The sequence below is a fragment of the Pteropus medius genome, unplaced genomic scaffold (assembly GCF_902729225.1).
Source record: "Pteropus medius unplaced genomic scaffold, Ma_sr-lr_union100, whole genome shotgun sequence".
Taxonomy (NCBI): Eukaryota; Metazoa; Chordata; class Mammalia; order Chiroptera; family Pteropodidae; genus Pteropus; species Pteropus medius.
This window is the reverse complement of record NW_024349564.1, coordinates 377,410-449,498: the sequence shown is the minus strand read 5'-3', so window position 1 is coordinate 449,498 and position 72,089 is coordinate 377,410. Positions and strand designations below refer to the sequence as shown.

At 37.1% G+C, this 72,089-nt stretch overlaps 2 protein-coding genes across 4 annotated transcripts in view; one reads left to right on the top strand and one right to left on the bottom strand.

Moving 5' to 3' along the window:
* Nucleotides 1-38,859: 38,859 nt before the first annotated feature.
* Nucleotides 38,860-51,295, bottom strand: LOC120618852 (zinc finger protein 616-like). Of its 3 annotated transcripts, XM_039882897.1 has the most exons (4): nt 50,916-51,295; nt 50,631-50,715; nt 46,061-46,186; nt 44,522-44,568 (listed from the first exon to the last, which is right to left on the bottom strand). In XM_039882897.1, exons 1-4 carry the CDS (start codon nt 51,000-51,002, stop codon nt 44,543-44,545), a joined length of 324 nt encoding a protein of 107 aa, XP_039738831.1. In that variant the 5' UTR covers nt 51,003-51,295; the 3' UTR covers nt 44,522-44,542. The 3 variants fall into 3 exon arrangements, 2 of the variants coding, with proteins under 2 accessions (XP_039738832.1, XP_039738831.1); XM_039882898.1 differs by lacking the exons at nt 44,522-44,568; nt 46,061-46,186 and adding an exon at nt 38,860-40,469; XR_005657316.1 differs by lacking the exons at nt 44,522-44,568; nt 46,061-46,186; nt 50,631-50,715; nt 50,916-51,295 and adding exons at nt 38,860-40,469; nt 42,800-43,026.
* An 18,814-nt stretch (nt 51,296-70,109) lies between these two features.
* The window catches only part of ZNF677 (zinc finger protein 677), a 15,109-nt gene continuing 13,129 nt past the window's right edge, over nt 70,110-72,089 (top strand). The window contains exon 1 of the mRNA XM_039882894.1: nt 70,110-70,235. The gene's annotated coding sequence lies outside the window, so the exon portion shown is untranslated. The remainder of the gene's footprint in view (nt 70,236-72,089) is intronic.

The following is a 72,089-nucleotide window of genomic DNA, read 5'->3' as shown; positions in this document are numbered from 1 at the left end:
TGTCTTTATTGCATAAATGTCTATTCAAGTCCTCCACCCATTTTATTTAAATTGGACTAATTTTTGGTGTTAAGTTGTATGCATTCTTTATATATTTTGGATATTAACCTCTTATCAGATGTATCATTTATAAATATTTTCTCTCATTCAGCAGGTTGTCTTTCTGTTTGGTAGATAGTTTCTTTCACTGTGCAAAACCTTTTTAGTTTCATGTAATCTTATTTGTTTATTTTTGCTTTTGTTTCCTGTGCTTGAGGAGCTATAACCAAAAAGATATTGTTAAGAGTGATGTCACAGTATACTGCCTATGTTTTCTTATAAGGATTTTATGGTTTCAGATCTAATATTTAAGTCTTTAATCCATCCATTTTGAGTTTATTTTCATATATGGTTTTTAAAAATGGTCCAGTTTTATTTTATTTTAGTTTTTGTATGTATTAGTCCAGTTTTGCCAACACCACTTATTGAAGAGACTGTCTTTACCCCATTGTATATTCTTTCCTCCTTTGTCATAAGTTAATTCACCATAAAGCAAGGATTTATTTGGGGGCTCTTTATTCCATTGATTTATCTATCTGTTTTTATGCCAGTTGTAGTATAGTTTGATATCAGGGAGCATGATACTGCTCATGTTGTTCTTTCTCAAGATTTCATTGAGTATTCAGGATCTTTTTGGGTTCCATATACATTTTAGGATTAGTTTTTTAATTTTAAGAATCCCATTGATATTTTAATAGGGATTACATTGAATCTGTGTATTACTTTAGGTAGTAAGGGCATTTTAACAGTACAGATCCTTCCAATTATTGAGCAAGGTATATCCTTCCATTTATTTGTATCTTGTTCAGTTTTTTTTCTTTTTTTTTTTTTTAACTCCAATGTCTTATAGTTTTTATAGTACAGATCTTTCACCTCAGGTTAAATTTATTTCTAGGTATTTTATACTTTTTGATGCAGTTGTAAATGGGATTGTTTTTAAAAACTTTTTCTTATTGTTTTTGGTGCATAGGAATGTTTGAGATTTCTGTTTGTTGATTCTGTATCCTGCAACTTTACTGAAGTCATTTATTCATTCTAATAGTGTTTCAGTGGAGTCTTTAGGGTCCTCTATACATATAGTATCATATCATCGCAAATAATAAGTTTTACTTCTCCCTTTCCAATTTAAATGCCTTTTATTTTTTTTCTTGTCTGATTGGACTAGGACTGCCAATACTGTATTAAATGGAAGTAGTGAAAATGGGCATCCTTGTCTTGTTCTTGATCTTAGAGGAAAAGCTTTCAGCTTTTCACCATTGAGTATGATATTAGCTGTGGGCTTGTCATATATCACTTTTATTATGTCTTCTATACTCACTTTATTGAGAGTTTTTATCATAAAAGGATGTTCAATTTTGTCAAATGCTTTTTTTCTGCATTTATTGAGATGACCATATGGTTTTTATCCTTTATTTTGGTAATGTAATGTATTGCATTGATTGATTCATGGATGTTGAACCATCTTTGCATCCCTAGAATGAATCCCACTTGGATCATGGTGTATAATCCTTTTAATGTATTGTTGAATTCAGTTTACTAATGTATTGTTGAGAATTATTTTTTATCTGTGTTTATCAAGGATATTGGACTTTTCCATGAAGACCTTAGGATTCTTAATCCAGCCCAAGCAGAGCCTGGCTGCACTGGAGTCCCTGGTTACCTCATAGAAAGTGTTTTGATAATTTCTTTACTCCTTAATATTTGGAAATGTTAATTGAGAATTAATGTTAATTTTCTTTAAGTGTTGCTAGAGTTATCCAGTGAATTCATCTGGTCTAGGGCTTTACTTCGTTGGAGTGTTTTTTAATTATTACAGTTTTAATCTACTTACTTGTTAATGCCCTATGTGTTTTTTATTTCTTTTAATTGATATTTTCCTCTTTTTGCCATACTCTAATCTCTCTCCTCTTGCTAATTTTGGGTTTAGATCCTTCTTCTTTTGTAAGGTATGCTGATCATTTGAAATCACTCCTATTTTTGATGTAAGTGCTTATCTTTATAAATTTCTCTCTCAGTACTGCTGATCCCCATTAAGTTTTGGTATATTGTGTTTCATTTAATTTGTCTCAAGATATTTTCTGATTTCCTTTTGATTTTTTGTTTTTGAACCAGTGGTTGTTCTATTGAGTGTGTTGTTCAATATCCAAATATTTGTGGAATTTCCAGGTTTTCATCTGCTATTGATTCTTAGTTTTATTTCATTGTTATCCGAAAAGATACCTGTATGATTTCAATCTTATTAAATTTGTTAAGACTTGTTTTGTGGACTAACAGGTTGTCTGTACTGGAGAATGTTCCATGCATTGAGAAGACTGTATATTCTGGTTTGGTTGGGTGTAGTGTTCCGTATATATCTGTCATATCTAATTAGTTCAAGTTCTCTCCTTATTTGAGCCTCTGTTTTTGTATTTGTTGTTTATCTAGATGAAATCAGGTTGTTGACCTCTCCCATTATTATATGGCTTTATAGTTCTCATTTGAATTCTGTCATGTGTGATTTATATATTTGGGAGCCCTGATGTTATGTGCATAAATATTTATAATTGTTTTAGCTTCTTGGTGGATTCACCCATTTATCATTGTGTAATGTTCATCTTTGTGTTGTGACATTTTGTCTGATAATAACATGGCCACCCATACTCTTTATTGGTTACTATTTCCACGGAACACTTGTTCCTTCTGCTTGATCAACTGTTTTTGACACTTTTGGTGTTGTTTTAAATCCAGCTATTGTCTTCTTCAGCTCCCATTTTATGTTTGTTTTTTTTATACTTTGTGACTGCACCCTCTTTGTTTGTTTGTTTGTTTGTTTGTATGCCTCATTTTCTTTTGTTGAGATGTGGGAGTTTAAAAAACAGCCTGTGGTCTCAGGCTTTATGACTCACTTTGTACAGAAGAACACAAATAATAATCAACTGGGCTAGAAATTCTGAAGCCTGTCAAATGTGTTCTGGAGTGTGTTTTCTGTTTGTGTGTGTGTGTAATTGCTCATTTTAAAATGTTTCCTGTGTCTTCTGTTGAGCCCATGACATCTTACTATCCATAATGTCTGTCTTTAGCATTGCAATCTCTGTGATGTTTGAATACTTGCACACTTTTTTCTTAGCAACCACCACAGTGCAGTCACAGTGTACTACCAATTCCCTTAGCACTCTGTGTCATGCAAAACTGAAACAATTTCCTTAGGAAGCTACACGAAATCCAAATCATTGGAGACACAGTACACTTATCTGTTTCTCTCCTTAGATGAAACTGGGAATTGAGGGTTTTCCCACAACCATTTTAGAGTGTGCCAAGGATGGTGAGCAGCTATTGTGAGAAAATATAAACAACTTTTCTTCCCTATTGATATGATTCTTCCTGATTTTGTGCATTCCTGGAGATGCTGTGTTTGTGGAGTACTGAAAAAGACCATTGAGTCGGTAATCATTGATAAGTTCACGTCTCCTTGGAGGAGTGAAACTTTGGTATTTCCTATTGTGCATTCTCGTTGAAGGTCTTGGATTTCTATTAATTTTGCTTGTCAGAATTTAAAGTATATTTTTTTACCTGAGTGTAGTAAACGTGGTAATTTACTTGTTATCTTTCAGCTATGCTTTCTCAAGACACCCAGGGCTTGTTGCCAAATCCAGGCCTAGAAGGTTCCTTCCACAGAATATTACTGGTAAGATACAAAAACTGTGTTCTTGAGAATTTACATTTAACAAAAGACAGGGGATGTGAGAGGTAGTGTGAAGGGCAGAAAAGATGTTAGAAGGATATAAACAAACTAGGAAAATTACCCATAATATAATCCTTAGTGTCAAAAAAGATCAGTGATATAAACCATTTTGGGAAAACTCACCCTTTAAGTCACTTATGTTTGCAAAACAATGTGTTTCTGAACTTAAAGATCAAAAACAATTTTTTAAAGATCTATATTGTTGGAAAGGAAATTTGGGCAATCTGGGAAGTCACCTAGTCCATTGTGTGAATAATCATTTGAATTATTTAAAATGTAGGATTGGATTAAAGATTCAGTCAAATGTTTCTAAGAATCCGAGTTTTAAAAATGAAGAAATTCTAAATATGATAAATTTTAGAAGCTCTTAACCAAGGATTCATTATTCTTCCACTGAGAAATAATCCTTCCTTTTCCAAAGTCTATAATTTTTATAAACGTGGGAGGGTCTTTATACAACTATCATAGTTCAACAGGTATCATGGAATACTTAATTGGGAACAAATTTACATCTGTAATAAAATGAAAACCCTCACTAAAGGCCTGTCTTCAATGATTACCAGCATACATATAACGGGGAGAGAAGTTGTCAGTACAACAAATCTTGGAAAAAATGTTAACCAAGGGTCAAATCCTCATAAACATCAGAGAACTCAGCTTCCACAGAACCATTATAAATGTAGGAAAGTCTTTGATCAAAATTCAAATCTTATTACCCATCCAGATATTTATATTGTAGAGAATAGTGACAAATGTAGTGAATATGACAAATTTTTAACCCAATCTTTAAATTTTACTGAACATCAGAATATTCAACCTAGGGAGGAACCTTACAAATGTAATTAGTGTGAAAGAGTCTTTAGTCAGCTATACAAACTAAATAGACATAATAAAATTCATACTGGAGGGAAACCTTACAAATGTAAAGAATGTGGTACAGCCTTTAAATGGTGTTCACGTCTTACACAACATCAAAGAATTCATACTGGAGAGAAGTCTTACAAATGTAGAGAATGTGGCAAAGCCTGTTATCATGGCTCAAAACTTTCTCTACATCAGAGAATTCATACTGAAGAGAAACCTTACAAATGTAAGGAATGTGGCAAAGCCTTTACACAATGCTCAATCCTCACTCAACATCAGAGAATTCATATTGGAGTGAAGCCTTACAAATGTAGAGAATGAGGTAAAGCCTTTAATCAGCATTCACACCTTACTGAACATCAGAGCATTCATACTGGAGAGAAGCCTTACAAAATGTAAAGAATGTGGCAAAGTCTTTATGCTGTGCTCAGTCCTTACTCAACATCAGAGAATTCATACTGGAGTGAAACCTTACAAATGCAGGAAATATGGCAAAGTCTTTACCCAGTGTTCAAACCTTACTCAACATCAGAAAATTCATGATGGAGAGAAATACAATTGCAAAGAATGTGGCAAAGCCTTTATTAAGCATTTATATCTTAATCAACATAAAGTTTCCCTCCAGTATGATAATTCATACTGGAGGGAAACTTTAAAACAGTAAGGACTGTGGCAAACCCCTTAGCTGGACCTTCAGCCTTACTCAATATCAGAGAATGCATTGTGGAGAGAAATTCTACATTTATAATAAATGATGAAAGACCTTTGTTCAAAGTATACACTTCAGAGAACCCCACAGAATTCATGCTGGAATGTGACATTAAAGTTGTAAAAAATGTGGGGAAGCATGTAATTGAAAATGAAATCTAAAAGATCATAGAATTCCCAGTAGAAAGTAGTAAGTTAATAACACTTTTCAGATATCACTCTAAACCACAATACTTATTATAGAGAATAATTCGAAGTTAAAAAACTTAGATAATTTACTTCTTAGTATGCCTTGAAGTATCAAGGGAATGGATACGTGGACAGATATAATTACTTAAATGTATCCTTTATCTTGGTAGTATTAGAACTTTTGTGAAAAAATATTAACATATTTCAAATCTCAAACCACTCATGCTGTGCCTTTATTTCTAGCTTGTATGTGAATCATGGGATTGATTGTTGCTACCTCAAAGATCTGAGAGTCCTATCTTAGGTGTGATACATTCATGTCTTCTTTTCCATTGAAGATTGAGGACAATCGAAAGTATAACATATGAAGACAATGTAAATGAAGGTGCTGTTTGTGATTGATTTAAAATATTGATGTAATTCACCATGAAATAAGTGCTCAGGGTATATCCATTGCAGTAATGTAAGAGAAAGGAACATTCTGAATTTTATCTAGTTTTACCAATTGTTCTTAAAGGTAAAAAAAAGGTGGCAGTTCATTAAAATCCTGATGTATCTTCATGGTAGGCATGGATAGAACTCATGAATATTTGATGTGGTTGAAATAAAGAAATCTTCAGAGATATCAGAAAAAAGTATAGATAACTCATTCCTAAATGCATAGAATTATATTGTACATTCATGTTTACTAAATACTTAGCCTCCTTCCAGTAAACAATAGGAAGCACGATTGTCAGATTATTATTAGAAGAATGGGAATGCTTCTTGAATGCTTGTAATGTGTATATTGACCAGTGATTTTGCAATGGGTTAGTAATATTTTATTTAGACTGTGTGTGAACTTAATATATCTCCATTAATAAAGCTGAATGAATTTGAATGTGTTAACATTGATGTGTAATGAATGAAGTATTATCCTGCCACCAGTGTTAACCTGCCCCACCTTATTCAAGGTTGTAGGTAACAATATACTTCTTGGTAATGCAGCGGAATGACATTATTATCAATCCCCTTCTCCAGTGGCCTTAAACTTCAATGTGAAAAGTTTTTCAATTTACACATTACATTTTTTTTTCTTTTTGTTGTACCTACTGGGACATTATGATACAATAAAGATAATGTAGAAATATTTTTGAAAGTTTAGCTAAACTACTTCATGATATTGTTACAGTGGCATTTTTTTGTATACCTGAGAAACTATGAACTGATACTACCTTCTCTCACTATTGTATACACTAGACTACAGTTCACAGTCACAGGTAAATTCCTGATATGACTTTCCAGCAACCCTTGTGAGCAACAGTCTCTCTTGCCTCTTAGGGCCTTTACCTTGTATGACCCTTAGATAAACAGAGCTTTACCAGAACCTTGCTGGTTTTGGTTTGAATTGAGCAATCTGGACTTAGCTCAAGAACTCCAAAGCACTTCACCCATGGACCTTAATAAAGGCATATGCCCTGGGTCCTGTCACTCTCTGCCTGATTCCTGCCTCAGCCTCCCTGTGTGGCCCCTTCTGGCATGCTGTTCACTTCCTCCAGGACTTGTGAGTTATAAATTTGTCTATTTCAGTTTCCCTTGTCTTTTGTGTAACTGCCGTTTACCATCCAGTACCAAAGGGCATTGCTTAAGAAAAGGTTATTTAACAAAGTCCAAAATTAGAAGCTATATTTTTGGAATTCTAAATTACTATTTATTACATTTTACCCTATGTATTTTTTGCACGTTCTTTTTCTGAGCCTACATAACAAAAGAATTTACCTTGTTTTGATATACACTGAATGCAATACATAAATATAGTAACCCAAGGATGTAATTTAGGAGTTAGAGGACTAACAAGGAAGAAGTGTGTGTGTGTGTGTATGTGTGTGTGTGTGTGTGTGTGTTTGTACAGTTGTCTTCAGAAGGAAAAGAAAAGAATGGATCAAAATAGGTAATTTAAAAATGTTTGCTGAGTTATTAGAAACCCAGAAACTTTACAGATTCATAATGTGAATCATTTCTGAATATTACATTGAATTTCTCCCAAATCTCATGTCCTTTGGTTTGAGAATCTCTCAGTGCAATTCTGTCTTGTTTACCTTTCTGTCTTGTGTAAAACTATATGTTTTCCTTGTTCCACAGTTCACGAAATGTTGTTTATATGACCCACTCAGAAATTTTAAGAATATTTTCCACTGAATTTAATGGTGTACAGAAATCAACTTGAAAATGGAAGTAATTCTATAATGAGCATATTAAGTTGCGGTTCATTTAATACATTTCATTTCTTCTTTCTGTTAGAGAAAAACACTAACTCAATATCTCTCTAGTTATTCTCACCTCTTATAAGTGATGTCATCAAAATTCATTCTTTGCCAATTTATTCAGGTGAAAACTTGGCAATCTTATAAGTCATAGGGTTGTTTTGACTTATGAAGTGGACAGATACACAGGACAGTGCTGTGTGTATGTCATAGATACTTGATAGTTTGGAGAAAAGTATTCCAGTAAGAATGATGATATAGCCCCAGGTAGGAAATGGAAAATATCCAGGATGATGACATGAATTCTGCATGTGGAGAGAGGTCACCTGTTTCCAGGCTGCACTACTGACCCTCTGAATTTATTAAGATAAATTCTACTTGTTTCATTTTCTCATTATCTCCAGTTCTTCTATTTTCATTCCCAGTTACATAGCCATCACAGCCATGCTCCACTGAAGTTTTATTACAACATCTTACCCCTCTCCCCATCCTACATTATTCTTGCAGGTCATTTTAAGTTCTGGTCAGTAGTTTGGAATTTTTCTAATATAGTAAGACATCAGGTTTTGGTAAAAATTTTGGAGTATATTTTTCACTAAAAAGATAGCCCACAACTCATGTTTTCATGCAGAAACCTCTGTTTTTGAATGTGAATATTGAATGCTGTAAATATCAGGATAGCATCTGCATATTTGAAAATTGGAATGACTTTTCTGGTCCTGATTTTTACTAGAACTCTGAATAATTTCTTACTGCTACATCATTATTTATTTTTTTACTGAAGTGGGACAAGGACAAATTCAACAGGTTTTATTCTAAGTCATCTGAATTTAGCCAGCTAGGGTCATTCTTTCTACAGGCACTCCAGAGACTAGAGCAGCTTTGGTTTGAAACATTTTTTCATGATTTTGGGTGGAAGTTATTGTCTATGTTCACAGTGTGGCCAGTGCCACTACTTGTCCCTTGAGTGTCTTCCAAGCCATCACCATCAGCCTAAGAATTATGGCTGGGCAGAGCTTAAGGTAAGCCCCAGTATCCATTGGCCTCTCCAGTGTCCTGTGCTGGAGCTTGTCGAAGCTGATAAATATTACGAGTTCCTATGCTGTAATGAACATATGGATGGATGCCCATGTTCTTTCGAAGTAGTATTTTGAGTTTCTTCAAATAAATACCAAGAAGTGGGATTACTGGTTCCTTCTTTGTCCATCGTTATAGCATTTGTTTTAAGGACTTTTTTTGTCTAATATAAGTATTGCTACTCCAGTTTTTTTTGTTTGTTTCTTTGTTTCCATTTACATGAACTATCTTTTTCCATCTCTACTTTCAGTATATGTGTGTCTTTTGATCTGAAGTGAGTCTCTTATCGGCAGTATATATAAGGATCTTGTTTTCTTTTCCATACTGTATATTTTGATTAGAGCATTTAATCCATTTACATCTAAAATGATTGTTGATATGTAGTTATTGCTGTTTCATTATCTATATTTTTAAATCTTTTTTTTTAATCTTCTTTTTAAAGAAGGCTCTCTAATATTTCTTGTGTAACAGTGGTTTGGTGTTGATGAATTCCTTTAGCTTTTTCTTATTTGGGAATCTCTTTATCTGTCCTTTGATTCTAAATGATAGCTTTGCTGGGTAGAGTAATCTTGGTTGTAGGTCCTTGCTTTTCATCACTTTGATTATTTTGTGCCAGTTTCTTCTGGCCTGCAATGTTGCTGTTGAGAATTGAGAAATCAGCTGACAGTCTTCTGGGAGCTTCCTTGTAGGTAACTAATTGCTTTACTCTTGCTGCTTTTAAGATGCTCTCTTTGTCTTTAACCTTCGGCATTTTAATTATGATGTGTCTGTGTGGGCCTCTTTGGTTTCATTTTGTTTGGGACTCTGCACTTCTTGGGCTTTTAAGTCTGTTTTCTTTACCAGGTAAGGGAATGGAAGTTTTCAAATAGGCTTTCAGTTTCTTGCTCTCTTTTACTCCTGGTACCCCAATGATGTAAATGTTGAAAGGGTTGATTTTTATCTCAGTATCCCCTTAAACTAGCCTCACTTTTTGGATTTTTTTTTGCTTGTTGCTGTTTTGATTGAGTGTCTTTTGCTACCTTCTAAATTGCTTATCGATCCTCTGCTTCATCTCATCTACTATTGATTTCTCTTAAGGCATTCTTATTGTATTCTTTATTTCATTTCTGACTGGTTCCTTTTTATGTTTTCTATCCCTTTATTAAAGTTCTGACTAATTTTATCTACTCTTTCTCTAAGTTCATTGAGCATTTTTATAGCCAGTGTTTTGAACTCTGTGTCTGGTAGATTGCTTGTCTCAATTTTGTTTAGTTCTTTTTCTAGAGCTTTGTTCTGTTCCTTATTTGGGACATGTTTGTTTACCAATTTTGGCTGCCTTTTTTTGTCTTTGTTTCTGTGTATTAGGTAGGTCTCCAAGTTTCCTGGTCTTAGTAGAGTGGCTTGATATAGTAAATGTTCTGTGGGGCACAGTGGAACAGTCTTTCCTGGTCACCTGAGCAAGGTGCTCAAGGTATGTCCCTTGTGTGAGTTGTGTGTGCCCTTCTGTTGGAGTCGAGTCTTGGTTGCTGTTTGCATGTCGATGGGAGGGATGAGCTGATTGGATGTGGAGATTGGCTGGTGAGGGGCTGATCCTACAGAGTAGGATTCACTATATATATATATGTATATTTTACCAAAATACAGCAGAAAAGAAAAGCTTTATTAAGAAGGAAAGTACACTTCCAGACGTGGAAGTAGGCCTGAGCAAGAGAAGCATGGCTTAAAAAGCCAAGGATTCATATTTTAGCATGGCTCTGGTGCCTGCCCAGTTTGCCCTTTGGGTGTGTCATCCTCAAGTGTGGCCCAGGATGGTGCTCTGGCTCAATCTGAAGCCATCCACTGGGCATGCTGACCCAGGGGCCTCCTGGGAGGTGGCCTGCTGCAGGCCAAATTCAGCTGCAGTCTGTGCCCTGCCTGTGGCCACATGGCATGAGCTACTATGAAATCCACAGATGACTGCCATTCATGCTGAGTTGCCCCTTCAACTTTCTCCCTGAAGCCAGACCATTCAGTTCTTCCCCATATATCCCTGGCGCCTTTTAAGCTGCTACCCTCGCTCCAGAACTCAGAGTGAATGATTCTGTCATTGGGTAAGTTGTGTTCAGGTCCTTTAAAAGGAATGTCTTCAACTTCTGTAGCCATCTGTCTCACTTAGCCACAACCTTGGCTAATTTTCACATCCAGATTGTGGGGACTTCTCTTCCTGGCACTGGAACCCTGGGCTGAGGAGCTGGGTGTGGGGACATAACCCATGTCTCCAGGGAAACATCTACAGCCAAGATATTCTTCCCGGTTTTCAACTATCACACGCAGGTTTGGGACCAGTCCATTTCACATCTCCACCTCTCCTACCAGTCTCAGGGTGACTCCTTCTGTATGTCCCCAGTAGGAGGGCTTCTGTTCAACTAGACCTCAGAAGATTTTCAATGATGGTTCTGTAGTTTAGATGTAATTTCGATGTGGTCATGAGAGGAGGCAAATGGTGTTTACCTACTCCACTATCTTGACTGGATCTTGATTCTTTATGTCTTAAAATAGGCAATTAGCTTAAGTAGAATAAAATTAAAGAAATCATAAGAGTTAAGTTTTTATGGGTGGCCTTAGGAAAGCTGGAACTAAAAATATAGAAGCAAGAAAATTAGTCTAGGGCCCACCATCTGCCCCACATGTGGCCAGAATCACCTCTTCTGGGACTGTGTCCAGATTTGGTTCCTCTCTGGGATCTCCCCAAACTGATCAGACGGGAGGAGATCAGAATTTTGGTTGGCTGCTCCTCCCACATCCCTAGGGCTCATGTTAAAAATTTGTCATTATCTAAAAGTAGATAAGTGAGGGTAAAGACTTATATGTTTTGGTGCCTTAATTTCTATCTTTCTCATTTTTCTTGTGCTTTAAGATTCATCCCATTCAGCACCCTGTTTTTCATTCCTGCATATCCAGGAATTGTTCAAGTTAAAAGCTAAATATACATTTTCATTGTGAAATGATTACTACAGTCAAGTTAATTGACAGGTTCATTACCTCACATAGTTATGATCCCCCCCCACTGGGTTTCTTTATGGTGACATATTAAGTTCTTAAAATCCAATAAGTGTCAGTTGTACACTTTAACAGTAAAGCATATATATATTTACACTGTGTGTTCACCTCCCATAGTTAGATTTCTTTCTGTCACCACATATTTGACCTCCTTTACCCCATCTACCTCTCTCCTAGTTAGGACTTTTTTATGAGAACTTTTAAGATATGCTCTCATGAGGTTTCAAGTATATCATCCAGTGTTTATGTGTATAGTCATCATGCAATACATTAGAATTTTAGAACTTATCCTTCATAACTGAAGTTTGGTACCATTTCACCCACAATTTTCCCCACCCATCCCCTAGCAACCACCACTCTACCCTTTGCTTTTATGAGTTTGACTTTTTAAAGATTTTATCATTAAGTGGGATCATGCAGTATTTGCTTTGTGTCTAATTTCACTTAGCATAATATTGTTCAGGTTCATCCAAGTTGTTGTAAAGGGAAAGATTTCCTTCTTTTTTAGACTGAAATATGCGTGTGTGTGTGTGTGTGTGTGTGTGTGTGTGTGATCACATTTTATTTCATCTTAGTCACCAGAGAAACTATACTGAGGTACCATTTCGTATTTATATTTTTAGAATGTATAAACTTCAAAAAAACTGATAACACCAAATTTCAGTGAGTTCGTGATAGAATTAGAAATGTTACATATTCCTGATGAGAGTGTAAAACTGACAGTTACTTATAAAATTAGACATTTACATACCTATTTCCAAAATAAAAGTAAACATAAACACAATGACAGACTCCTGCGAACTGCTCCTTCACCCCTTTTTTTCTGCGTTTCTCCCATCCATCTCTATCTCCAAATCTATAGAAACATTTTTGTTGTCAATCAATGATAGAAAAACAGAAAAGAGACAGAAAAACAGGGCCCAATATCTACATTGTCATGTGAGGTATTCTGTACCCAACTCTCAGAGTTTTATGAGAATTCACATAATGTACGTAAGATCCCAATATCGTGCTCTGTAACCTGCTCATGAGCTCCTCGTAGATATTTAATAAACATTGCATTGATGCATACAAATCATTTTCCAAATACAGATTTTCTCAGACACTACTTCCTTCTCTAGCCTTCCATAAACTTCAAAGTGTCAGCGAAGAATATGGTCTCTCAAGGCAATGATTGTTGGTCTTCACTGGGAACTGACATTATTTGTATTGATAAGATGATTGGTGTCAGGGCTCAGGTGTGCTGTACCTGCTTTCTCTGGTGTAGTGGTACAGATAGTGGAGTCCAGGGGAGCAATATCGGCACTTATGTGGAATTTGTTAAAGATGCCAGTTCATGGGCCCCACTGCAAATGTGCAGAATTACAATGTTTTTGGGTACAGTCTGGAACAAGTGCTTTATTTTTGCATATTAAAGCTTGAGAAGCAAGGATTAGATACATGGTTCTCAGCCCAGGTTTCCCAGTACAGTCACATTTGGGGTTTTAAGGATGATCATTACCTGTGCCCGCCCCCACAGATTTTGTTTATGAGTCTGAGTTAAAACTCAGTGTTGTGTTAATTAAGTATTCAAGGTGACTCTAAGGGAAGACCAGGGTTAAGCATGAGGGCTTTCTGGTAATTTTCCTCCTCTTTGTTCCAAGAGGAGGAAAGAGGGTTTGGAAGGAGCAGGCCAATGCAACCCTCATTTTGCCTGTGAGTGTGGTGGTAGCAGGTGAAGAGGTTCTGCTGGTGCCTTTGGAAACATTCTCAAGATGCAGCCATGATTTTTCAAAATAACTAGAGGAGGAGGAGGAGGAGGAAGAAGAAAATAGCAGGTTCTCAGATGAGTGTTACATCTCAACTGAGGGGCTGTGTCCTCTTTTCGTTCTGAAATGATATGTATATACAACTTGCAAATATGTATTTCTTTATTTCTGATGTTCCTATCTAATCAATGTTTTCAACTACTTTTCCCCTGTTGTTCTTCTTATGGCAGTCAAGGTCAGCTCTCTAGAACACTTCTTTCCTGTGTCCCAAAGCTTCTGTCCACTCTGTATCCTGGCTTCCTATATGGTGTGGACAGTTCTCATTATGAATTAATGTCCTGCAATTATTGAAAATGTTCCCTTTGTGACAAATCAAGAGAAGGAGTTAATATCCAAGATTCCCATTGGGGTGGGTTCGGGTCCTGGGCTATCAGTGAAGAACATTTCATGTTTAGGTCCCGACTGGGTGCTCCATCAGCTCTGTGTAGATCAGGATTAAGAAAATGCATGAATTAAAAGGATAGAATGTGGCCCAGAATTACCCAGAAAGTTCTAATAATGAAAGAGAGTCTTGATCTCTAGAATACTAATGAAAGTCTTACCATGTAAAATACAGGACATGAGAGAGATATATGATTTGAAGTTTGCAAAAAACTGTTGTTTTCTCATGATTAGATTTCTAATTTACCCTTTTGCCAATAAAAACTCGTCGATGATAATGTCCCCTTCAGATACTGATATCGGTTTGTCTCATTACAGCTGATGTTAACTTCCTTCATTTGGTTTGGGTCCTGTCTGCCAGATTCCTTCTCTATAATGTTAATGTTTTTTTTCCCCATTATTATCAATAAGTATTTGAGGAGATTTACTGAATGTTGTGCATAATCCATGACATTTAGTCTGCAAACTTTTTTTTTTAATTGGATTTTGCTTTGGAAAAGAAAGGCTCTCACCTTTGTTTAGACATTGATTTTTGCAAGTCAGGCCTTGGTCCCATAAATTTACATTTCAGTTGAAATCATGTCAGACCACAGTCGTTTATAACTTCTTTTTATTTTCACAAAAAGAAAATAATCATATAACTAACATGTTCAAGTGACTTAAAATCTAAAATATAACAGCACAAATGACAGATAAAAATTGTCAGTGAGATGCACCTTCTGACACAGCTCTTCATTAATTTGTCATTTTGTGAGTTTGTCTTCATGTTTTGGCTTTTTTTTATTTTTTATTTTAGATTTTCTCCCCTGGCTTTATTAAAATAGACAGTTAGTTGCTCATATTTACATTGTACAATTCAACAAGTTTTTTTTTCAATTATAGTTGGCATGCAATAATATATCAGTTTCAGTTGTACAGCTTAGTAAATAGAGATCTATATAATTCACAAAGTGATCACCCCACTATATTTAATACTCTTCTTCTCCCTTACATATTACAACATTATTAACTATTTTCCTTGTTATACTTTGTATCTCCACGTCTATTTTGTAACTATCCATTTATACTTCTTAATCCCTTTGCCCCTTTTTACCATCCCCCCAAACTCCATCCCTTCTAGTAGCCCTCAAAATAGTTTCTGTATCTGAGTGTGTTTCCATTCTTGCTGTTTGTTTAGTTCTTTAGATTCCACATGTATGTGAAATCATGTGATATTTGTTTTCATCTGACTAATTTCATTCAGCGCAATATCCTCTAGGTCCATCAAGGCTATATCTTTTTCTATTCCCTTCCTTGTAGTCTGTGTGTGTCTTTTAATCTGAAGTGAGTCTCTTGTTATCCATTCAGCCACCCTATCTTTTGGTTGGAGCACTTAATTCTTTTCCATGTGAGGTACTTGTTAAGATTGTAGTTATTACCATTTATTCATGCTTTTGATACAGGATTTTTTCTTCTTAAAGGAGTTCCTCCTAAATTTCCTGTAATACTAGCTTGGTGTTGATAAATTCCTTTAGCTTATTTTTGTCTGAGAAGCTTTTTATCTGTCCTTTGACTCTAAATGATAGCATTGCTGGATAAAGCATTCTTGGTTGTAGATCCTGCATTATCATCATGTCAACTATTTTGTGCCAAGCCCTTCTGTCTTACATGGTTTCTTCTGAGAAATCAGCTGCTAGTCTTATAGATGCTCCCTTGTAGGTAACTAACTGCTTTCCTCTTGCTGCTTTTAAGATTCTCTCTTTGTATTTAAACTTTGGCATTTTAATTATAATGTGCCTTGATGCAGGCCTCTTTGGGTTCATGTTTTTGGGGACTCTCTGAGCTTCCTGGGACTATTTTCTTTACCAGTTTAGGGAAATTTTCCATCATTATTTCTTTAAATAACTCTTCAACTTCTTGTTTGTTTCCTTTCAGGTACCTCTATGATATGGATATTTTTACATTTAATGGTGTTCCATAGACTCCTTAAATTATTATTATATTCTTGGCTTCTTTTTTTCTTGCTGTTCTGATCAGGTGTCCTTGGCTTCCCATTCCTCTGTAGTGGTGGTTTGATCCTCTTCTTTACCCACTCTGCTAATTCCCTCTAATATACTCATCTCAGATAATGTGTTCTTCATCTGATTGGTTCCCTTTTATAATTTCCATTTCCATTTTTATGTTTTTTATCTCTTTGTAAAAGTTCTCATTGAGTTCAACTACACTTTCCTTATGTTCATAGAGCATCCATATAACCTGTGTTTTTAACTCCGCATCTGTTAGATTACTTGACTCTGAATCTCTGTTCTGTTCCTCATATGGTTTCTGCTTTTTTGTCTTTCCATTTTGGCTGCCTTTCTGCATCTGTTTCTATGTACTAAACAAAGCTCCTAAATCTCCCATTCTTATTAGTATGGCTTTGTGTAGTAGGTGTCCAGTGGCACAGTCCTGAGAGGGGTTTAGCTGCCAATCAAGTTTAGCCCCAGCCTGTGCCCCTCTAGGGCTACCTGTTAAGATTCAGCAAGAGGGGTGGTTTCATAGTGTAGTGGTTAGCACGTCTGCTTTACAGGCAGAAGGTTCTGAGTTCGCCCCCCAAGTGGAGCCATAGACCATACCCCAGATGTGCCAGGACCTCTGGTTGCTCCAGGACCCTTGAGTGTGCCGGGGGTGCCAGGCCCTAGGTTCACGCCACAAGCATGTGGGAGGAGACACCCCACCTTCAGATATCCAGTTCCTAAGGAGAAACAGCAACATCCATAGGTCAGGTGTGGAAGGGGTGGGGGTAGAATTAAAGAGGGAGGAAAAAAATAAATAAAATAAAAACATCAGAAAAAAAAAAAAGATTCAGCAAGCAAACTAAAGATGCCGTGCTTATAGTTGCCTCAAGAAATCATGCCAGAAACCGAGACCAACTGCCAGCAGATTGGGTCTTGGAGCTTGCTCAGCAAGTTGCATAAAACTCAGCGAGAACACAACTGGATGTGGCTTGGGTAGGGCAATGAGTTGGGGGAGATGGAGCTTCAGGGAATCCTCTGGGCAGGGTGACCTCTGTTATCCAGTTTGATGACATCTTGGCTATGGCAGCGCCTGTCTGTGTTCACCTTGGGAGGTGGTAGGGCTCAACAGAGGAACAATAGATACAGCTGGCACTTCTGCCAGAGAGAAAGCCTTGCCTCTGGCCCTCACTCCCAACAGCACAGTGATCCCTGTAAGTCCCTAGTGCCCCCTGAGCAGCTGACTGTGTGCTGGTGCTCAGAGTGAGCAAGTCCATCACCTGGAAAGTCTGCTTATGGAGACAGCTCCTTTAAGAGGGGTCTGCAGCAGTCACAGCCTCTGTCCCACTCAGCTGCTCCGGACTGGGCAGCCTTGTCCCCTCCTACCTTGTACCATTGCAGAGCGATTTCTTATTTCTCTCCCTAGTTGTAGGGCTTCTGTTTATCCAGATTCCAGGTGACTTTGCTTGCTGTTTGCTCCACGTTTCTGTCAGAACTTTGATGTGGCCGCAAGAGGGATGAACAAAGCCTCTATCACCTATGCTATTTTTAAGTGCCTCCCTTTGTTTTGATAGTGTTTTTAAGGGAGATAAACAGCTTCATCCACAAATAGGTTTATAAGTCTATGTAGTTGAATATATTTCTTAATTTCACTGACATTAAAATTTTTCTGCTGTATCACACTTAACATGTATATAGTTACTTTTTAAATATATGGACACATGTATAAAATGTAAAAATCATTAGATCAAATCTGTCTTGGTCCCTTCTTTCTTCCTTGACTCATCTCCTTTCCAAAATCTGATATGATATTCTTTTAGGATTGTCTCTGTATATTAGACTTGTATGTGCATTCCTTTTAGATAAATACTAGGCCAGATCAACTAGGTTAAATCTCAGACTCTACCATATACTAGATATTGGACAAATATTCTTATAAAATAAGAAAAATCATAGTATTGCTCACAGACATTTTTATAATTTATACATTAGTTCATAAAAAATGATATAAAAATGTCTAGTATAGTGAATATTCAAAAAGATTGTTTCACCTTTGTTGCCTTATGTAAGAACCTACAATTGCCATGAGACTCAGCTCAAAGACATCCATGAAGTCTTTCCATCAGGTTTTACTTCTTTGATATAAAAAATGTGGTCCTTGGACCTGAGGCATTAGTTTCACTGGCAAGCCTATTAGAAATGCAGAAATTCAGACCCAGCCCCAGAACTCCTGAATCAAAATCTGCATTTTTACAAGATCTCTAATTCATTTCTGTACATTTTAAATTTGAGAAATAGACTTCAAATTCACCATGAGTTTCCCATAGGGGATATATACACAACGTATGATGTCTAACACTCAGAAATATATATGCTTGTGTTGATGCCATAATTATATATTTTATCTTTCCTAAAGTGCAGTATTTATAGTGGATTTTTAAATACATATTGTTTGTTTTTTTCTGTTAGAGAAAATATTAGAGAATATTATTTAAAATGTAGTTCGAGAAGCTCTGCTTTGATGGAAATGATTTTGAAAAGCGTAGGTTTCTTTCTTTTGCTGTTGAAAATTATTCAATTGTATATTTCAGGTCACTCACATAAGCCATAATCAGTTCTCTTAACTTTTTTCATCTTTGGTCAATTATGAACTCTATTCATGGCCACTTGGTAAGTTAAATGTGTTACTTATTTTAGGACTGTTGACATTCAGGAATGTGGCCATAGAATTCTCTTAGGAGGAGTGGGAATGCCTGAGCTTCTCAGTAGGATTTGTACAGGGATGTGACATTGGAGAACTACAGGGACTTGGTCTCCCTGGGTGAAGGTAACTTCCTTCCAGAATTCCTACCCTACCAACTGGATTTAATTTCATTTGTAGAATGTCTCTTGGGAGTTTCTGCTTTTTTTTTTAGAGTTTTAATAGTTTATTTATCTATTAAAATTACAAAAGTCTAGACTAGAAAGTGTAGAAAAAGCAGAAAGACAAGCAACATCTGTGTGAGGTATATAAAAGAAAGTCCTGTCCTCCAAATACAGCAAACTATAGTGCACCATGATGTTAGCAACTGGTAAAATATTAGAAAAGGAAAGTAGTACAGGAATTAACATATTAGAACCACAGAGAAGGAAGGTTTGTGGTGATATTTTTTCAGAAGTCTTGTTTCATGAAAATAACATCATGCAAATATTTTCCATTTATATCGAAATAAATGCATTAAAATTTTTTTTTACAATATGGTAATAAGAAAAAAATAATCATCTAAAATGTCATATCTTAAGGATGATCAACATTTTCTTTATCATTTTGAATATCTCACTACATTTATATACATGCAAACATACATATGTATACTCTCTGTCTCTCATACACACAAATACAAACACAGACACTCCTTCACTCACAAACGGAGCTGACAATACATATTGCTTCTTACTGTGAGGATCTTTTATCAGTCTTTTCATATTATCTCTCCCATTCCACTCTCAGGAATTTCTGCTTTACATGACTAAATTTGTGACCCTCTTTAAAGGAAGCTGTTTGAGGTTTGTTAGTGTAAAGAGGAAAATCATGGTGTTTCATCTTGACCTTAACCATCCCCTTTAGTGAGTTGATCTTCATGCTTCACTTCAGATTAGGGATTACATTCAATGGCATAAAATATCATTGCCTACATCTTAAACCCTAATTTCTACCCTTATTTTGATTCAATCATAGTACATTGATGTAGTGCTCAGATCTGTAAATTGAAAATGCTTTCTAAGCACCAAAGGGACTGTCAGTAAACAGTGTTTAGGGAAATAATTTTAACCTTCTATAATGTCCCCTGTGTTTTACTGAACACAATACTGGATTGGAAATTGTAGAAACTCCAGCAAGATTCATGTTCCTTTTTCTAATAAACAGATCTCATTATCTTTAATCCAGACCTGGTTAATTTTTGGAGCAAAGGAAAAATGCTTGAGATGTGAAGAGGGTGAAGAGAGTAGTTATACACTCAGGTAGGTGGGAATAAATGAAGCAGATGACTCAGTTTAGAGGTCCAAAGGCCAAGGAGAAAGCCTGACCTTAAAATGTAGTTTGAGAAGCTCTGCTTCAATGGAAATGATTTTGAGAAGCCCAGGTTTCTTTCTCTTGCTGTCTCAGGGGGACATCGCCTGCTCCACTCTGATCGTGCTCCTAAGTCCTCTAAGGATTCTCCTTCTGCTCTTATGATCTTCCATAACATTTACAGTGAGATCTGAAGGCCTCCCAGTGGCCAGTGAGGGTCTACATGGTCTCACTTTACTTCCCTTGCTTTTGGAAGCCTGATGAAATATGTGTACATATGGAGTTCCTACGTGGAGGCCAAAATGGGAGTTTCTCCTCTATCTCTGTGTACCCTTGAGACACCTACATATTTTGCTACAACATTGGGAATCTGGGATAGACTGTCCCTCTCCTATCAAAACTTAGGCAGAGCAGACCTCCTCATGGAGGCTTCCTCATGGACCTGACCTTGCACTCAATCATCAGTATTCTCCCTGGATCCTCCCAGTGTTTAAGCCTAGACCTTCTTGACTCCATTATTTCCTCAACACACATTATTCCTCATATTCTCAACTTCTTGCATACTCTTCCTTCTATAACCTTAAACCCTGCAATGCAATTTAACTCTTCAATGAAATTTAAATAACTTGTGTCTTTTGTCCCTGTGTGGGTTGAATTCTGATAATCTGCACTATTATTACTAGTTAAGGAAAGGAATTTGATTGATAGTAATTCTGATATGACAATATTTGCATGGCAGAATAACCTAGGCCACTTCATTGATGCTGGGTTCTGCCTCAGGCTAATTGACAGAATCTTGGGGTGAGACACAGATGGGTAGTTCTAAAAACCACATAGGGGATCCCAACAGGAAGCCAAGGCCAAGAAAGACTTTTCTAAACATTGCTTGCCAGACTTCCATGTACTTAACTAGTCCTTTGAGAATCCCATAAAGCAGGGATCCCCAACCCCCCGGGCCACGGACTGGTACTGGTCAGTGGCCTTTTAGGTACCAGGCTGTACAGTAGAAGGTGAGCAGCAGGTGAGTGAGCAAAACTTCATCTCTATTTACAGCTAAGCATCACTGCCTTAGCTCTACCTCAGATCATCAGGCATTAGATTCTCATAGGAGCACTGGTCCCCGGTGCCGAAAAGGTTGGATACCACTGCTGTAAAGAACAGATTCTGGAGCCCTACACTCAGTCATTATGTCTCCTCAGCTCTGAGTGAGTCTGGTAAATTTGCATTTTTAATAGTCACTGAGGTTGTTGTCTGAAGACCTCATTTCCAGGAGCACTAAGCTAGAGAAAGCAAGAACCTGAGTGCCATACACCTAACTGTCCTTTCCCAACATAAATACTGCTGGTGTCTGAGTAAGGCTGTGTTTGGGAAACAACATTCATTCTTTTACAAAAACAATGTTATTTGAGCATCTGTTCCTTGCTCACAGGTGTGTGAGGATGCTCTGTGTACAGGACACTGCTGGGAACTGCCTTTGCTAGGCATCTTCTTGGTCTAAGAATTTGTTTTAGACAGATTCTGTACTGACATTTCTCAGTCCCATTTAGGCAGGACTGTATTCTGGATACCAATTTTTGGGCCATTATGCTCTGTGCCCGCCATATCAAGGCTGAAGTATAAAACCAGAATCAGGTGACATCAGAAGGGCCGCTTTAGATGTGGGACTGATGGGCATCTTCTACATTTATATTACTTACACATGGTGATTCTGAGTGGCCAGTCCCTGATCCCTAGTCTGCTTTTGGGTCATCTGCATTGTTGGAGGTGCCCGATTTAGGTCACTGAGGAGTTCTGTTGTGCTCATGCATTCAGGTTCGGGCAAAATTTAAAGGCAGAAGTGGCAGAGGACATCAAAAACCCTGGAATTGACAATGAGGGTCAGGGGGAAAACTTGCCTGTGCTACAGATCCTGGTCCCAGCTCACCTGAACTCAAGTATGTGGGCTTGGTTGAGATGGGATTCAAGGCTGGTGAAGGGAGGAGCATGTGACTGCATGTTTTGACTTTGGAGGAACATTTTGGACCTCTGTATGCATGTGCAGTATTTGGAGGGAAACAAACGTGCAGGCGCCAATGGTGACTGATTACCAAGGGTGAAGTCTGGTCAAGTGAGGGCAGTGTGTGCTGGTGTCTTCTGGGTATGCGTAAGTTGTGGGGCAGAGGATGTCTTTAGGCCACCCTGTGTTTGGGAAACATAAAGGCTCCAAATGAGAAAAGTGCTCCAGAATTAAATGTGGGGATGTGTGAGATCATTGTTGAAATTTTAGGCTTTATATCAATTTGCAAGGACCATTTTGCAATTATTCATCCATGGTGAGAATGTTCAGTCATGGTGGTGCACAATCTCATATCCCAGAAGCACCCAGATAATCTATATATGCACAAATAAACAATCCACATTCCATGATGTGTGTGATAGCGGGAGACAGATACCTTCAACTCTGTAAATGTATAAATGCACAATGTTTCCATAAGGTGTTTTATTCATAATTACCATCAATATATGTTTCAGAGACTGCAGTAGATCTATTATCACACATATGAAAACAGCACTATTGTTTATTACTGGTTAAGGAAAGCAATTTAATTGATAGTAAGTCTGATACAATGATATTTGCATGAATGTTGAACCAAGCACAGAAGATTTTAAGGTTTGTGTGGGTGATGGGGTGGGGGAGGGAGAATATATCTTCTATTCTATGTGTATTTGGATGGGCCTAATAATTAAACTGACATCAGACTGATAACAGAGAAAAATACAAATTTTATTAAATTTTTACATGTACATGGGAGTCTTGACAAGAGAATGAAGACTGGAAGAAGTGAGCTGAGCAGAAAGCTTTTCATCCTTTTAGAAAAACAATTTGTGAAGAATTGACAAGATAAGGGGCTTGGGGTACGAGTAGCTGGGTAGTCCTTAACATAAGGGTTAGTTTAACAGATTTGTTTTGCAGATTCCTCTGGTGCCATCTGCAGAAAAAGAATTTATTTTCTGCCTTTAGATAGAAAATAGGGTTTTTGTCTTTACTGTTTCTTAATTGCCTTCAGATAAAAGTAATTTTGATGCCAAGGAGGCATATTTTGAAGTAATATATTCTGGTTTCCTTCCTGTGTGTATGTATGTATATGTATATTATAAAATTTTAATTGCATTCTCAGATACACTCTGAAATTGCATGAGGAGGAAGATACACCTTAAACTGATGAAAGCTGTTACTTCTGGAGATGAAATTATGATCAACTGTGAAATAATGGGAATTTTACTTTATTTTATTGTTTAAATATTTTACACTTTCATATTTTACAACTTTTTATTTCAGATAAAGGTGTATGGTGGAAAAGTTATTGGGTTAGGGCCTGTTCTAGTCTAGTATGACTGTTTTAACTTGATTATATCTGCAAAGGCCCTGTTTCCAATAGGTTACATGAACAGGCACTGGGGGTTAGGATTTAAACATATGTATTTGAACCATAGAATTCAGCCCACAACAGGGATAAAAGACACAAATTAGTTAAATGTCATCGAGGAGTTAAATTGCACTATAGCGTTTAAGGTTATAGGGGGAAGAGTATACAAGAAGTTAAGAATATGAGGAATAATGTGTGTTGAGGGAAAAATGGAGTCAAAGAAGTCAAAGGAATTAAAAAGATAATGAAGATTGGGGGAGGTAATTGGCAAAGCAAGGCAAAAAGCAGTATTGGATAAAAGATACAATAATCTCAATACTTATGAAGGTTTAGAGAACAGAGAGGTGGAAGGGAGATATGTGGTTGCAGATGGAGTCTTGGGAATGTTTAGTGTTCCAGACAGAGATAAAGGGCAGGTCATAATGGATAGTGGGCAACAGTAGGATAACAGGCCCAGGAGAAAGGGTCAGGGATTATAGGGTTTAAGGAATGGCTGAAAGATTGTGAGGAAGCTGTGGACACCAGACATGGTGGGTGCATTTGAGGGTGGTTGCACATAGAGAACACAAGAAATGGCCTAAAGCCATGGAATGGGTTAGGGAAGGATATAAGTGAAGAGAAAAATTGATTATGGATAATGAAGAGTTTGAATGTGATGGAAGGCCAAAAGGGCTAGGCTGAGGGCTCTGAAGTCAGGAGGAATAGAGGTCACAGGGATGGAGGTCTAACGTGCACAGGATGGATGTAGGAGAGCAATACAGACATCTAGAGCAGTCATTTGGAGGGGAGTAAGGTCTGGTAGTGGCCAAAGGTCCCAGTGTACCAATTCAGTGGATAAGCTGAGGTCACAATAAAGGATAGAGACAGAGGAAAGAGAAGTGGGGAAGTAGAGATTGCAGGTGGCACTTTATAGGTCACTAATTTATCTTCCCATGATTAGTTCTGATTCACATTTGATTAATAATTTAATTGTGATAAGTTTTTTTAATTTCAGCCCATGAGGTAATAACCTCGCTGTGGAAATCTTCAAAATCCAATGGTGGGCCTTTGAGAGGTAACTAGGTCATGAGGACAGATCCCTCATGAGCAGCATGAGTGCCTTTAGAAGAGACCAGAGACTAGCTCTCCTTTTGCCATGTGAGGATACAGTGACAGGCCAGCTATCTGCCACCTGGAAGAGAGTCTCCCCCAGAACTTAACCATGCTGGCACCCTGACCTCTGACGTCCAGCTTCCAGAACTCCGAGAAACACTTTCCAAAATAGCTAGTTAATAGCTAGCCAATCTATGGTGCTTTGTTATAGGAGCGTGAGCAGAATAACACCATGATCCAGCAATTCCACTTGTGGGTGTACAAAAACTGAAAGCAGGATCTTGAAGAGATATTTGCACACCAGTGTTCACAGGAGCATTATTCACAATAACCAAGAGGTAGAAACAACCCAAATGCCCACTGAGAGATGATTGTGCAAACAAAATGTAAAAATATGCAATGGAATATTATTCAACGTTCAAAAAGAGATGCAAATCCAGTCATTTGCTACAACACGGATAACCCTTGAGGACATTATGCTAATTGAAATAAGCCAGTTACAAAAAAGACAAATACTATATGATTCTATTTATGGGAAGTACCTAAAATAGTCAAATTAATAGAAGTAAAAATAAGAATGCTATTTTCCAGAGGCTGGGAAGAGACTGAGGTAAAATGCACAATGACACACCTAGGATGAAAAATATGGCATGAACAATGGTTTAGTCAACAGCCTCAGTGATAGGAGGATGTGAACTTAGACTATATTCTTCCTAGGCGAAATTTCCATACTATTTCTTGTGACACAAAGGGGATGATCATTAGCATGTATGTATGATCAGCATTGTCACAGTGCCCTGGAGAGGTACTGTTTGACGTTCCCCAAAACAGGAAAGAAAACTGAAAACACTTATCAGCCAGGTTCTCCTGATACTTTCTATCTTGGTATCATGAGACATGCTGACTGCTGTACTGAGCAGCTTCAAGTGCTGCTTCTGTATATAGTAGGATAATATTGCAACATATTAGTTAAAATATTCTCCCTCAAGAAGATTCTGTGTCCAAGTAAACCCACTCCATAAAGGAGTCCACCAGAAGTTGTCACCTAAAGGAGGATTATCACAGCAAAAAGAAAAAAAAAGATAAAAGTTCAGGCCCTAGGGATGTATATTTCACTTGAGAGTTTCAGAGGCAAAGTCATGCAAACTTAAAAGAATATGAAATTTGGCAGAGTCTACATTCACAGACAAGGTAGAGTGGTGCAGAAAGAGAAAAATAGTAGATATGGAGTCAGATTTTGTAGGATCTTGATACAGAACTACACATTCCACCCACAGACTTCAAGTAAAGAGCCTGAAAGATTGATATATGCCCTTCATGTAGGACTGGGGATTAAAGAGGAATTCTCTGCCCACTGTCTTTACATTTTTCCTAAGTAACAGTTATGGAAGATCCAACTCACCTTCCTGTGACACATACCCCTGCAGTGTATAGCAAAATCAGGACAGAAAATGGCCAAAGGATCTGAATGGGCAGACAGGGCTGAAGACAGCTCTGTGCAGTTCTAAATGGAATGGAATAACAGCCAGTATTTTCCTGTTTCCTGGTTAGGTCTTCTAACTACAGCAAATGGGGATGGAACTGGGATAGGTCCAGGAGTCAGGAATACAAAGGCCTCAGCTCAGGTTTATATGAACTAATAAATGAGCATCCAATAAAATTAAGTCCAGAAGAAGAGACCAGGGAGGAGAGAGACAGATTTGAAACAGCCTGCCCCATGCTCCTCAAAGTCAAGGTACTGAAGAGGTCACAGGGGCCAGAAAACAGTGTTGTGATCATTACAAAGATTTTGCCTTTGTCTCTTAAAAGCTGCAGCACCAGCAGAAGGTGACAGGACAAATTTTCCATGTTGAAGGACAGACTGATAAGATGGAGAGAAAAAATATTTCTTTTAAAGTTCACAAGAAACAAACTTCTGTTTTACTTTAGAAGTCTCCCATTTTCCAAACACTATTAAAGGTGTGGCTTCCTCTCTCCCTTTCTGAGCTCTCACTTCTGTACACTCCTTGGATACATTCCAACTAATTTGTTTTTTTTGCTGTTTTTCACCTCCCTCTGCATAGTGCGGGACTCTTTGCCTTCCTTCAAAATGAAGATCATAATCAGGTTAGACAGAAATTCCCGATCATAAGAAAGGAACATCAAGTGCTGTGGCTTTTCCAGAATCCCAGCAGTTTGTTCAGCTGAGAAGGAGGACGTTACAGATGGGTCTAGAAAAATCTATCCATGGCTTGCCTCCTTTTGTGCATACAGACCAGAGTAATAGGCAGATACCTCACACTTTTCCAAGGACTACTGAATCAGAAGCACAGGGATAGAAAACATAAAATTGAATGTTTTAAATATATGGATTTATAATTTAAATATAGGGATTTATAATTACTTAAGCTCTAGAACAAACCTTGATATATCATTTGAAGAAAAAGCAAGTTTAAAGTCCTGATGTCAAATAATGAAGCTATTTATTTCTGAGTAAACAGGGCTTTGATCTCAGTCAAAGGAACTCTTGACTCAGGTCAAACCATAAAGGCTCCCAAGAGGCACACAAGAAAAAATGTAATGATATCCAGGGCAGATCCTGACTTCTGAGGAAAGTCATCTTCACCCAGGTAGAGCAGGTTCTTGTAGTTTTCCAATATCACATCACTGTACAAGGACCTATGAGCAGGGTCCAGGCATTTTCACTCCTCCTGAGAGAATTCTATGAACACATCCTTGAATGTCAACCATCCTTGAAATAAAAAAAAACACATTTCACCAAAGGAGTCATGAAAAAAGTTATCTTTACACTAAATGAGGAGAGAGGTGCAAGGATTGATTTGGTTTAAATGTGTCTTCTGATAGATCCACATAAAAAAAATTTGAGCACATTATGTGTCTCTAATTTTAATTTCTTATGTTTTTTCTTTGAGAAATTATGATATCTTCCAAATCAATGTGGATATATCACTTTTGTGGGCAATATACGAAATATACAAATAAAAATTCAACACCCAATTGTCTATTCAGAAGTGTTAGATATTATGTTCTACACATCGAGTGAAATTCAATATACAGATGAGCTACAGCATGACTGGTGTCTTTAGAAATGACAAAGTCCACATTGCCATTAAGGAAAGGTCGGACTCTTAACTTTTGGTAATGACAGCGACAGCAATAACTAAGTTTTTGAAAATGTGCTATGTGCTAAGCATTGCTGTAAATGTTTTACATGTATTAATTTCTTATCAACATGAGAGCTCATCAAGACAGGTCTGGTTCCAGTTCACAGAGAAGAAAACTATCACGGAGACTGTAACAAATTTGCCTCAGATCAGTCATCTACGAAATGACACAGCAAACATCTGAACTCAGGTTTAAAAGCTTTAGGATTGAACCTAAAGAATCACATAAGTAACAAACATTATTCAAAATATATTGACAAATATTTCTGAGAAAACCTGACTGAAGTTTAAGATTAACAACATGGAACCGCATGAAAATTCATTATATACGTGCAATTGCACATACACATACACATGATATGTTACTATTGTCACTATTAACTGATTCATGTGATAGTGTAGAAAACTTAAGACCATGGAATATATTTAAGATATCACTTCAACTGCTAAAAATAGACGACTTATTTATGAAATGATTTTTATAAAAATCATGTACTTCAACATTCATGCAAAACATTTGCAAATCATATACCTAATAAGAGTATTTTATCTAGCCTAAATAAGGAATTCTTTAAAAAATAAGCCAAAAAAAGACAAATAACCCAATTATAAAATATTCTTAGCAAATGAATAGGCATTTCTCAAAATAAAATACACCAGTGGCCAAAAAACATATGAAAAGTGGCTCAACATACTAGAGAATGCAAACGAAAACCACAATGGTATACCACTTCACACGTACCTACCATTATTCTATCAAAAACATGGGAAATAACTCGATGATGAATTGGAGAAATTAAAGCTCTTTGCATTGCTGGTGGAATATAATATAGCGCAGCTGCTTTAGAGGAGTGTGGTAGTTCCTCAAAAAAGATAAAATCGAGTTACTTTATCCTTATGTCACAATTTCACCTATATACATATACCAAAATAATTGAAAACATCTCCACCAAAGAAAGAAAAAAACAAACACTTCGCAAATGAATTTTCATGGAAGCATCTATAATAGCCAAAAGGCAGGAGTCAAGTTTTATTATCCAGACATAAAAAGGAATCAAGTAATGGTATATGTTACAACATGGATGAACCATGAAAACATTTTCATTTAAAGAAGGTAAACACAAGAGGACACATAGTCTATTATTTTATTTACATGAAATGTCCAGAATAGGAACATACATACAGAAATTACATTAGTGGTTTCCAAGGGGTAGAGGTGAGGAGTGCTAGAAGGTATGGGTTTTTCTTTTGAGGTGATGAAAATATTCTGAAGTGAGTGCTGATGGTGTTATAAAATCGTGAATTCCCCCCCCCAAAAAAACTTGTTTAATTGTACACCATTAAGGGCTCAATTTTATGGCATGTAATTATATATAAATAATAAAAACAGAAATTTAATATGTTTACATTGATTTCAGGAATACATTCTGATCTACTGACTCTGCTCTGTAAGATCATGGAGATACAGGGCCCAATATCCATGGCAACCACGGAGAAGAGAGATGATGGCAATGAGTGGTAAAAAGGGAAAGAATTTGAGATATAATTTTAAGGTAAAATGAGCATATTTTAAACCAAAATTCCAGTGTGACTTTCAGGGTAGCAATAGGACCCCTGTCTCCTTTATGAGATTTTAGTTCATCATCTTGTATCATTCTTCTTTTACTGAACTAATGACATAAAGGAATCTTTTTCTTCACATTCTTAGAGCACCAACTGTGTACCTACCATTATTCTATGAACATTTTTATGCTGTAAATTTGAAAAGAACCCCTTGATCTATGCATTCTCCAAATTTTTTACCAACTACATGGGTAGAATGTAAATTAAATATATAAATTGATTTTTAAAAACATAAGGAAAAATGGTAAGGAAAATTTTTAAAAGAAAATAAAAATGTTTTTCCTGAAAAAAAAAAAAGCCAGGGATATCACACTCCTTGACTTCAAATTATACTTCAAAGCATATAAACAAAACAAGCGGTATTGGCAGAAAAACAGACACAGACCAGGGGAACAGAACTGAGCCAAGAAATTAACCCACATGTATATGGGCAACTAATATTTGACAGAGGAGCCAAAAATATACAATGGAGAAAAGAAAACGTCTTCATTGAATGGTGCTGGGAAAATTGGAAAGCCACATGGAAAAGAATGAAATGACTATTTGACACCATACACAAAAATTAACTGAAAATGCATCAAAAACTTAAGTATAAGACCTGAAACAATAAAGTATGTAGAAGAAAACATAGGTTCTAAACTTATGGACCTTAGCCTTAAGATTTTATGAACTTGACCTCAAAGGCAAGGGACATAAAAGCAAAATATATGCAACTAAAAAGTAAAAGAAAACACCATCAAAACAAAAAAGTGCCCAACTGAATGAGAGAAGATAATTGCAAATAATAGGTCTGATAATATCCACTGTATATAAAAAACAATTCTTACAACAAAAATCCAATTAAAAATTGGGACAAGGACACGTACTTCTCTCAAGAAGACATACAAATGGTCAACAGATATATGAAATGTTCAACTTCACTAGCTATGAGGGAAATGCAAATCAAAACCACAATAACATACCACCTCATGCCTGTTAGAATGACTGTTATCAACAACAGAAGAAATAAGTGTTGAAGATGTAGAGAAAAAGAAACCCTCATATGCTGGAACAGCCACTATGGAAAACAGTATACAATTTCCTAAAAAAATTAAGAAAAGAACTACCATATGGCCCAGCAATCCCTCTTCTGGATAGCTACCTGAAAATTTTGAAAACATTTATTCATAAAGTTATATGTACCCCTAAATTCACTGTAGCATTATTCACAGTAGCCAAGACATGGAAACAATCTAAGTGTCCTTCAACGGATGATTGGATAAAAAAGAAGTGGTATGTATATACAATAGAATACTACTGAACCACAAGAAAACATGAAATACTGCCATTTGTGACAACATGGATAGATCTTGGGAGTATCATGCTAAGCAAAATAAGTCAGATGGAAAAGGATAAGAACCATATGATTTCATTCATATGTGGGATATATATATATATAAAAGCAACAAATGAAAAAACAAGCAGAAAAACTCAGACACTGATACAGTTACCAGAGAGAAAGGATGGTGGAGGGAGGATGAAGAAGTTAAAGGGAGTCAAATATATGGTGACAGAAGGAGACTTGACTTTGGGTGGAGCACACAATACAATATACAGATGACGTATTGTAGAACTGTACACTTGAAACTTATATCTTATTAACCAATGTCACCCCAACTAATTTAATAAAGAAAAATGGCTTCATGGACTACTCAATTAATTGCTGAGGAAAATGGTATAGGCAAGTCTTCTAAACATAGATACGTAGATTTGCTTTTTTCATTAATTCTCATTATTAAAAGTTTTTACGTATGCAACAAAAAATTAAAAGTTTTTACATATGCAACAAAAAATTTAATTGTTTTTTTTAAAAAAAACAGGAACCATAAAGCTTATTACCATAATACCAAATTGAGGTTTTTATAGCCTTTGCTCTTAGTAATTAAATTATATTTGTTGTAGGATAAATATTTCTACATATCAATTTTCACTCAATTAGTATAAAAAATCACAGGAGATTTAAACTATTTCACAAACTTTCAACAATTATATTGTATAAAGAGTCCTACTGACAGCAACATAAAGGACATGTACAGTAATTGGCGTGAGGAAAATTGTGTTGGTTCTGAACCAAGGAGAAACTTCCAGAGTAAACATTCAAGGTTGAATTAAAATGACTTCACTTTTTATTATTTGACTACTAGACTTCATTTTTTGACTACTTACAACTTTTAAGTCTACTGTCTCTTCCCAATCTACCCCACATCTAAGCAAGCTGATGAGAAAGTCTCTGCTCATTTGTTTGGCACTAGTGGAAAGTTTATACTACATTCTTGTACCCTCTTCTCAGCCCCACCCTCTACCACTCATACCAACAAATCTGGAGAAGAGGGCCCTTAATATATTAACCATGTATTATTTTTACATTTGTTGTATGCCACTCATCATTCAAATTTATACTGTACTGTATCATAAATTCAGTGTTCTTGCTCTTCCAGGAAATGCTGACCCTCACGTAATGAAGTATGTCCTTTCATCTTATTAAACCCTTCATGGACATATGAAATGATTGTAATAAAGGCATAACATAAACAGATTTCAAAACTCAGGTGAAAATTGATAATAGTGATGTTTCTTTTAAAGAAAAATGAAAATAAAAATTTAATAAAATGAAGGTAACAGGACCTTTCTACAGGTATCCTTGTAACATTGATAGCCATCAGTTTTGTCTAGTATGAATTATCTGAAATGTAATTACCTGTTGTGAGAAATGGTTAAACTATCACTTTGACACATTTTAAAGCTTTCTTTACAATATAAAACTTTTGATGAATCCTGAGGTCAGACCATTGTCTAAAGACCTTGCCTCAGTCACTATCTTTGTATAGTTTCTCTCCAATGTGAAATCTATTGTGACACAAAGGCATGAACATTTAAAAGCTTAACATATTCCTTACATTTATAAAGTTTCCAGTAGGAATTTTAATATTAAATAAAGCTCAATTTTTGGATAAAAGCCATGTCATACCCATTACATTTATGTGGTTTCTTTCAAAGACATATATTCTGATGTCTAGTTAAGTGTGAGCCCTAGTTAGAGGATTTGCCAAACACATGACTTTTACATGGATTCTGTTCGCTATGGATTTTTTGATGTCGAGTAAGGCTGGATCACACATTTAAGGCTTTGTCATACATTATATTTATGAGGTTTTTCTCCCTGAAGATCCATGCTGATGATCCCCAATGCTTGATCTTTGGATAAAAGCATTGCCACATATATTAGGTTTGCAATGTTTCCTTTCAGTATGCATTTTCTGATGTCTAGTAAGCTTTGCAAACTGAGTAAAGGCCTTGACTCACTCATTACATTTATAGGCTTCTCCCCAGTATGGATTCTTTCATGTCAGGTAAGGCTTGAACACACATTAAAGGCTCTGCCACACTCCTTACATGTGTAAGCCTTCTTTCCAAAATGAAATGTCTGATGTATGACAAGGTTTGAGGACTCATTACAGTCTTTGCCATATTCTATATATTTGTAAGGCCTTTCTCCACTTTGAATTATTTTATGTTGAGTAAACTTGAATATTCCATAAAGGCTCTGTCACACTCATTACATTTGTAAGGTTTCTCTCCTGTATGAATTCTCTGATGAATTATAAGATTTGAATATTAACTACAGAGCTTGCCACAAACTTTACATATATATGGTTTCTCTTCAGTATGAATTCTCTGGTGTCTAGTGAGGTGTGAAATGCGATTGAAGGATCTGTCACACTCATTACATTTGTAAAGTCTCTACCCAGAATGAATTCTGATGACTAGTGAGATTTTATTTTTAATTTTTAATTAAGTTTATTGGAATAACATTGGTTAATACAGTTATATAATTTTCAGGTGTACATTATCATTTGACATCTGTATATTCTATTGTTTACCACCCAAAGTCCACTTTCTTTGAGCTACCATGTATTTGATCCCCTTTACCCACTTCACTCTCCTCTGAAACCCTATATTTGAACCCCTTTACCCTGTCTACCTCTCCTCTAATCCCCCACCCCACTAGTAACCACTAGTCTATAGTCCTCTGGTAACCACTAGTCTATATTCCATGTTCATGAGTCTCTGTTTGTCCTGTTCCTTTGTTGCTTTTAGGTCTATATCCCACATATAAGTGATATCATGTGATTTTCAACTTTTTCTATCTTATTTTGCTTAGCATGATCATCACAAGCACCATTCATGTTGTTGCAAACGGCAGTATTTCATCTCTTCTTATGGTTGAGCAATATTCCATTGTATATATGTACCACTGCTTCTTTATCCAATCATCAATCATAGGATACTTTGTTTGCTTCCATGTCCTGGCCACCGTGAATAATGCTGCTATGAACATGGGTGTGCATTGGATATAAGTTTTCAAGTCTTTGGGGGTAAATACCCAGTAGAGGAATTGCTAGATCATATGTTAGATCAATTCTTAGTCTTTTGAGGAACCTCCATACTGTTTTCCATAGTGGCTGTACCAATTTGCAGTCCTACCAGCAGTGTATGAGGGTTCCTTTTTCTCTGCATCCTCTCCAACATTTGTTATTACTTGTCCTGTTGATTATAGCTATTCTAACAGGTGTGAGATGGTATCTCATTGTGGTTTTGATTTGCATTTCCCTAATAGCTAGCGATGTTGATTTCTTTTCATATATATGTTAGCTATTTGTATGTCCTTTACAGAGAAGTGTCCAGGTCCTTTGCCCATTTTTTTTTTATTGCGTCATTTGTTTTTTGTTGTTGTTGTTATTGAGTAATATGAGTTCTTTGTTTATTTTGGATATGAGGCCCTTACCGGAGGTGTTGCTTGCAAATATATTTTCCCATTAGGATGGTTGTCTCTTTACCTTGGTGACGATTTCTTTTGCTGAGCAGAAGCTTTTTAGTTCGATGTAGTCCCATTCATTTATTTTTGCTTTTACTTCCCTTGCCTTTGAGGTCAAATTCATAAAATCCTCTTTAAGATCAAGGTCCTTGAGTTTAGTTCCTATGTTTTCTTTTATGCATTTTATTGATTCAGGTCTTATATTTAGGTCCTTAATCCATTTTGAGTTAATTTTGGTGTGTGGTGATAGACAGCAGTCTAGTTTCATTCTTTTGCAGGTTGCTTTCCAGTTTTCCCAGTACTATTTACTGAAGAGGCTTTCCTTTCTCCACTGTTTTTGGCTTTTTTGTCAAAAATTATTTGCCCATATAAATATGGGTTTACTTCTGGACTCTCAATTCTGTTCCACTGGTGTCTGTTTTGCTGCCAATACCATGCCGTTTTAATTACTGTCGCTTCGTAGTATAATTTGAAGTCGGGCAGAGTGATGCCTCCAGCCTTGTTCTTTTCTCTCAGGATGCTTTGGCAATTTGGGGTCTTTCGTGCTTCCATAAAAATCTGACGATTTTTTGTTCTATTTCTTTAAAGAATGCCAATGAGATTTTGATGAGGATTGTATTAAATCTGTATAATGCTTTAGTTATTATGGTCATTTTAACTATGTTGATTCTTCTGATCCAAGAACTTGGAATATCTTTCCAATTCTTTGTATCTTCTATGATTTCTGTTAATAGGGTCTTATGATTTTCGTTATATAGGTCCTTCACTTGTTTCTTTAAATATATACCTAGGTATTTTATTTTTTTGTTGCAATCACAAAAGGAATTATTTTTCCCACTTCTTTTTCTGACACGTTGTTGTTAGAGTATAGGAAAGCTATGGATTTTTGAACGTTGATTTTGTATCGAGACTTTACTGTATTTGCTTATTGTTTCCAGTAGTGTTCCTGTGGAGTCTTTAGGGTTTTCTATATAGAGAATCATGTCATCCACAAATAGTGACAGTTTGACTTCTTCATTTCCTATTTGGATGCCTTTTATATCTTCCTCTTGTCTAATTGCATTCACTAGGACCTCCAATTTTATATTGAATAAAAGTGGTGAGAGTGGACAGCCTTGTCTTGTTCCTGATCTTAGATGGAAGGTTTTTAACTTTTCACCATTAAGTATAATGCTTGATGAGAGTCGGTCATAGATGGCCTTTATTATGTTAAGGTACTTTCCTTCTATACCAATTTGTTCAGTGTTTTGATCATAAATGGATGCTATATCTTGTCAAAGGCTTTTTCTGCATCATTGATATGATCATATGGTTTTTACCTTTTAATTTATGTGGTGTATCACATTAATCGATTTGCATATTTTGAACTATCCCTGTGTCTCTGGGATAAAGCCCACTTGATCGCTGTGTGTAATATTTTTAATATGTTGCTGTATTCGGTTTGCTAGTATCTTATTTAGGACTTTTTGCATCTGTGTTCATGAGATATTCGTCTGCAGCTGCCTTTTTTAGTTTTATCTTTACCAAGTTTGTGAATCAGAGTAATATTGGCCTCATAAAATGAGTTGGGAAATATTGCCTCTTCTTCAATTTTTTGGATGAGTTTGAGGAGAATAGGTATTAAATCTTCTTTGAATGTTTGGTAGAATTCACTGGTGAAGCCATCTGGTCCTGGACTTTGACTTTTTGGTAGGTTTTTGATGATTGTTTCATTTTCCATACTGCTGATCGGTCTATTTAGATTTTCCAGTTCTTCTTGATTCAGTCTAAGAAGGTTGTATTTTTCTAATTCCATTTCTTCTAGGTTATAATTTGGTGTTATACACTTTTTCATAGTATTCTTGTAAGATCCTTTGTATTTCTGCGATGTTAGTCGTAATTTCCCCTCTTTCATTTCTGATTTTGTTTATTTGTATCCTTTCTCTTTTTTTCTTTAGTGAGTCTAGCCAGGGGTTTTTCAATTTTATTAACCTTGTCAAAGAACCAGCTCTTTGTCGCATTTATTTCTTCCATTTTTTTTTGTTTTATATTTCATTTATTTCTGCTCTATTTTTAATTCTTTCCTTCTGCTGACTTTAGGCTTCATTTGTTCTTCCTTTTCTAGTTTTTTATATTGAAGGATTAGGTTGTTTATTTGGGCTCATTCTTGTTTTTGGAGATAGTCCTGTAATGATATGAACCTTCCTCTTATGGCTGTTTTTGCCATGTCCCAAAAGTTTTGATATGTCATACTATCATTATCATTTGTTTCTATGCATCTCTTGATCTCTCTTTTTATTTCTTCTCTGACCCAGTTATTCTTCAGTAGCATATTGTTTAATCTCCATGTACTTGTGATTCTTCCTGATTTCTTTTTGCAGTTTATCTCTACATTAAAAGCATTATGATCAGAGAATATGGTTGGTATGATTTCAATCCTCATATATTTGTTAGGCTATTTCTGTGTCCCAGTATGTGGTCGATTCTTGAGATGTTCCATGTGCACTAGAGAAGAAAGTATAAGCAGCTGTTTTGGGATGGAAGGCTCTGTAAATGTCAATTATGTCCAGTTAATCTAATGTGTCATTTAAGGATGTTATTTCCTTACTGATTTTGTTTGGATGATCCGTCCATATCCGACAGTGGGGTATTTAGGTCCCCTAATACAATAGTGTTTTGGTCTGTTTCTCCCTTTAGTTCTGTTAGTAATTGCTTTACATATTTCAGGGCTTCCTGATTGGGAGCATAGATATTAATAAGTGTTATGTCTTCTTGGTGCATGGTTCCCTTTATCATTATGAAGTGACTCTCAGTATCATTCTTTACCTTTTTGATTTTGAAGTCTATTTTGTCCGACATTAGTACTGCTACTCCCATTTATCTCTGAATGCCATTTGTTTGAAATATCATTTTCCACCTTTTTACTTTGAGTTTATATTTGTCTTTGGAGCTGAAATGTGTCTTCTGAAGGCAGCATATGGTTGGGTTTTGTTTTTTGATCCATTCTGCAACTCTGTGCCTTTTTATTGGTGAGTTCAATTCATTTACATTTAGGATGATTATTGAAATATGAGGCCTTCTTATAGCCATTTTATCTTTTGCTTTCTGGTAGCTTGGTATTGTCATTGCTTCCTTGTCCTTGTGCTTCTGTTTTCTTTATTTTGGTTGGCTTTTGTGGGTTTTGTCTCTGGTTCTTCTTGTTTTATGTTACATAAAACAGTTCTGAATCTTTGGCGTGTGGTTACCATTACAAATATGTAAAGGGTATTGAGATATATATATATATATATATATATATATATATATATATATATATATATATATATATATATATATATAGTCGTCCATTTTCTTCTGCGTGTGCCTTATCTCCATTCCCCTTTGCGAATTTGGATCTTTGAATTCCTCCCTTTTCAGTCATTGTTATCTCAATTTGTCCCTATGTATGCTGAACATTCATTACTATCTTACAAGAATTCTCTTCTTATTTAAGCTTTTAATGCCCTGTTGTTAGTAAGGGTTGCACTCTTCTGCTTCTATTTGCCTGATAGTCATTTTACTCCTAATTATTATTTTTTGTTGTTATTTTGTTTTAGGTGAGCTGATCCCTTTCTATATTTCCTGTAGTGCAGGCCTCATAGTGGAGTATTCCTTCAATTCTGGTATGCCTGGAAACATCTTAATTTCTCCTTCATATCTAAAGGTGAGCTTAGCTGGATACATTATCCTTGGCTGGTAGTTCCTTTCATTTAATAGTTTGAATATTTGATTCCATTCCTTTCTGGCTTGTAAGGTTTGTGCTGAGAAGTCCGAGGATAATCTAACGCGTTTTCCTTTGTAAGTTACCGTTTTTTTCTCCTTGGCTGCCTTGAGAATTCTGTCTTTGTCATTGATCTTTGATAATTTTAATAAATGTATCTTGGTGAAAGCCTTTTTGGGTTGAGATTATTGGTGTTCTGTTGACTTCTTGAATTCCAAGCTCCAGCTCATTCCTTAGATTTGGGGAATTCTCATCCCCTATTTGTCTGAAAATGCTTTCTATTCCCTTTCCTCACCTGCAATAATGCCCATTATTCTTGTTTCCTCTCCTGATGGTATCAGCTAGTTCTTGAATTTCTCTTCCATTATTTTTCATTCTTTGGTTTCTTCTTCCTTCTGATTTATTTCTAGGTTTCTGTCTTCAATATCACTGATCCTCTTTTCCATTTGGTTGACTCTATTTCCCAAGCTTGCTATTTCGTTTTTCAACTCTTGCAGTGTGTTCTTCATCTCTAGAAGTTCTATTTGGTTCTTTTTGAGGGTTTCAATCTCCTTGCTCTGCTCATCTAGTTGTTTTTTCAATTCCCGAAATTGGTGATTTGAGTTGTTTTGGATCTCATTGAGTTTTTTCAGAAGTACTATCCTGAATTCTCTGTCATTTAAGTCGCATATTTCTATGTCTGTCAGCTTACTTTCTGTAGATTTTTCTCTTTCTTTCTGCGATGCCTTGTCACCTTGGTTGTTCACGGTGTTTAATGGACTATTTCTCTGTCTGTGCATTAATGGAAGTGAATCCCTGTTTTTCCAGAAAGATTTATTATATAAAGGTCTCTCTTTAGCCTGTTGCAAAGAAGACACTTTTCTTTTAGTTTCCAGTAGGTGGCATCTAAGCCTCTTGGATCCCTGCTTTATATAAAATCTTAATAATACTTTTTAAATTTTCTTGTAGATATTTAATCACACTCACTACCCTCAATTTCAGTCCTTGTATCAGTGACAGTCTCAGCAGTGTTTGCTCAGATTCCCCTAGGGCTCTGTGGTGATAGATCTTGGAGGGTATGGGGGAAGGGACCCTCTGGGGTGGGCATTGGGGGCTGTGGCTCAGCTTTGGTTTTGCAACTTGGCTGGCAAAAATCAGCTGTTATTCCTCTGTGGTTGTGTCCCGCTTCTCTGCTTTCTGCCCCAACGACAGGGCCTTGCAGCCAGCCAGCCTTGGGAGCTCACAGTTATCCCAGGCAGGAATGTTCAGGGAACTCGCTACTCCTTCTTCCATCTCCCTCATCTTGCCAGGAGCTCTGGCGGCTGCAAAAGGCAGCTTCTTTATTACTCCCAGTCCACCACCCGACACCCAGGGTTTCTACCTGTAGTAGCTCTTATGCACAGATCCCATGCTCAGATGTGCTGGTGTGCAGTTTAGGTGTTTTTTGTTGAGTTTTAGATGATCAGCTTGTTATTTCAAGGGGAGAGATCTGAGGACGTCTCACTTCACCATGTTTCCAAAGATCCTGACTAGTGAGATTTAAGTTTCCTTTAAAAGCCTTCCCACATTCATCACATTATAAGGTTTCTCTCCAGTATGGATTCTTTTATGTTGAGTAAGACTTGAACACTCAGGAAAGACTTTGAAACACTCATTACATTTGTAATGTTTCTCTCCAGTATGAATTTTCTGATGACTTGTAAGATTTGAATTTTGACTACAGTCCTTGTCACATGTATTATATTTATATGGTTTCTCTCTGGTGTAGATTCTTTGACGTCAAGTAAGGTTTGAAAATTGGGAAAAGGATTTCTCACACTCATTATATTTGTAAGGTCTCTGCCTGGAATGAATTCTCTCATTACTAGTCAGGTTTGAGCTTTGTCCAAAAGCCTTCTTACGATTATTACACTTGTGAGGTTTTACAGTAATATCTATTTTCTGATGTTGTGTAAGTAATGAAGGATGCATGAAAACTTCCTGATTTATTACAAATGTTGACACTGACAGCAGGAGGAATTCTTTGCAGTGGTGAAGCCAAACAATTATTGTTGATAAACTTCTCAACTTGATTACTTTCATAAATTTTCTCTTCAGTCTGAAAGTTCTGAAGTTCAGCCAGATGTGACTAAACTCTTAATCCAAGCTGATCTTCAAAACATTTATATACCTGTTTCCTGCATAGGTTAATTTTTAGCTTTAATTAATCCCTTATATATGACTGATGTTTGTAATCTGACAAGTACTTTTTCTTATACAAACTCTCTGTTTTAGAGGGAAATTATTCCAGGGTTTGTTATGCTGTTGATCTCGTCTTCCAGTGAGATTTGGGTTATGGACTGAAGTCACTCCTTTGTAATTTGTTTCATCATATCCATACTCATTCTTAAACTCATGCATATTTTGCTAGTTTCCTGAAATTAAAGTCCTTGATGTCATAACTTTTGTGTTTGTCCATCATCAATGCTTGAAATAATTCTCCTTTGTTAATAGCTTCTTTAGGTGATAATTCTTTGATCATACATCTCGCAGTGATATCTGAAAGATATAAACAACCATAAGTTTCCTAATAAAGTTGCAAAATAAATATTTTATATTGAAAATATAATATTAGATAAAAGTAGTACTTATAGTTACAAATCTTCTCAACCACATTATGCAAATATTTAGAAATAAAAACGGAAAGGGGTTCCTGAATAAAAAAAAAAGGATGCTTTATGTGGATGAAATTATTATCAGGAAAGCCTAGTTCCAACATCCTACAATAAAAGCAAGCACATTATGAATATTTACAAAGACCATGAAAGACGGGTATCTTTCTGTTGCTACTCTAAAGTACACAGCAATTGGCAGTAGACATTTGGGTGGCTCATATTTGAAGAAAAGCAATATTTCATTAATGCATATTTACTGTATAATTATTACACCTAAATAAAGGCTAAAACATAGCACTAAACACTGTAATAATAAATAATCTCCAACACAAATATAAGATACGTACATGGCAATCACACTTTAGAAATAGCAAGGAGAAAATAAGGAAAAACTTGATAAAATGTCATCGTAAGAAAAACAAAATATTGTACTGAATTCCTATAATAAAACTATACTCATGTAGAATAGGCATTTTGCAACATTAACCATTGATGCATGACACTCATAATATGTAACATATTAAAAAACCATTATCTGTAAATCATAAAAATAAATAAAATATTTTAGAAACCCATAATAGATTCAGAAGGAAAATAATTAGTAAAGACAATTATAAACAATTATAACCTGTGGAATTCTGAGGACTTCTTTAAGAACAAAGGAAAAGACTTCTATTCCAAGAGTACATCATATGACAGGAAAATATGTTAAGGACCATTGAGTTTTGAAATATCTGGTTCAGGTAAGTACACAGTATTTTAAAGACTAAGAATTAAAATCAGAAATCAGAATTATGATTTCTATTAATAACCATAAATAGAGCAATTTCCTAATTATGCAGCAATCTTTAATTACACAATTCTGTAGTCACAAAGTATATTTACTAGAGTGTGTGCGTTCAACTTTTATTAACTGAGGTCAGAGACAGCATTGATTGGAACAAATTACAAAATGAACACAGACAAAATATATCACAAGCAAAGGTCAATCACATACTAAACATGAGAAAGTTAAAAATTCATAGTAAACAATAATTTTTCATTCCTTACTATATGCCACACAAGGTTCTAAGCCCTCTAACATCATGAACTTATTTAAATGTTGAGGTAAATTCTTATAATCTTTCAGATAAAAACAATGAGCCCATGGGGCTTGTGTATCCTACACTAACTCACACAGAAAGCAAATTTGAGAGCCCAAATTTGATCCTAGGCCTACAGGCTCAGACCACACGTTCTTAAGCACTAAACACCACAGCTCACTCAGGAGATGAGCACACAGGTCAGAGCGAATTCCAGCAGCACACAGAGAGATGCTTCTAGGAGATGACAGGAGCTGTGTTACCAACAGCGTTACTGAACTATTCTGCCTGGGTAATGGCATCTGAGTCAGCACTCCCTGGGTGTGCTGGTTTAGACGGTGAGTAGACCATGCTGCTGTCGTGAGCAAGCTGTACTCTGGAAGAGCAGGGATCATTATACTGTGTGAGAGAAGGGGTGAGGGTAGGGGGCGCTGAGGATACTTGACTGTCCAGGAGCTAAAAATTAACAGCATGCTCCATCCAGATCGAGGGACAATCTGAGGAAAGGCAAAAGAATAGAGCTTGTACTTACAAATTCACAGGAATACAAGTGTGCTAGGACAGTACAAATCTTTATCTTAGAAGAAAAGATGAACTGATTTAGCAAGTGGCACAATATTGACCCATTCTGTGGGAAACATACTATGGGTGCAGGGGAAAAAATACAAGAGATTAAAAAGGGAGTCAGTGTGATATGATGGGAGGAATGCAGGTTACCTCTGTTCTACCATTTCCCTGGAAAGGATCAAATTGAATGTCTCTGGATTTCTATTTGTAGGTATATACTCAAGAGGGTCGTACATACACACCCCAGGAGACATGTACAAAAATGTTAATAGGTATCAAAAGTAAAGTTCTTAAAATGACCACCAAGAGGGGAATAGATGAATTCACTGTGTCCATACACATGCAGACGCAATGCAATTCCATCAAGAACATAGAGTGCAAGATGATGGACCTTGGTGGGGAGGACAAAGAGTTTGTTGGAGAGAAAGAAAGTTAGCAGCTTCTGTCAAGGTCTTAACTTTGGGGGAGATGGATTATATTAGCTAAAAAAGAAATAATATAACAACCAAATTATCAATTACATGATAGTTTATTAACAGAAATTAACCAAATTTGGCATGTTTACCTTTTTGAGGCTAAGTGATCTTGTTTCTTATCCAAAAGTGACAGTGTTGCTTTTGTTGGACTCTGCTAATTTTCTGAGGTCATGTATTTGGGTCTCAACACAATCGCTGCCATAGAGAGACATAAGGTGAAGGATGCTCTTACTATATAAATTAGTGGCTATATAGTTGTTATCACAAATCAATGGAAATTCATGTGCACTTATACAAAATTAATAAATTCTGACTTCATAATGATCATCAAGTAATAGGCCACCTCAATGGAAAAACAACTTAATGACCAACAGTGGGGAACTGATTCTACTGAAGCGCAGCATTAGCAGGCTGTTGTAGAAACAACTTTTGGCTCTAGTCAAAAAAACTTTTGGTGCAGAGAGGTGGCCAGCAACGTCAGTAGTTGACCATAGCCAGAGAAGAGGAGAGCACTGGGATGGGATGTGGGTCAACAAGGACCATGTGAACTTTATGGAATCCAGTTTAAAAGATGAGCATCAAAACAGCCTTTAAGTATTAACTGAATAATGTCATTTCCAGAACATTAGAAATTTTGTGAAAAACACATGTGTTATATACAATTGCAGTCTGGATGTATATGGAGTAGAAGAGACTAAGTTTCCAATAAAATACAAAAAGATATTTAAATATTAGTTTAGTATATCAAGATGTACATGGTGTATCTAGATAAAGAGATTAATTATTAGAACACAGCATTTGTACTAAAATATTAAAAGTCAGTGAAATTCAAATAAAATCCAAGAACTTTTATTTAGAAAATTTAAAATATACTACAGAAAAAGGTTCTTATATAACAAATTATGGCAAACCAATTTAATCATATTTCTGGGATGAACACAGTAACTTAATAAAAAAAATACATTCTCAAGATAGCTAATAGTCCCAATTTTAAAAATCCAGACAATTTTAGAAAAAGGTACTTTAAGAGTAGGTACTGCCAACTATAGCTAAAAAATAAATTATTTTTAATTAAAAAGAGTAGGTACTAAATCAAATGCAAGAGAAATAGAGAGTAAGAATTTTTTCATAAAATTCAGGAGTTTGAATAGGTTTTGGGGGAAACTGCTGCTGAGCCATAAGCCTCCACATTCAAAAAGGAAATCTTGTAAAATATGTTAAAATATTATTACTCAATCTGACAGACCTACAAATTGCAGATATAAAACAATTCTGAGTGTCATCAAAATATGTGATTAATAATTAAAATTTTAAAACATTTATTTGTAATACATGGTAATGCACATGATGAAAACAAGAGTGGCCTACACAAAAACAGTTAAAAAAGAGTCATCACTTAATTCCTGAGTTTCTACAATGTGATGCATCACAATCATATCTGCTGCAAAGAGAATAAACACACATAGGATGAACAACTGGCATGAACTAGAGTTTGGTCACAGCCTCACAGATACACAATTTGACAATGTTCTTCCCGGGATGAATTCGTATACCTGTAATTGCCAGCTCAAAGAAAGTGATCCTTAGATATTTGGTCAACATTGCCATACTGCCCCTGAGAGACACTGTTGACATTCCACAAAGAGCAGAGAGACAACTACAACCACTCATCAGGCAGACTCTACTGATACTTCCTATCTCAGCATCCTAGGACTTGCTGACCACTCGGTGGCTCAAATGGGCACTTTTGTAAGTAGCAGGATGGTACTGTAGTATATTAACCAAAATGTTCTTCAAAAGTTTTCTGTTACCTGGTAAACACTCTCCATGGGTTAGTCCACCAGATCTTGTCCATCATCTAAAAGTGAATTATCAGAGCAGGAAAAAAGGATGAATTTTAGACCCTCAGAAAAGCAAATTTCAGAAGCAAAAGGACACAAATGTACAAGAATATAAAAGCCGGAAAAGACAATGTTTGTCTATGTTCCCAGCCTAGGTAGAGTGCTGGAAGGAGAAGCAAGCAAGATATGGAAGAAAAGCAAGGGGGTCATATTTTTCAGGGTGCCTGAGAAGCTCTGTGCTCTACCCACAAGCCTTGGGCTGAGTGTCCAAAAGGCTGAGATACACTCCCCACGTGGGCCTGGGTTTCAAAGAGACCATCTCTCTGTCTACTGTCTTTACAGTACTAATGAGTACCAAACTCAGAAGAGTCACCCACTGCTACATTATACTGTCCTGACATGTGGCACACACAGCCTGAAGAAATGGCTGTGAGGCCTGATGAGCCTGGGACAAGTGGTTGCCTGGGGCCCCTAAAGCAGTGGAAGCACAGCCAATGTTTCCCCGTCTCCTAAGAAGGTCTCCGTCACATGGGAAATAAGGATGAAACCTGGACAGGTCCTAGAGTCGGGACTGTGGAGAAACTGATGGAATCAAGTGCAGAAGGAGAGACCACAGGAGAAAAAGGCCCCTTTGAAACAGCCCTCTTAATCCCTCTCAAAGTCAGGGGATGAAAAAGGACACCAGAATCAGAAAATAGAGTATCTTAGGTCATGATAAAGACTTTGCCTTGGTCTCTGCATCAGCTGGAACCCCACTGGGTGGATATGTTTTTTTGAATCTGCAGAATAGAGGGATGGTGGGGAGGGGAAGATTTCCTTTGATTCCTCACAGTACTTCTCGCACAGACATCTCTTATTTGGGAAGTTTCTCAAATAATATTTAATGAAGTAGCTTCCTTTCTGGCCATCAGAACTCTTAACTTCTGTTCATATCTTTGATATACTCCCACTTATGATTTTTTCCCCTACTTTCAGCTCATTCTCCACAGCTCAGGGTTCTTTCTTTTCTCCAAAACAGAGATAATATTCAGGTCAGGAAGAAAGAGTCCTCCTTGTAAAAATAAAGAAATTTGAAGTGCTGTGGCTTTTCCAGAATATAATCCAGCCCTTCGATCAGCTAACACAGGACATTAGTTGGGTCTAGAAAAATATTTCACAAATTTGTCCACTGAACGCCTTCTTCTGAATGTTTAAGGAATATTTTAAATACATAGATATCTCATTGTGTTTCAAGAATTACTGAATCAAAAGCCCAGAGGTAAAACCAGGCAATCTTGTATTTTTGCCACAAGCTGTTGATTGATTACTCAGGTTGTTGAAACTTCACTAATCACTAATCTAATGAGACGTGGGCAGATCATTTGAAGAAAGGGGAAGGTTAAAGTAGGTGCCGCACAACAACCCTTCTCATTTCTGCATTTCTCTGAAAAACAAGGATCTGAAAGTCAGCAAGGTAGGGCTCCCTAGAGACGCTCAAGGGAAAACACAAACATACACAAAGATAATTACCAATTTCTGGAGGGAAGTCACTCTCACCCAGGGAGAGCAGGGTCCTGTAGTTCTCTGACATCATGTCCCTGAACAAGCCCTCTGAGTAGGGTCCAGATGTTCCCAGTCCTCTGGATGACCACAGCCCTGAAGGTCAACAACATCCATAATACAAAATACATGGGGAGAGTTATTATTGCCACACGGAGAGAAGTGTAAGGATGGATTCAGTTGTAGTGTTTTGAAAGATCAGTGTAAGATTATGTTGAGCAAGTCAGATATTCCTAATTTTGCGTTATACTTTTCATTCAGAGAACATGTGCTCAGTAACACTGTAGGATGTTGGAACTAGGCTTTCCTTTACTGTTCACAATTTTGTGGACAGTAAAAGAAATATACAAAAAAAATTCATTACAAGGTGGTTTATACAAAAATGCTAGATACTACATTATTCACACCAATGATATTTCATTTCTCTGATGAGCTAGAGCAATAGGGGAATTACAAAGTTCACAATGGCTTTAAAGAAACTTGAGAATCTAAGAGTTGTGATGATGACTATAATGGCAAAGACAAAAAGGTTTGCACATTTACCATGTGCTAAGCATTACTCTAAATGTATATTAGTTCGTGTAATAATGTTAGAGAAATATCTGTTCCCACCCTATAGAGAAGACAACTGTGTCACAGACACTCTTAAGAAACTCACCTTAGGTCAAACGGCTAAGAAATGACAGAGCCAGCATCTGAACCAGGTGGTCAGAGTTTAGAACTGAACCTAAGGAATCACACAGTTAAGTAATGGATGAAGCATTAAAAGTACATTGATAGTGGGTTTCATAAATGAGAAAACTTGAAACAAGGTCAAAGCCAACAACATGGAAGTGCATAAGAGGTCATGATAAACTCACATGCATGTATGCGCAAATATGTTACTATTCTTGCTACTATTAATTCACTAATGTGATAGTGTAAAAAAGCCCTAAGATCATGGAAAATATGTAAGAATAATTTTCAGAGGTTAAAATAAATATAAAAGTTATTTATGAAATCATGATGTGTCTTTTATATACACCTCTGGTTTCTGCTTGCAAACACACACATAAATATATACTTTCAGTAAAAGTACTTGTTTTTTGAATGATAGATTTTGGGGGGATAAATTTTTTAATCTATCATTATTTTTACTCATGTATTTCAGCATTTTTGGTAAAATGAATGTTTATAAATTGTACATTGTACAGTTTTAATTTGATTACTGTCAACATTTTCCATATGAGCCCACTTTTAAAAATATTTAAAAAAATGAAAAAAAAAAACCTTTCCCTTCAATCTCCATTAAGTACATATATATAAATATCAATAAAATGTATTCAGTTTTTATATTTAGCCATTAACAGGGCCAAATGGCATTTATACAATAATTAAAACAATGAAAATTAGAATATTCATGTTATACATTAATTTAATAGACTGAAATAGCAAAAAAAAGACACGAAAGCAGTAGATCTTTGAAGAAATTACTGGATAATTAAAAACCAGGGTGAGTAGGATATGAAAAACAGTGTTATTAAGCAAGAAAATTTCAGCAAACATCATGACTGGCAGTAAACAATGGAAGCATTTCCGTTAAAGATGAGGCTGCCATTTGCCACTGCACACAATGCCTGGGTGGGGCCCACAGAGGAGGGAAAAGGAGGAAACACAAAAATACAGTCAGAGTTGGAAATGTTATTCATGACAGCAACCTAGAAAAAGAAGTTATTTTAATTATTAGAACTAATAGTAATACACCGAAGTTTTTAATAGTAAAGAAAAAGCAACACAATGAGAAACAGTCTGCATTTCCATTAACAAATATACTATGACACCTATTTCCAACACATTTCTAGTCCTAGTTGAAAAAATTCTAAAACTTCACTGAAGGATCTCGCAAAGACATAATGTCTGAAAAACACAACTATTTGGAAGATGTGATGATATAAAGACCTCAGTGATTACAGAAATTTAGAACAATCCAAATTTGAGAGACATGGAGATTTCAAATAAGATAATTTTAAAAAGAAAAACTAAATAAATAGAGGGTCCTGCCAAATTACAAATAAAGCTATTTTGTATAGATTATCTTAAACTTTAAAATGAATGAAATAAAAGAGCTACAAGATATCCAAAGATCTCAGTTTAAGAGAGACATAAACATTATTTTGAACAATAAAAGGAACATCGTATTTTTGTAATCATGGAATAGGTGAGGTATTCCAAAGCAGGATCAAAAATCAGAGGGCCTGAAGGAAAGATTTAGGTTTCAATGCCATGTAACAAAAATAAAGAATGTGGTAGGTTTTGGTCCCCAGTTTCTGAAAGTTAACCTCTTAATTAACTCTTGGAATTTCCTTAGTGATTGGAATGTATTATTCATAGTGGGCTGTAATAATTTATGCCAAGAAGACAACTTATGGTGGGCTCCTAGTTTGTTTTTGATAATGGGATAATGGGATGACACAGGCTGGGGCCTGGCCATTTCAGAAAGACCAATCATGTGATTAGAAGTTTGGGGCTTTGAGCCCAGTAATATCACCCCACCTCTGGGGAGGGGAGAACACTGGAGACTCAGTTCAATCACATGACCAAATGCTTCATCAACCACAGCTACACAGTGAAATCCCAATACAAATGCTAGACTTCAAAGCATGAGTCAGCTTCTTTGGATGACGATACTCTGTATTGTCACACATCCTGTGATGTATCTCTTACGAAGACAGAAGCTTCCTATTTGGAACCCTCTTGGACTTTTCCCTGTGTTTCTCTGCTTTTGGCTGGTTTTGATTTGTATCTTTCTGCAATAATAAAACTGTAATCATAGTGAGTTACTGACTCTGGGAATCATGAAAATCCCTGAATTTGGAGGTAGCTGGTCACAGTGAGGGTGGCCCAGGGACCCCAGAACTGGTGGCTGGTGTGTGAAGTGGGGTGTTCTTGTGGAAGATTATGCCTTACTCTGTGAAGTTTGGCACAACTAGGGCTAACTGCAAAACATTACAAACTATAAAAGACACCAGGGCATATATAAAGAATTAAACTATAGAATATAAAAGTTCCTAGAAATATATCAAAAAATACTATCAAAATATGAAAATTCACTCTGCAGTTCTACAAAATAATATTTATTCAGACTCACAAGTAGTTGGAAAATGGAAATACGGAGTTGTCATTTTCCTCAGATTTTCAAAAGACAAAAAGTATATAGTACCAAGTTTTGCTTAAACCTTGGGAAAACTCATATGCTATTAGTTGGAAGGGTATCTTTGCAGCTTTGGGGGAGGTTATCTTGCCAGAATTTATCAAAACATAAAATGTTCCATCTTTGACCCAGGAAATCACTTGTCAGGTTGCCCAACCCAGAAAAACCCTCAGACATTTTCAGACAAGTCCACCTGCTCCGAGGAGCCATTGCAGCATTCTTTCCAAAAGCAAAAAACTGCAAAGGCCTCATGTGTCTTCATTCTGAGAATGTTCTAATGAGGATCTAAAACAACAAGCTACCTGTTTACTACCACATGAAAACAACTCCAGGATACACATACAGAATAAAATATCACAACATAACATTCGTTAAAGAATTTTAACTAAAATCAATGTCAGGAAAACGCATTTATATAAGACTTGTAATTCTGTACAGAACTGAGGACAGTGATTCAAACAAAGATGGTGAGTCACAGTAGAGATGTGACAGAGAAGATGTTTTACTTCTTGGTCCCTAACTGCATCACTGTTTGGAGTTTTATCTAAAAGCAAAGCAATAGTTCATGTGATGTTTAAAATAACAAATATAATCTTTAGCAACAACTGGTGGAACAAGAATTTGGCTCCAGCTTCTCTTCTGACAAAGATAAAGTTCTCTCCTCCAATGTCATGGGTGAATTTTAAATATTTTTACCTTAAACATTTGCTGCACAAAAATGTCTGCATGAACACCAGGGTCTTGATGGAATGGATTTGCTGTAAGTGATTTTAAAAACCCTCTTACTGTTAAATTACACAATAAACATCTTCTATCACTGATATATTTCAAAACTTTCCATTCTAGTCCAAATCGTTAGTATTTTACAGCCAGAAACACACCGATTTACTTGTTTAGCTTCAAATGCGTTGCAAAATCAACAGGTTTCCCTTTATTTTCCAGTCTTATTTTCCAGCCATTTCTGCACATTAACACAGCACATAAACGTGCAAGTCTTTTTAATGCTGGTCTACAAGGAACTGACAGTACATTCATATAGAAGACCTAGAACAATTCAACCTCAGTGACACCAGAGGGCCCACTCAGTCATGCCTGTGAGACCTCTCCGCTACCATCCGACAGAGCATCTTCACACTCTCCACGCCACTGGATGGTAGTGAGATGGACTGTGTAAGTGGAGATGGCAGTGGCTGAGGGAAGGTCCTGGGTGAGCTCTAGCAAATATTTTAGGCAGGATACTTCAGAATTTAAGATTATGAAGCCTCCCGCCCCCCCCCCAGCCACCCCACTTCCCCCAAAAAAACCATTTCAGGAAAAGACAGAACAACCAACCAAGAAGATGACTTTTACCTGTAATATAGTCATTTCTGGCTCCTTTTTCTTTCTTCTTCCTCTGGGTTTCTTTCTCAGGTATTATCAGTCTTGATAAGTCAATCTTGAGGTTATAAACAGACGGTTAATGCTTAGGATCACCCTAACCCCCTTCTTGTGCCACAACCACACACACCTCACCACGTAGAAAAGACGGTCCTCTGCTGCCCACTGCCACCGGAGGGGTTCGGGAACAGAGACAAACAAGTGAGCTTTCCCCCGCCCCCGACACACACATCTTTTCTTCAGAACACGCTGCCCTACCTGTGGAGCCGCATGCTCTGCTGCCGCAGCGGAATCGAGGCTGGACTGACCCTCCCCCTCAAGCCATAAAACCGGCCCTGATTCCATTCAGGATCAGCAGAACTGCCAGAGGAGGTTACAGACGTCAGAGCGATTCTAACCGTAAGCGCACACGGACCCCGGGGCCCAGGCAGCGGAGCTACGGGCCCTGTAACTTCTCATGGCGAGCGCCAGCTCCCACCGTGGGCGGGATGCCAGGTACAATTAGTTTTAACGTCCAGAGAAACTTCTAAACTCTGGGTGTGGAGAACAGGGGTGTGTATGACTGCAAAGCGGGATTTGAAACAGAAAACACGAAGCTCACTCAGCTCAGCGTGCCTTTCGTTGAGCTGACTCCCATCAGCATGTACAGCCCAGTGCGCACGCGCGGGCGGGAGAGGCGGCACAGGGGGCGGAGCGTGCGCGAGGGGTCGACGTGGGGCGGGGCTGGCCTCTTGTAGTTCCGTCTGTGACCGTTTCTGGCTGTGCTGGCCGTTAGGTAGCAACTGTGCCTGTTTCTGTGATCTTGGATTCTTTTAAATCTCTTTGGTATCTTGTGGAGCGGATCTGTTTCCTGGTTGTTTATCACAGTAACGGCTGCGCTGCTCACCTTCCCAAACACCCTTCACCAGGTAACTTTCTCTCTTTCCCTCACTCTCTCCTTCCCTCACCCTCCTCTTCCCCACCTCCGCCCCTTCATTTTTTCCTCCTCCGCTGGTCTCCTTCACTCCACCACCTTTGCTTTCTCTCTCCTCTTCTCTTTTCTGCTCTCCCACCATCACACATTCTGTTTTCTCTCCCTTTCCTCCTCTCCTCTTCCTATTCCTTCACTTCCAGATCTGAAGAGAAAAGATGGAAAATACATTCTTGGACTGTATGTATCCTGGTGAGAAGTTTGGCCAACAAGGTGTGGAAAGAGTCACCCTCAAGCATATTAAGCTTGTCAGGTGATGAGACAGGAAATAAAAGCCGAATATGAAAAACAAAGCCCTCAAGGGCTCTTCCACCAGAGAAAACAGACAAACCAGGTGAGAGTAGACAGGCTCTTCTCACTTCGGGCCATCCTAGTGCCCCCAGCGCCTGAGATTGGTGCATCCCTGAACTGTTCACAAACATTTAGTGCCTGTGGGTATGGATAATTGGCCAGTTCTTCCATTAAGAGGCAACTCATCAACCGATGAAATTAATGAAATAACGTAAAGCGTTTCTGTGTGGTGCCCAAACAAGTAAGGGTATTAGTTGCAGGTGATAAAGACTCTGCTTCCTACAGCAGTCTCCACTGACAAATTCATCAGTGATCACACTATGGGCTTTGAGACCAGGTTATAACACCTATTTGGCTGGGAGAATTCTCAGCCATTAGACAAGAGCCCAAACTGTGCTTGTTTAGATACTAAATTGTATCCCTATATGTGTGGGAAACCCAACCCTACAAAAACAAATATGCAGGAAGTGATGACACTGAGAGACAGCTGCAGTTACAGGTCATCTTTGGAGAAAGGAGATTAAGGTGGGAGTGGCAGGGGTGGGATTTGTTGGTGCAGAATTCATTAAAACTCAGTAGGTTACTAACTTGAACATGGTGGAGAAATGTGGAAAGGTGATGAGGCAAAATGGCGATGAGACACAATGGGGTCATTGTGGACTTCATCTTTGGAAGTCAATTTGAACTCAATCCACAAGCTGGAAAGCAAAGATGGTGAAAGGAACCAAAGTTGTCACTCTGAAGCTGCCTTTTTGTGATATTGATTTTAAGCTGCGTATTAAGAAACAAGACCCAGAAAGAAACTTTGACTCCCTTCTGCTTCCTGCCCAAGAAATACAGGTAGAAAGGCCTGCTTCAGTAAGGAAATTTTACATTCGCCTTAGTTTGAACAGCCCAATTTGAATTAAGTATGGTAAATGGGAGGGCTTTGGGCGAGGGCCTGTTGGCTAGATAACCCCTGTATCCCATTGTTTCTGGGTTGCCTAGCAAGAATTTACCTGATATGTGTGTTCCACTCTTCCTCAAATAACTGTGAATTACCCATTCTCTCTTCTGAAATCTAGGACCCCATTCCCATTCTCCCTTTCTCCTTTGTCCAGAGTGTCATATATACCAAATGTGGCCTCACTGTCTTCGGAATTTTCGTGCTTATATGAATTCCCCATGTGCATATATTAAAATTTCGATTTTCTATTACTCTGTCTCTGTTAATATATTAGCCCAGCTAGCAGAACTTAGAAAGTGGAAAGAAAGATATTAACTTTTTTTGCTCCTACAATAACAATGAGAAACCTTGAATCACTGGGGACAGTGGTCTGCTAAATTAATTAGGATGAGGATTGAAGCAATATAGGATATCCTGGTGACATATTAGAAGCTGGAGTGCTGGTACCAACAAGTTCTATGGACACTAGCTATGTATGACCCATTAAAAAGTAGATGGCTCATGGACAGTAACAGCAGACTATTGAAACTTAAATAAAGCGGTCCCTCATATGATTTCAATGATGTACCTTCCAAAGCCCGAAGAAGGTCCTGGTTTAGGGGTTTCTTTCTTCCTGGCTATTTGCAGCAACAATTGACCTCACAGTCCTTGGCACTTTCACCCGCACCTACACTTAACCTCTGCTCCTCTCAGGTGACCATGTAAGATGGTGTCATGTCACCTGTATCCAACAGAGCTATACAAGGTTGAGGGCCTCCCTCCCCCACATTCCCTAGCATGTTCAGGTTGTTGCTTTAAGCTGCTGAAGTCAGGTGGTGGACCAAGAGAGACATCAGGAGGAGCAGAAGGAGAGAGTGACAATGTTCTCATAAGAAAGGCCTACCAAGGCACATTTCCTTTTGGTTTCTAGTAGGCTACTGGCTGCCTGCAGCTAAACAATATGAACTTATAATGTTGATTCACCCAAATAAATCACTATATCAGCTTTGGGAATTCCTTCCCATCAGGAGAAGAATGAACAATACTACTTGACCTTTTCTTCTCCGCCAAGGGCAGACTGAACAAAAACCAAAGCACATTCGGATTCTTGTTTCAGTCCTGCCTCTCATGTATCAACCTTATTCACAGGTAGGACCCTTGCCCACCACTTAGGTGAGAGAATTTGTTCTTGGTCCTGGGGAGCCTTATCTTATTCCCTAATTAGGCCCATAAAGGGATCTTGTCCTTTCCCTTTCCAAAAAGTCATGTATCTCTCATCATCTCATCATCATCACCAAGACTGTCAAGAAATGTGAAGGATCTTAGATTTTATATGATTTGCAAGCCAAAAAAATTAGCTTGCCAGTTTCATGGCTGCTAGCAGAAGGCATGAGACTCCTGGATCAAACACAAAAGAACTTTTATTCATTGTAAAACTGGAAGCAAGAATTTCAAATTCACATGCTTCTCCCTGACCCCAAGTACCACAAGGGTGATGCAGCGGATACAGTGCCAACATAGCTGAGATATCATCAAACTGGATAACAGACATCACTCTGCCCAGAGAATTCTCTGAAAGTTCACCTCCCTCAACTCGCTGCTCCACCCAAGCCACATCCAGGTGTGTCTTGATGAGTCTGGTGCTCCCTGTTGAAGAGTGCTAAGGCTCACACTGGTGGCAGCTGGCCTCTGTTTCTGGTTTGGTTTCTTGAGGCAACTATAAGCACAGCATCTGTGGATTGCTCACTGAATCTTAACAAGTGACCTTGGAGGGGCACAGGCTTGGGCTAAATTTGGCCTGTAGCTAAACCCCTCTCAGGACTGTGCCACTGGACACCTACTACACAAATCCACACTAATAAGACCAGGAAACATAGGAGCTTTGCTTAGTACAAAGACACAGAAAGGCAGCCAAAATGGGAAGACAAAGAAGCAGAAACCATATGAGAGAACAGAACAGAAATCCAGGAATAATGGAGTCAAGCAATCTAACAGATGCAGAGTTCAAAACACAGTTATAAATATGCTCAGTGAACTTATGGGAAGTGTAGAAGAACTCAGAACTTTAACAAAGAGATAAACATAAAAATGGAAATTATAAAAGGGAACCAATCAGAAATAAAGAACACATTATCTGAGATGAAAAGTACATTAAATGGAATAAACAGAATGAAAAAAAAAAAAGAGGACCGAACTACCGAAATAGAGGATGGGAAAGCCGAGGACACTCGATCACATGGCAAGAAAAAAGCCAAGAATATAATAATAATTTAAGGAGCCTATGGGACACTATTAAATTTAAAAATATCCATATCCATGTTAAAACCCCAGGAAGCTCAGAGAGTCCCAAGAAAGAGGAACCCAAAGAGGCCCACATGAAGACACATCGTAATTAAAATGCCAAAGAATAAATAGAAAGAGAGAACCTTAAAAGCAGCAAGAGAAAAATAGCTAGTTAGCTACAAGGAAGCACCCCTAAGACTGATTTATAAAAAGAAACTATGCAGGACAGAAGGGCTTGGCACAAAATAGTCAGTGTTGAAAACCCAGGATCTATCACCAGAAATACTTTATCCAGCAAAGCTATCATTTAGAGTCAAAGGACAGATAAAGAGCTTCCCAGACTAAAATAAGCTAAAGGAATTCATCAACACCAAGCCAGTATTACAGGAAATGTTAGAGGAGTTTCCTTAAGAAGAAAAAACGAGTCAAAAACAGGTAGAAAGAATGGTAATAACTATGTTCCTCTCAACAAGTATCTCAAATGGAAAAGAATTAAGTGCTCCAATCAAAAGATAGGGAAGCTGAATGGATAAGGAAAAAAAAAAAAACCCCTTACATATGCTTCATACAAGACACTCACTTCAGATTAAAAGACACACATAGATGAAAAGGAAGGAGATAGAAAAAGATATTGCCAGAGTGACATCAGAAACATGACGGAGTGAAAGATTGCCAGAGTGACATCAGAAACATGATGGAGTGAAAGTCTAAAACTCAACAAAAAAAAACACCCAAACTATACACCAGCATGTTTGAGCATGGGATCTGCACATTATAGCTACCACAGCTCAGAACCCCAGGTGTCAGGGGTGGACTGGGAAAAACAAAGAAGCTGCCTCTCATAGCCAGAGCTCCCTGCAGGAGGAGGGGGAGGGGTGAAGGTGCGGCGAATTCCCTGGACAGCTATGCCTGGGAGAGCTGTGAGCTCCACATGGCCGGCAGCAGTGCTCAGTCATCAGGACAGAAAGCAGAGAAGCGGGGATGGCAGAGAAACAACAGTTGATTTTTACCAGCTGTGGTTGCAAAACCAAGGCTGAGCCACAGCCCCTATCCCCCAAACCAGAGTACCCCACCACCACCCATATCTTCCGAGACCAAACACTGCAGAGCCCCAGGGGAATCCGAAACTGTCGCTAACACTGATAAGGACTAAGACTGGGGGTAGCGAGCATGATTAAACATCTATAAGGAAAAAAAAAAGGCATAATTAAGGCTTTATAAGGATCCAAGAGACTTAGATGCCACCAACAGAAAACCAAAAGAAAGCGCCTTCTTTGCAACAAGTTAAAGAGAGACCTTTATATAATAAATCTTCTTTCCAGAAAAGAAGCAAAATACACTTCCATTAATGCACAGATGGACAAGTAGTCCATTAAACACCATGAACAACCAAGGTGACAAGGCATCTCAGAAGAAAAGAGAAAAATCTCCAGAAAATAAGCTTACAGACATAGAAATATGAGACTTAAATGACAGAATTCAGGATGATACTTCTGAAAAACTCAGTGAGATCTGAAACGAGTCATATCAACAATTTTAAGAATTGAAAAAACAACTAGATAAGCAGAATGAGTTTTTAAGCAAAGAAATTGAAACCCTCAAAAAGAACCAAATAGAACTTCTGGAGATTAAAAAAACAAAAAACAAAAAACAATGCAAGAGATGAAATATGAAATAGCAAGCTTAGGAAATAGAGTTGATCAAATGGAAGAAAGGATCAGTGATATCGAAGACAGAAATCTAGAAATAAATCAGAAGAAGAGAGAAATTGAGGAATGAAAAATATTGAAAGAGAAATACAAAAACTAGCTGATGCCATCAGGAGAAGAAACATAAGAATAATGGGGATACTTGAAGGTGAGGAAAAGGAGCAGGGACTAGAAAACATTTTCAGACAAATAGTTGATGAGAAATTCCCAAATCTAAGTAATGAGATGAAGCTTGGAATTCAAGACAGAACACCAAATTATCTCAACACAAAGAGGCCTTCACCAAGATACATTGTATTAAAATTATCAAAAATCAATGACAAAGACAGAATTCTCAGGGAAACCAGGGAATAAAGATGGTAACCTATAAAGGAAAACCCATTAGATTATCATCAGATTTCTCAGCACAAACCTTACAAGCCAGAAATAGTTTCACTTCAAACTATTAAGTGAAAGGAACTACCAGCCAAGGATAATGTATCCAGCAAAGCTTTCCTTTAGATATAATGGAGAAATAAAGACCTTTACAGACATACAAAAATAAAGGGTCTTCTCCACTAAGAGGCATGCATTACAGGAAATACTGAAAGGGGTCAGCACACCTAAAACAAAATGACAAAAAAAATACATAATTAAGAGTAAGGTGTCTAGCAGGTGGATTGAAACAGAGGAGTACAACCCTTACTAAGAACAGGGCATTATAAGCTTAATAAAAGGAGATTTGCTATAGCAAGATAGTCATGAACATTTGGCATACATAGGGACAAATTGAGATGAAAATACCTGAAAAGAGGATTCAAAGATCCAAATTCACAAAGGGGAATAAAGATAAGGCATGCACAGAAGAAAATGGACGACTGTATATAACTATTCTTTACATATCCATAATGGTAACCACATGCCAAGGATTCAGAACTGAAGTATAAAACATAAAACAAGAAGAACCAGAGGGAAAATTCACAAAAGCCAACCAAGATGAAGAAAACAGAAACACAAGGACAAGGAAGCAATGACAATACCGAGCTACCAGAAAGAAAAAGATAAAATGGCTATAGGAATACTTCATATTTCAAAAATCAACCTAAATGTAAATGGAATGAACTCAACAATACAAAGGCACAGGTTACAGAATGGATCAAAAAAAAAAAAAAAACCAAAACCCAATCATATGCTGCCTCCAGGAGACACATCTCAGTCCAAAGACAAATAGAGACTCAAAGTGAAAGGGTGGAAAACGATATTTCAAGCAAATGGCATTCAGAGAAAAGCAGGAGTCGTGGTACTAATATCAGATGAAACAGACTTCAAAATCAAAACGGTAAAGAAAGATACTGAGGGACACTTCATAATGATAAAGGGAATCATGCACCAAGAAGACATAACACTTATTAATATCTATGCTCCCAATCAGGGAGCACTGGAATATATAAAGCAATTACTAACAGAACTAAAGAGAGAAACAGACCAAAACACTATCATAGTAGGAGACCTAAATACCCCACTGTCGGAGATGGACAGATCATCCAGCAGAAAATCAATAAGGAAATAACATCCTTAAATGACACATTAGACCAACTGGACATAATTAGTATTTACAGAGCCATCCATTCCAAAACAGCTGCTTTTACTTTCTTCTCTAGTGCACATGGAACATACTCAAGGATTGACCATATACTGGGACACAGAGATGGCCTCAACAAATATAAGAAGGTTGAAATACCAACCATATTCACTAATCATAATGCTTTGAAGCTGCAGATCAACAGTAAAAAGAAAGCTGGAAAAACCACAAATATATAGAGATTAAATAACATGCTACTGAAGAATAACTGGGTCAGAGAAGAAATAAAAAGAGAAATCAAGAGATACATAAAAACGAATGATAATGATAGTACAACATATCAAAATTTGGGAGACATGGTTGATGCGGTAATAAGAGTAAAGTTCATATCATTACAGGCCTACTTCCAAAAAGAAGAACAAGCTCAAATAAACCACCTAACCCTTCATCCAAAAAAAAAAAGAAAAGGAAGAACAAATGAAGCCTAAAGTCAGCAGAAGGAAAGAAATAATCAAAATTGGAGCAGAAATAAATGAAAAAAAAAAATATATATATACCATATATAAAACTATATATATAACAATGTTATATATATATTGTTATATATATATAATGTTATATATATAGTTATATATATAACTATATATAACTATATATATATAACTATATATATAGTTATATATATATAGTTATATATATATAGTTATATATAGTTATATATATATATATATAGTTATATATATATAACAATGGAAGAAATAAATGCAACAAAGAGCTGGTTCGTTGAGAAGGTTAATAAAATTGACAAACCCCTGGCTAGACTCACTAAAGAAAAAAGAGAAAGGACACAAATAATCAAAATCAGGGATGAAAGAGGAGAAATTACCACTAACATCGCAGAAATACAAAGGATCATACAAGAATATTATGAAAAAGTATGTATCACCAAATTGAATAACCTAGAAGAAATAGACTAGTACTTAGAAAAATAAAATCTTCCTAGACTGAATCAAGAACAACTGGAAAATCTAAATAGACCGATCAGCAGTATGGAAATTGAAACAATCATCAAAAACCTACCAAAAAGTCAAAGTCCAGGACTAGATGGCTTCACCAGTGAATTCTACCTAACATTCAAAGAAGATTTAATACCTATTCTCCTCAAACTCTTCCAAAAAATCGAAGATGAGGCAATACTTCCCATCTAATTTTATGAGGCCAATATCACCCTCGTACCCAAACCTGGAAAAGATAACACAAAAAAAGACAACTACAGACCAATAATTCTCATGAACACAGATGCAAAACTCCTAAATAAGGTACTAGTGAACTGAATACAGCAACATATTAAAAGGATTATACACCATGATCAAGTGGGCTTCATCCCAGGCGCACAGGGATAGTTCAGTATATGCAAATCAATTAACGTGATACACCAAATAACAAATTAAACAGTAAGAATCATATGATCCTATCAATAAATGCAGAGAAAGCCTTCAATGAGATACAGCATCCATTTATGATCAAAACACTAAACAAAATGGATATAGAAGGAAAGTACCTTAACATAATAAAAGCCATCTATGACAAATCCTCAGCCAACATTATACCTAATGGTGAAAAACTAAAATCCTTCACTCTAAGATCAGGAACAAGGCAAGGCTGTCCACTATTGCTGCTGTTATTAAATAAAACATTGGAGGTCCTAGTGAGTGCAATCAGACAAGAGAAAGATATAAAAGGCATCTAAATAGGAAACAAAGAAGTCAAACTGTCACTATTTGTGGTTGACATTATTCTCTTTGTAGAAAACCCTAAAGAGTCCATAAGAACACTTCTAGAAACAATAAGCAAATACAGTAAATTTTCTGGATACAAAATCAATGTTCAAAAATCCAGAGTATAGCTTTCCTATACTCTAATAATGAACAGTCAGTAAAGAAGTGGAGAAAAATAATTTCTTTTGCAATTGCAAGAAAAAAAAAACTAGGAATAAATTTAACGAAACATGTGAAGGACCTATATAATGAAAACTAGAAGAGCCTATTAAAAGACATGAAGAAGATACAAAGAAATGTAAAGATATTCCATGTTATTGGATTGGAAGAATCAACATAGTTAAAATGACCATATTACCTAAAGCATTATACAGATTTAATGCAATCCCCATCAAAATCCCATCAGCATTTTTTAAAGAAATAGAACAAAAAATCGTCAGATTCGTATGGAAGCACAAAAGATCCCGAATTGCCAAAGCCATCCTGAGAAAAAAAGAACGAAGCTAGAGACATCATTCTGCCCAACTTCCAATTATACTACAAATCGACAGTAAGCAAAATGGCATGGTATTGGCAGAAAAACAGACATATGGACCAGTGGAACAGAATCGAGACTCCAGAAGTAAACCCATATTCATATGGGCAAATAATTTTTGAGAAAAAAGCCAAAAACATACAGGGGAAAAAGGAAAGCCATTTCAATAAACAGTGCTGGGAAAACTGGAAAGCCACCTGCAAAAGAATGAAACTAGACTGTTGTCTATCACCACACACCAAAACTAACTCAAAATCAATTAAGGACTTGAATATAAGACCTGAATCAATAAAATGCATAGAAGAAAACATAGGAACTAAACCCAAGGACCTTGGACTTAAAAGAGGATTTTATGAATTTGACCTCAAAGGCAAGGGAAGTAAAAGCAAAAATAAATGAGTGAGACTACATCAAACTAAAAAGCTTCTGCTCAGCAAAGGAAATCTTCAACAAGGTAAAGAGACAACCATCCTAATGGGAAAATATATTTGCAAGCAATGTCTCTGATGAGGGCCTAATATCCAAAATATACAAATAACTCATACGACTCAATAACAACAAAAAAACAAATGATCCATTCAAGAAATGGGCAGAGGACCTGAACAGACCCTTCTCCCTAGAGGACATACAATGGCCAACAAACATATGAAAGGATACTCAACATCGCCAGCTATTAGAGAAATGCAAATCAAAACCACAGTGAGGTACCATCTCATACCTGTTAGAATAGCTGTTATCAACAGGACAAGTAATAACAAATGGTAGAGAGGATGCAGAGAAAAAGGAACCCTCATACACAGCTGTTGGGACTGCTAATTGGTACAGGCACTATGAAAAACAGTATGGAGCTTCCTTAAAAAACTAAGAATTGATCTACCATATGATCCAGCAATCCCTCTACTGAGTATTTACCCCAAAGACTTGAAAACCCACATCCAAAAAGATATTTGCGCACCGATGTTCACAGCAACATTATTCGCGGTAGCCAGGACATGGAAGCAAACGAAGTATTCTATGATAGATGATTGGATAAAGAAGCAGTAGTACATATATACGATGGAATATTACTCAGCCATAAGAAGAGATGGAATACTGCCATTTGCGACAACATGCATGGACCTTGAGATAATCATGCTAAGGGAAATAAGCCAGACAGAAAAAGTTGAAAACCACATGATATCACTTATATGTGGCATATAAATCCAGAAGCAACAAATGAAAAGGACAAACAGACACATGGACATGGACAATAGACTAGAGGCTGCTAGAGAGTAGTGGGTGGGGGTACGGTGGAGGCAGACAGGGTAAAGGGAGTATATATGTGATGACAGAAATCTAACAATGAGAGGTAAACACACAGTGTAAATATATATATGTTTTATTGTTAAAATGTACGGATGAAACTTGTATTTCGTTAACCATGTCACCATAAAATTTAATTAATTTTAGAAAAAGGACATATGATGGCTAAATGGATAAGAAAAGAAGACCCTTACATATGCTGTCTACAAGAGACCCACTTCAGATTGAAAGGCTCATACAGACTGAAAGTAAGAGGATGGAAAAAGGTATTTCATGAAAATGGAAACTGAAAAAAAAAAAAAAAACTGTGGTAGCAATACTTATACCAGACAAATAAGACTTTAAACAAAGGGTATATAACAAGAGACAAAGAAGGTCCCAGTAATTCCACTTCTTGGTATTTATCTGAAGACATCTAAAACACTATTTTAAAGGGACATGTAATTCCATATTTTCTTTACAGCATTATTCACAGTAGCCAGGATATGGAGGCAACCTGGGTGTTCATCAGTGAGTGAATAGATAAAGAAGAGGTGGTACACATATGCAATGAAATATTACTCAGCCCTAGAAAGAATGAAATTTTGCCATCTGCAACAACATGGATGGTCCTAGAGGGTATTGTGCTGATTGGAGTAAGTCTGACAGAGAAATACAAATACCATATGATTTCACTTATATGTGTAATCCAAAGAACAAAACAAATGAATAAACTAAACAGAAACAAACTTATAGAGAACACTTTGCTGGTTGTCACATGGGAGGTGGTTGAGGGCACTGCTCCCCTTCAGGACCTTTAGCCATCCCCTAGAACTTCACCAGGTCCCCCATCATCTGACTCTCCCATATTTCTATCATTGTTCAATCCTGTGCACTCTTTAACCTCAGAATTTACAAAACCTCTAACCCCTTGTTTCCTGGGACCACAGACAAACACTTCTACCTTCCGTCTCCCTTAAATGCACCCACCTCCATTCTCTCTTCTATGGCCCTAAATCCACCATCTCATTCCAGTGATCTCAGCCTGTTTCCCACGTCCTGGATGCCCTTTGATCTCAAATTCCCCAGTCCTCAACTATAGAGCTTCCTTTACTACCTTATTAGTCCAATAACTATCCCAGTCCTACAATCCCTGCCCTTTCGTTGTAGGTCCTTTAGCTTATCATGCCCACCAACCTGCCCTGCTTGCTTCATCACCCTGTTCAGTTTGCTTCCCTGATCCCATTCCCTCCTACCCCCAGGACCCATCTCCCTTCTACCCTCCATCTTTGCCTTGGGCCACTATTTGTCTTGACTTATCATATTCTTTACTCTCTCACAGATAAGTCGCAGGTCCCTTTTACCCACTCTTGCTTTTTACGCATCTTACTATCCTTATTAACCCTTTTATTGCCACGATCCCTAATCATGTATCCACCCAGCACACTTTACCCCTTGTATCCTTAAATCCCATCCTTTGATCACTCGGTGACTTTAACCTTTCTGTGCCTTTCATCCTTCTTCCATCTCTTTCTCCTCTTACCTCTTCTGTCTCCCTACGTACCTATACACTCTTCATCCTATTTATGCCTCCTGTTCTGTTTTACTTCACTCTATCACGAATACACATGGTCACTCCCCAGAATTACAATTTTGCAGCTGTGTACCTTGACCTGAAGTGGCAATGCTCACAGCACTGTTTAATAAATGTTGCACATTGTAAATAACACTTTTGTGGGTTGTAGTAGGAGTGGGAAGAGTAGAAATGGAAAGGTTTTCAGTCATCGACAAAACTAGGGATACCACTATTCCATATATGAACACCTTATTGAGATACACATGCACATGCTGCTGCTGGTGTGTGACTTAATGAATGAGAGTGCAACTGTGTGAGTTTGTGTGTGCATGTCATAGAGTTTCTAAATATGTGTGTTCATTATGTACCAAGTTGTGAATAAGTGTGAGTTTGTTAGGGAAGGTACATGAGTGTATATATGTGTGAGTGCATGTGACTGTGTATTTGTGTGGGTGTGCATGCACAAGTGTGTTTGCATCTTAGTGTAAGGGTGTATAAGTGTATGTGTGTGGACTGGGGATTGTCCACCACTATAACTCTAATCCCTGACTTGAAAATTGGGGGAATTTGATAGGAGACTTGGATCAAAATGTGCATTTGTTTGTAGGAAAAAACAAAGAATAGTTTGAACTCATTTTTTACATTTCTTAGTAAATTACAAAGAGAATCAACTCTCATTACTAAAAATACTGCAAAAAATAAGGGTAGGAGACCATGGTCACCATTAAATACTGTGGAAATGAGGATGTAACATTGGCTTTTCTGGTAATTAAAGGAATTGTAAAACCTGCATGTTAAATCATCTGATCCTGCCGGTAAAACCATGCTTTCATTTGTGAGAGACTCAAACTTCTGTTTCAGTTGTTATTGTTCTGTGTAGAATTTCTATACCTATTGGAAGTGAAGGGTAAATATTTGTAAAGTCTGTTTTGCTAAAAGCTTCCATACCATTTAGACTTCCAAATCAATTGTCACTGTGTTGTGCAAATAAGGCCAGTGGTTTCTAATCAAAATAATTGTCATCGTACTCTTTCTTTTATTTATATCTCTGAAAATTATCCTCATGTAATTTGGTTCCATTTGTCTACTCATAACTTAAATGATGCCGCAGCTCAGTGGTCTGAGGAAAGAAATCACTTTAAAATAGAAAAACTTCTATGGAGAGCAGAGCATCCAGTGAGATCTGTGAGCCTTCTTGTGTTAGACCACAGTATTTCCTGCTCCCTTCATCTGAGACCCTGTCTGCCTTCAGGGATCAAGAAAAAGAGAAAGACAACTTTAAATTCATTAAATCCCATTTGCTATGGGGCAGGTACCTACAGGATTAAACTACAGCAATACATCTACATTTTATCATGACCTTTAAATTTAAATCTTTATTCACAATTGATATTGGTTTATAAAGTTTACACATAAATGGAGATATTTTACAACCAAACTTCAAAATAAAATACTGCCAGTCTAAAATAAAATGACAAGCTGTAAAAACATACACAAAATAGATTTGGATTATTTGAAGAATACAGATAACTAGCTTCCTTGGTACAGCATCGTGGTTAAATGCATGACCCTTTACTACTCCTGCCATATTCAAATCCCCACTATGCCACTAACCAAGATGTGAATTAGACAAATCACTTAACCTCTCTGCCTAAATTTTCCTCTTCTTTACAATGAAAATAATATCAATGCCTGCCTCATAGATGTGAAGAATAAAGAAGGTATTATGGATTTCATAGGACTGATTTCATCAGATACTATCTGAAAGGTCATACATTTAACTCTTGGAAGACTTTTAATGAAAACTTAAAACTGTTTTAAGTGTAAATGAAAAGTATGTAGATGGAGAGCACTGGATTTTGGTTTTGAGAAATGTAGCCCATTCCCCTTGTTTTCATGCAGGGTCCTCTGGCTCTGAATTCAAATACCAGTCCCCAGGAACTGACACAGAGGCCTTCAGAAATTTGTCCACACAAATTATCTTCTTATCACAGACTATATAGAGGGAATTCTAGGGAGGTTATATCTTTGTCATTCTCTCTTCCTTTACTTCACTAAATGCATATTAAGATCCACAGATTTGATTCAAGCACCTGACTGTAGCCAACTCCTTAATCATTCTGTTTAAAGGAGTCCTCCCAGACAATGACAGCTTTTGTGATGAAGCATTTCCTTGATGTTTTTAAAATTTACTCAAGTGTAGTTAGTATATAATTATATTGGTTATATTAGTTTCAGGTGGACAATATAGTGATTCAACATTTTTATACCTTACAGTGTGATCACCCCACTAATTCTAGTAATCATCTATCGTCATGTAAACTTATCACAGTATTATTGACAACATTCCCCTTCCCCTTTTCACCTACCCCAAATCCTGCCCTTCTGGTAATCATCCCTTTGTTCTCTATGAATCTATCTTTGTTTTGTTTCATTTGCTTTTTAGATTCCACATATAAGTGAAACCATATGGTATTTGTCTTTCTCTGCCTAATGTATTTCACTTAGCATGATACCCTCTAGAACCATCCATGTTGTCACAAATAGTAAGATTTCATTTTTTATTGTTCTGCAATATTCCATTGTGTGCATGTGTGTGCGTGTGTGTGTATATATACACACACACATATTCCATAGATGTGTATACACATCTTCTTTATTCATTCATCTAGCAGACACCTAGGTTGCTTCCATAGTTTAGCTATTATAAATAATGCTACAATGAATATAGGGGTGCATATATATTTTTGAATTAGAGTTTTGTTTTCTTTGGATAAATATCCAGAAGAGGATTGCTAGGTCATATGGTATATCTATTTGTAGTTTTTGAGGAATGTTCATACTGTCTTCCTTAGGGGCCGTGCAAGTTTGCAGTCCCACCAATAGTGCCCAAGGGCTCTCTTTTCTCCACATCCTCACCAACGTGTTATTTGTGGACATTTTGATAACAGCCATTCTGACTGGTATAAGGTGATATTGCATTGTGGTTTTGCTTTGCATTCCCTGATGATTAGTAATGTTGAGCATCTTTTTATGTTTGTCGGTCATCTCTTGGTCTTCTTTGGAGAAATGTCTTTTTGTGTCCTCTGCCTATTTTGATTAGATTATTTATTCTTTTCTTATTGAGTTATATGAGTTTCTTTTTCCTAGGCCGTGGTTATATGGATATTCACCATGTAATAAATTATTGTACTGCATATTTATGTTTTCAGTACTTTTTTTAGTGGCCCCATCCCAGCTCACTTTTTAAAAAATATATATATATTTATTTTTCAATTACAGTTGAGATACATTATATTTGTTTCAGGTATACAGCATAGTAGACATTTACATAACGTACAAAGTGATCACCCTGCATCTGACACCATACATAATTATTACAATATTATTGACTATATTCCTTATGCTACACTTTGTATCCCATGACTATTTTATAACAACCAATTTGTACTTCTTAATCTTTTCCCCTTTTTCACTCACTCCTCTCAATCCCCTTACCATCTGGAAACCATCAAAATGTTCTCTGTATCTATTAATTTGTTTCTGTTTTAGGTAGTATTTGATTTTATTTTTTCTAATATATAAGGTTTTATTTATGTTTAAAGACTTATTACATAGAGCAATAACAATCATGAATAAATAAATATCTCAGTAAAAGGCAGATGCACTGACTGAAGTATAATTCTAGGGTCTTGCTCCATGACAAATTGCGTTTAAAGAATGCACTATTAGCTTTATACTGTATTAGCAACAGAACTGTTAATTTACTTTTATGATACAAATGGAATGACTCTACCATAAAAACCAATAATACTATGTCATGCCCTAAACTGTGAAACTTGAAACACTGAAATGTGACAAGTTAGTGTAGAAACTAAATATTACTAATTTCAAATAATAAACGAATCTGTTTAATCAGATTGCTTAAGTATTAGCAAAAGGCAAGATGTGTGGAAAATTAAAATATAAGACACATAACAGAATCTCTAGATTGAAAATATGCATATTTTATAAATTGAAATTATAAGCTTGGTTAATGAGAGAATAGTTTTAAACTAGATATTTATATCTCACAAGATATTTCTTGGCTAATATCTGGTACTTGAAACTCGTTTTGTAATGTAACCATTTCCTTAATTCCTTCCTCCTTATATAAAGATGGAAAACTGTCCCACCCAAATTCATAGATAAGGATGTACTCAGTAGGAAACTGTAACTGTTTCCATTAAGACCTTCATACACCAGCATTAGAGAATCATTTTCCATTCCAGCCATTGCCATTTGGATGCACAGCCTGCCACATCATTTTCCTGCTCAAAATCCTTTATTCCCTTCCCCCTCCACACCCCAGCACCCTCCCCCCAACCAGGTTGGATAAAGTGTTCAAGCAGAAGGTGCATTCTTTTGTGCAACAACCCCATCCTCAGCTTCACTCCCTGGAGTGAAGAAATAGCCCTGGTGCTCTACTTGTGGCCCAGGAATTCTGAAGACCCTGCCCCTCTTCTAACACCCCACCCCCATCCGTGTCTTTTCAAGTCAGCTCCTCCACCTCCATAGTCCTCAACTCTGTACTCACTGCCTTGGGGAGGCTCCAGACCCCTGTCCTGGAGAGGTGACCTGCACCTGTTTGGTGACACTGCAAAAGTCACATCCCACTGGCTGTGCTTGCCATGGTATGTTTACATTCCTGATGCCCTAATGAAACTGTTCTTCCAGGCAAGTGACATCTTCATTCCATGCCTGTGAATATCCGGGTGGGGGACAGAAACAGACTGAAGGGTAATAGAGAAGACTGTGGGGAGGAGAAAAATGAGAGCAAACTATAGGATAGAACTGGAAGACTTGGAGAAACAAGAGTGAAAGGACAGAAGTTGGATGAGAAATCTTTACCAGTGGTAGAAGTAGGCCGACAAAGGTGGGCACATCAGACTGAGTGGAGGAGCATAAAAGGCCACCCTATTAAGGGAAGGGAGGTTACCTCTAAGGCTTCCCCGTTTTTTGTCTTACAGCAGTGGTCTTGCCACATTAACAGCTTTGCAATAATGGGGGTAGAGTAGGTAGAGAGAAGAAGGTTGGGTCTTTGCCTACTTCATACACACCTGTCACATCCTGAAGTGCAACCTCTAGACACCCTATTGTGTGAGATGGCAAACCTCCTACTTGTTTCAGTCACCATTTTCCAGGTGATCTTTCACTCACACATAAAACCTTAACGACCTGACAAAGGACACTGTTGTTTGTGTTGGTTATACAATGCAGTATTTAAGAGGAAATCTTGAAATATTTAAAATCACACAGTAGAAAAATTGAATGAAAACCTTTCTCCATTACTGAGATGGACCTATTTAACTCTTGCATAAAATAGATAATGTGAGAACACAAAAAGTATTATATAAACCTGCATTATAATTTTTAAATGTATGCTCTCATTTCTAGGTTAAAAACTAAGAGATACTCATAATACAACCCTCAAAGAGGAGTAAAATATAGTTATTTACAAAAGCTGATACAGAAGACTGTAGAATAAAATTGAACCAGTGTTGTGAATAATAGTACAAAATGGGTGAATCTAATCCTAAGTATATATACTTTTATAAGTATATATTACTTTTATATATAACCATAAAAAATTAGTCCTGACAAAAATCAAAGAATTAACATCCTTATGCAAACATTCAGAAACAGAAAATAAAATGGTCAAAATATCTAATTTAATTTTTAAATTAAAGTGTTCCAAATAACAGAGAATATTTTAAAAATTGAAATTAGTTATATTTAGTAATTAATGACAAGCAAACACAGGATTCCAATATGTATGGAATGTTATTTGAGGTGTGCATTAGTAAGAAATTAAAGAAAAAAATTAATTTATATCCATGGTAGCATAATTTTTTGTTCTTTCAAAGCAGTGTCTCAGCCCTCCACCCCCACAGCGCAGGGCGGGCCCCAGAGTCCAGGAACCCAGCCTAGGACGGCACCTCAGCCTCCCAACGGTATGGGGAACAGAAATGGAAATCATGTTCTGGTGCAAAGTTACTATAAATTTGCCGACTCCGCACAGGCACAGTTTAGCATTTTACATTCTAGTTTCCATCACCAACAAAGACAAATCCAGCCCTTGCTTGATTAAACGAAAACCTGTAACTGTCTGGCTCCATCTACCGACCCTAACTACCACCTTGTCAAATGACCGGATCCCCCATCCCTAGGTAACAGCGCTCCTCCCTCTTTGCTCCCAAGACAAGCGCCCCAATCCACTCGCCAAAGGGTTTGCATGCAAACCTTTTTCACTTTGTTAAGAGGAACTATCTCCATCGCAATATAGAGGCCCACATACCTCTACTTCCATATCTACCCTGGCTGCAATGCACGTGGGACAAATGCAAAAGCACCCAGGAGCAGTGATTAGGGATTGACCTAAGGGAGGACAAAAGAACAAAGCAGCGTCCACAAACCCATCACGCCCCCACCCGCACGCTCGGCGAAGAGCATCCTCGGCCCCGCCCTGCCCTGCTACGCACGCGCTTGCGCAGTTTCTTGAGGACCCGGAATCCGGTCGCGGGGAGAATCGGGCACCGTCCGGCGAGTCACGGAATTCCAGCTAAAACCTTCGCTTGGCCATCCTCAGCTCTTCCCCACCCCCATATACCCGTTTTGGGGATCGTTCTCGTAAGTTAAAATTCCCGATCGTCTCTCTCGCTGTGACTTCGTCCCTTTCGCCTCTTCTGGCATTGCCATAAGACGTGCTGAGTCCTGTCGCTCCGTCGGTTTCCAGTTAAAATCGTTCTGAGGCAGGAACCTGCCCCAAACTTTCTCCGTACGGTCCAAGTGGACTCCAACCGCCTGCTGGGTGATAGTCCTGCTCCAGACCTTTTTCTGACTCCTGACTCCCCTCCCCTAGCTGGACCTACTCGGGGGTTGTCCTCAATCAGGAGGTGGATACGTGCATTTTCCCAGCACCCCTAGGGAGGGCGGAGGCGGAACACAGACAAATGTGTGGAGTTACAGGCCCATCAGAACATAGGGGGAGAAAGAATGGCAGGCGTTGAAACAGGTTCCAACAGAGTAGGCCAGAACACTGTAGGAGGAGGCTTAGAGGCAAAAGATGATTACAGAGAGGGAAACAGAAACAAAGTATGGAAAGAGAGGATAGAGGGAGAGCGACATACAGAAAACAAGACAGTGGTGCAGAAAGCAGGGGACTTATACCCAGGTGAGTATTGAGTTGATTGGATGTGGAATGTTAAATACTGAAGTACTGTAACCTAATTCATGTAAGATTTGTTGAATTATGCAGAAGAGAGTTGCATAATTATGTGTTTGAGGCGTCTGCATTTTCTAATTATTCCATTTTCTAAATATTGCAACCCCTATTTATGCAGACAACAGAGATTAGTGCAGTTAATGCCAGTTCATCCTCTTTAGGAAATGGGAAAAGTGTCATCACATGGTGCTTTTTAAAATTGACATTATTGAACAGTACTGTTTCCCTTTTGCCTTTTTTTTTTCTCCTATGGCTGATGTCATTCTTTCCTAAATTTGATGTATTTTAACACTTGTTTTAACTTTAATCCAAGATTCTATTGGATATATTTAAATTTTCCAAATTGTTTTCCCCCATAGTTTCAGATTATGAGGTTTACATACTTTCTACTCTGTCATACATTGGAACTATTCTTCGATGTCTGGTAATTTTACCATAACTTTACCATGTTTCACTCTGTGTCTGGTAAGGTTGTTGGTAATCATTTACTACTCAAACCTGTTCTAACCAGTTTGTTTAATATTCAGAAGCTTCTTTCTTCCCTTAAGTGATCTGTTAAATTAGTTAGCTCTGAGCTAAAGTCTCCAACTAGGTTACTGTTCCCCTCAAGTCCCCTTTGTCCTTTCCGTGCAGTGTGGAACTAGTTCTAACAGAGATGAAGAGATTGTTCAGAGCACATCTCCACGGGTGACCCTCTTTCATGTTCAGGATTAAAAACTTTGTAATTTTATATTTTAAAAATATTTTTCAGGAAAAGAGTAATTAAATGCCTAGGTTTGCCTAAATCCATGAAAGAGAAGTCTTTCTTGTTCAGGAATGTGGAAGGTAATCTGGAATTAGGACAAGCCTTTCTACTGCCCTGTCCAGGGGACTATTTCATAATTCACTTACACCCAGTTCTGCTCACTGAACTCAGATCTTTTCATGGTAACGTGGTAAAATTACTCCCCCTCGGATCCTCAGTGCACGCACCTGTAAGATGAAGATGATAGAATAGACAAGGACTTCTGAAATGTGAGCCAATGGGATCCCTGAAATAATTTCCAGAATTGGGCATGTGTCTGCATTTGGCATTTTTCTGGGAGATGGTGCCCACTTAAAATTTCAAATGAGTTCAAGTCTTCCAGAAATAATGAGCACCATTAAAAAAGAGGCAGGGACATAGGCTCAGTGACAGAGGCCTGCCTTTCTCTGCTTCTCTCCCTTTCTGTTTCATGAGTAAATCTCAGGTTGGATTGTGTCATCTCCTGGCATTAAAC

What these genes read in the sequence shown, in the direction of transcription:
- LOC120618852 (XM_039882897.1), bottom strand. Translation starts at nt 51,002, where the DNA reads ATGGAATCAGGGCCGGTTTTATGGCTTGAGGGGGAGGGTCAGTCCAGC. An exon ending in CAGAAATGACTATATTACAG is followed by an intron (nt 46,187 to 50,630) that starts GTAAAAGTCATC and finishes GTTGACCTTCAG; the next exon opens with GGCTGTGGTCATCCAGAGGA. An exon ending in TGACTTCCCTCCAGAAATTG is followed by an intron (nt 44,569 to 46,060) that starts GTAATTATCTTT and finishes ATTCACTTTTAG; the next exon opens with ATGATGGACAAGATCTGGTG.